The 52,543-nt window shown below is 42.3% G+C and overlaps 3 protein-coding genes and 1 long non-coding RNA gene across 6 annotated transcripts; 2 read left to right on the top strand and 2 right to left on the bottom strand.

The window, feature by feature from the left end:
- Window positions 1-4,774: 4,774 nt before the first annotated feature.
- LOC115102036 (uncharacterized) lies at window positions 4,775-7,310 on the bottom strand. The gene is made up of 4 exons (XR_003859397.2): window positions 7,165-7,310; window positions 6,136-6,256; window positions 5,507-5,627; window positions 4,775-5,264 (listed from the first exon to the last, which is right to left on the bottom strand). It is a non-coding gene; the product is annotated as an uncharacterized LOC115102036 (long non-coding RNA).
- Window positions 7,311-7,394: 84 nt separating this feature from the next.
- si:ch73-233m11.2 (NACHT, LRR and PYD domains-containing protein 3) lies at window positions 7,395-15,267 on the top strand. The gene is made up of 9 exons (XM_029621542.2): window positions 7,395-7,562; window positions 7,865-9,494; window positions 12,606-12,767; window positions 13,107-13,280; window positions 13,391-13,564; window positions 13,718-13,891; window positions 14,013-14,186; window positions 14,341-14,508; window positions 14,922-15,267. The coding sequence occupies exons 1-9, from the start codon at window positions 7,535-7,537 to the stop codon at window positions 14,989-14,991; spliced, it is 2,754 nt and encodes a 917-aa protein (XP_029477402.1). The 5' UTR covers window positions 7,395-7,534; the 3' UTR covers window positions 14,992-15,267.
- Window positions 15,268-15,755: 488 nt separating this feature from the next.
- Window positions 15,756-21,706, bottom strand: LOC115102035 (ceramide synthase 5-like). The gene is made up of 10 exons (XM_065005296.1): window positions 21,325-21,706; window positions 19,552-19,654; window positions 19,002-19,132; window positions 18,837-18,894; window positions 18,564-18,614; window positions 18,313-18,405; window positions 17,147-17,275; window positions 16,520-16,626; window positions 16,176-16,332; window positions 15,756-15,929 (listed from the first exon to the last, which is right to left on the bottom strand). The coding sequence occupies exons 1-10, from the start codon at window positions 21,495-21,497 to the stop codon at window positions 15,768-15,770; spliced, it is 1,164 nt and encodes a 387-aa protein (XP_064861368.1). The 5' UTR covers window positions 21,498-21,706; the 3' UTR covers window positions 15,756-15,767.
- Window positions 21,707-27,443: 5,737 nt separating this feature from the next.
- Window positions 27,444-41,612, top strand: slmapb (sarcolemma associated protein b). 3 transcript variants are annotated; one of them, XM_029621543.2, is made up of 10 exons: window positions 27,446-27,794; window positions 28,116-28,172; window positions 32,750-32,875; window positions 33,097-33,171; window positions 34,575-34,880; window positions 35,727-35,976; window positions 36,509-36,680; window positions 38,740-38,874; window positions 40,145-40,232; window positions 40,629-40,716. In XM_029621543.2, the coding sequence occupies exons 2-9, from the start codon at window positions 28,124-28,126 to the stop codon at window positions 40,226-40,228; spliced, it is 1,197 nt and encodes a 398-aa protein (XP_029477403.2). In that variant the 5' UTR covers window positions 27,446-27,794; window positions 28,116-28,123; the 3' UTR covers window positions 40,229-40,232; window positions 40,629-40,716. The 3 variants fall into 3 exon arrangements, with proteins under 3 accessions (XP_029477404.2, XP_029477403.2, XP_029477405.2); XM_029621544.2 differs by lacking the exon at window positions 40,629-40,716 and having other exon boundaries at window positions 27,444-27,794; window positions 40,145-40,233; XM_029621545.2 differs by lacking the exon at window positions 40,145-40,232 and having other exon boundaries at window positions 27,447-27,794; window positions 40,629-41,612.
- The last annotated feature ends 10,931 nt before the right edge of the window (window positions 41,613-52,543 follow it).

Raw genomic sequence — 52,543 nt, forward strand, 5'->3', positions numbered from 1 at the left:
ATGACAGAGGTGAGTGCTACTGGGCAATAGTCATTAAGTTCAGTTACCTTTGTCTTCTTGGGTACAGGAACAATGGTGGCCATCTTGAAGCAAGTGGGGACAGCAGACTGGAATAGGGAGAGATTGAATATGCCCATAAACACACCAGCCAGCTGGTCTGAACATGCTCTGAGGACACGGCTAGGGATGCCGTCTGGACCGGCTGCCTTGCGAGGATTAACACGTTTAAATCGGCCACGGAGAAGGAGAGCCCACAGTCCTTGATAGCGGGCCACATGTTATCTTCAAAGCATGAGAAGAATATGTTTAGCCTGTCCAGAAGCAAGACATCAGTCTCTGCGATGTGGCTGTTTTTCCTTTTGTAGTCTGTAATTGTCTTCTCGTGGCTGAGCAGTTAAATTGCGATTCCAATTTATCTCTATACTGAAGTTTAGCTTGTTTGATTTTCTTGCAGAGTGAATAACTACACTGTTTATATTCTGGCATATTACCAGTCACCTTGCCATGGTAAAATGCGGTATTTTTGCGCTTTCAGTTTCGAGCAAATGCTACCATCTATCCACGGTTTCTGGTTAGGGTAGGTTTTAATAGTCACAGTGGGTACAACATCTCCTATACACTTCCTTATGAACTCAGTCACCGTATCCATGTATGTGTCTAGATTATTTTCCCATGCTACCCAGAACATATCCCAGTCCTCGTGATCAAAACAATCCTTTTGGGTCGGCCTCTGGAATATGTTAAATTGCTCTGGAGAGAGTGAACAAAGGATCTGCTCCAGGGAAGTCGTATTCCTGGTCATAATGCTGATATTTCTGGTGAGTTACCACCACTCTAATATCCAATAGTTCTTCCCGGCTGTATGAAATGACACAAAACATTTCCTGAACTAACAATGTAAAAAGAGTACATAAAAAAACAAACTACTGCAAAGTTTTCTAAGAGCTAGTCGTGATGCAGCCATCTCCGTTAGCACCATATTTAACGTCCTCCGAAGAGGGGGGAGGTTAATAAAAAAAAGAAAAGGCCGATTGATAGTGGCAAGATCAGTGGGTTTTTATTTTTCATTATAAACTGGGTGGTTCGAACTCTGAATGCTGATTGGCTGACAGCCGTGGTATTTCAGACCATATCCCACGGGTTTATATACATTTATTTCTACTGCTCTAATTACGTTTGTAACCAGTTTATAATAGCAACAAGGCCCCTCGGGGGTTTGTGGTATATGGCCAATATACCACGGCTAAGGGCTGTGTCCAGGCACTCCGCTTTGCGTTGTGCATAAGAACAGCCCTTAGCCGTGGTATATCGGCCATATAACACACACCCTTTTGCCTTATTGCTTAATTAGACAATGAGGCTAACCATATTGAAGGATACCAGACTTCTACAGCTACTGTACATGCCGTACAATGGATTAGTGCAAGCCCCACCCATGTAATGAAGGTAGGCCTTAAGTATGACATGCTCAGGAGAGAGATGTGTGCAGAAAGGAGGGGGTGTGCAGAAGAGGGTGTGCAGAAAGGAATATTGCTGCTTGAAATAAAGTTGCAATTTGTTTGCTTCAGTTCAAAATTAGCACCACAAGGTGTCAGCGCTAGCATTTGTTTTACTACATGTAAACAAACCAATAGCTTGCTCTCTTAATTAAAACCTCTTAAAGGATTGGATCCTTTTTTTACAAGTGCTCCCATAAGCTACAACCCAGTGGGCAGAGCTAGGCATTTTGCACTGGGACACGTATTTTTTTACAGTATAAATATATGGTAGAAAGCCTCTAATTTTACACTGGGTCCGCCATAGTTCTGTGTAACCTAGTTTTTTTTAACCTTTATTTAACTAGGCAAGTCAGTTAAGAACAAATTCTTATTTTCAGTTACGGCCTAGGAACAGTGGGTTAACTGCCTGTTCAGGGGCAGAACATCAAATTAGTACCTTGTCAGCTCTGGGATTTGAACTTGCAACCTTTTGGTTACTAGTCCAACACTCTAACCACTAGGCTACCCTGCCGCCCCATATATTTGAGACCAAAATAAGTAAATAGTAAATAAGTAAATAATGTGAAAAATAGGATGGTGCAAAAACATTTTTAAAAATGTGTAGTTTTGAGTGAATAACATAACATCTCACTTTTGTATGTGCAATAGGTTGTAAAAAATAAGCAACAATTTAAAGTGACCTTATGGTGAGAGCGAGAGATGTAATGATGAAGTGAGACGAGACGTTTAGATTATTATTTACATTCTTTATTTCAAGTTCTTTCTGTACACATACAATGGCTTGAAAAAACATCCCCAATATAAATTAAGAAAAATATCCAAAGGGGAATGTTAGAAAAATATCCAAAGGGGAATGTTAGAAAAATATCCAAAGAGGAATGTTAGTTGGTTGTCTACACGGTGAAAAAAATCCACATTTGGTTTTGTATTCACACACATCTATTTCCTGCTCTTATGCAATATTAACTTTTTATATCTTCAATGGTCTTAATAATAACTGAAAAGCCAGGCTGAAACTCTCCCCCAAAAGAGCCTTTATCAACGGGATCATATTGCCCCTTTCAGGTTAGAATGTGGTTTAAACATCAAGGATGCAAACTGTGGGTTAAACTGAGACCTGCATGGAATGACCCTGCATGTAAATCCATCTCTCGTGAGGTATTAGCTACAATATCTGCTGTACAGAAACTATTCCACAATGGATGGTACCACATACACATAGTTCTGCAGTAGACTCATGTTATAAAAACACCTGCTGCCAGTCAACATGCATGAGGACCTGCCTAATCTAATTTAGTCTGCCTGACCTCTGATCATGCAGGTAACATCAGTGGACCAATCCTCTATATGTTTTCAAGGGGGAAGGATAATGACAATTAAAAAAAAAAACATCTACAGAAATATAGACATTAAAAAAAAGCAGACAACATTTTTTTCAAAGCATGAGTAAAAACACTGTCCAAGCTCTGTCCCACTCCCAAAATAATATCACCCAGGAATACACTGGGCACATACGACAATGCTCATTCAGCTCTCCTCTCCTTCTTTCCTCTCTTCATGTACCAAGGACATGAATTCTTTGCCATTCAGCCTCATCTAGCCTTGGTATAGAATAGCTGATAACTAGCCTTAGGAAATCATTGGGGAAAGAAGTCACACTTCCAGTTTGCACAAATCTTTATTTGACTTGCTGTAATACAGAGATAAAGACCGTATTAAAGGCATACATTCAATCTAACAATGTCTTCATTGTGTCTTTATTGAAAATGAAACCAGTCTTCCTTTATTCCCCATTTCAACAAGGAAAGAGCAATACCAGTATGCCTGCCCCTCCAGCATCACTACTCTGGATGGTTCTGACTTAGTATATGTGGATAACTACAAATACCTAGGTGTCTGGTTAGACTGTAAACTCTCCTTTCAGACTCAAGGCATCAAGCATCTCCAATCCAAAATTAAATCTAGAATCGGCTTCCTATTTCGCAACAAAACATCCTTCACTCATGCTGCCAAACATACCCTCGAAAACTGACCATCCTACCGATCCTCGACTTTGGCGATGTCATTTACAAAATAGCCTCCAACACTCTACTCAACAAATTGGATGCAGTCTATCACATTGCCATCCGTTTTGTCACCCAAGCCCCAAATACTACCCACCACTGCGACCTGTACGCTCTCGTTGGCTGGCCCTCGCTTCATACTCGGCGCCAAACCCACTGGCTCCACTGGCTTCATCTACAAGTCTCTGCTTGGTAAAGCCCCGCTTTATCTCAGCTCACTGGTCACCATAGCACCGTAGCGCTCCAGCAGGTATATCTCACTAGTCACCCCCAAAGCCAATTCTTCCTTTGGCAACCTTTCCTTACAGTTATCTGCTGCCAATGACTGGAATTTCACGCCTAACCTGTGATCTGTGTAAGAGGACATATCTAGTGAGAAATTCTCAGTTGTAACCCATTAAGCTGTGGCTTTCAGCCCTCTATCAAAATAATGAAAACCATGAGCTTAAAAAGAGTTCATTAACAACGTTTGGGGTCTAAGATGTTGAGAAAACTAGCATTGAAGAGTCTGACATGGAATATAATGCCTAACACTAACCTGTGAATAATGTGTGTACTACCACAATATCTGACCTTCCCCCAATTCAGTAATGGTCTTCAGTGAGGGGCACAGCTGCATGTTTCTGTCCTCCATGACATACATAGAAGATCCTAAATCCATTTCATTAGATCAGAAGAGGATGGATCGACAGGGATTCATATTTATGGTTTACAACCAAAAGTATATTGTGTTCATTGTTTTCCCAGCCTTTATGTGATGGGATTAAGGACAGGTGTCACATGACGGATTAAACATGTTTGGAGAATTTGACTTATTTGACACATGCTATACATCCAGAGGAAAATGCAGTTTAAAGTAATTCACCTTTGGAAGAAAGTGTCCTATATCAGTCAGGTTTTCACTGCAATCCATTAGGGAATCACATAATGACTGTGGACTCTATGAATAAACCTGCTCTTCAACATGTTTGGCTTGGAGTCTTGCATCGGCAGTTATCTAGCTGCTGTGGTGATGACAGTAATACTGGAGGAGGTCCTTGGTAAACAGGATAGATTTAGTATTTTGTCAGGCCTTATTTTTTCAATTTGCCAATGTCCCCCTTTCTGAGAATATAGAGACACCAACAAAAGGTTGGTTTAACCTCACAAAGCAATCATCTATGAAGGAACAATATATTTTCTCATGCTATTTTAACTATCAGGGATTCAGTCTTAGTTTCATAAAATTGGTTTAATTTAATCAGGTATTTTTTCATACAGTATATGAACTGTTCCCACACACAGACATATACTTGTATATATGGTTTATGAGGTCAATCAGTTTATAACATGGTTTATGGGGACCCACCCTTCCCATGGTCCTATTGATGAAATACATTTTTTTATGTAAAATATACATCGGACTTCAGATTTGTTCATAGGATCATATTGGAATAATACGCTTGTAAATACACACACACTTCACATTTTAGTAATTTAGCAGACACTTATCTAGAGTGACTTACAGGAGCAATTAGGGTTAAGTGCCTTGCTCAAGGGCCCAATGACAGATTTTTCACCTAGTCGGCTTGGGGATTCAAACCAAGAACCTTTCAGTTACTGGCCCGATGGTCTAAACCGCTAAGGTTTCTCCAGACCCAGATTTGATATCATTCTCCTCGCTTTTACTCTTGAGGAGGGCTGGATGGAGGGCAACTTCAACCTGAAAAACAAAACACATTTCCCACACACACGCCTAGGTTGTAAAAACGCAGTTAACACAACAGTTGTTTGGCACAAAATATTTACACAACCATTGTGTCAAATGCTTTGTTCATCAGTTTTACAATCTGAGTGTGTATGGTGGCCATTAAGGGGAAAAAGACACTGAGTATTCAAGCTGTAATTTCAATAAGATTGAGATTTGTAAAGTCATATATTGGTTGGTGGTGACATATGACTTACTTTTCTTTTAGCCCCTTGGAGCATAGGGCTTCAACAGCATTGAGTAAGGGTTCAGCCCACATGGTCCTGGAGACACGTGATGCATGCTGCCCCACCACGACAGCCAGCCTGGTCTCATAGACTAGACGTAACATAGTAAATGTAAATCCGGGACGCTCCAATTAGTATTATATGTTATGTTTGGTATGGTTACATAAGACAGATGGTAACTTATGACCAAAACAAAACAAGGGTGGTTGGTCAGGGTAGATAGGTGGGCATATAATGCTAACTTCTCTCTCTCTCAATCACTTTCAATTTGAGGATCGATATTTATTTTTTTAAAGTTGTCTAAAAAATTATTGAGATTGTGATTTTTTTTCTGAAAGGGTCGTGAGGGAGATAAAGAACAGAAGACGTAAAAATAGACTTGTGGTTGATAATTATTCCATTTCTAAAAAAAATCCAAAAAGATTGTGCTTTCGTGATCAGTATTACGTTTTACAGAGAGTTAAAAACCGCAATGCTGACAAATTGCACTCAGTGCTTTGAGCAGCGCTCTCCATAGACAGACTGGGGAGAGCAGAGTGCCGACCACCCTAATAAAGCCAAGGTTAGCGGAGTAAAAGTTTGAGTAAAACGCCACTCACCTTGATTCTTTCAGCGCTTGCCACAGTCTTCCCTGCTACCACTTCAGTCACGGCGATCTGCCGCTGCTGTGGGCACTGTTCTGACATTCTCATATGCTTTTCTGTGTATTGTCGACTTTCTCTAGTTTCCAAAAAAATTGAAATTGTTTTGCACGATCGTTAGCTGTTATTTTAGTTGGCAAATTATATTGATTTCTGTTAATTGTATTGGTCAAAATTGAGGGCTCTAGCATAATATGCCCTGATTGGTTGATTTTGCATTGAATTATGAGATCGCAGAATCCTGGAGGGACTGATTAATAGGCTAGGTTGTAGCAACCTGATGTAGCAAGCTGATGGGTATAGGGAAAATTTGAGTATCATGTGGTAGCCTAAATCTATCGATGTTACATTGAGCTGGGTGAATGGAATATGCATGGCAGTCATCCAATATGCTGTAATAGAAATACAAATAACGCTTATAGAAATAAAAAAAATCTTAAACGGCACCGACCGCAACTGAGTGGAACCGCCAACCGGATGCTTCACATTTATACATCCAGTGAAATATCTGGCTCATTGTTCTGTTTGTAGTAGCTATATATCTAACTATCTCTCTGTACCCATTTCTGATGATCCATTGATCTCATCTATGATGTCTTGATGGCTGGTGTCGGCAGCTACATGCACATATTTATTTAACAAATTGTTAGGACCAATGAGAGTAGAGCTACTGAATTCGGATATCATATACACATGTCAATATATGGCATTGCGTTGGCAGCCATATTGGACTTTATGTCCATTCCTGGAACCGGGGCCACATTCCTCACTAGCGCGGGCGGCAGTATCCTACTCGAGGGTATTCTTTCAAAGTGTATGTCAGATACTGAGTGTTGATAAATAATCATTAGAAATAATATATTTTCCTATTTTCTACTGTGTGTATGTTATTCATAATTCATTAATTAATTATGTGGTTGCTAGCTACATTCATAAAAACATTGAAAAAAAAAATGTCAACATATTTTCGCGGACCACCTGCAGTACCTCTAGGGGTCCTCGGACCACAGGTTGAATAGTATTGGCTGGCTGAAACCAATCACAGTATATGAAGGCTGAAACTAGTCGACCCTCCTGCCGTTAGGTGTTTCTGCATGTTCATTGGAATAAGTCGTTCCCAAAAAGGAGTTGTTGAATCTTGTCCATAAAGGATATTGCACATATCACTTCCTTCTTTTTCATCCTCTATTCTAGCTGCCACCCGGAACATATTGTACGGTTGCACAGATACATCGGCTGCGATTAGTTTTTATTCATTTGCGGAAACGTACTGTTTCAATCCTCTGCCAAGCATTTTATTGCGTATTGTTCAGAACGAACGAAAGCACAGGACACCAGCGGGAATTATAGATACATTATGGCGACATCAAAGGATTGTTTTCAAAGTAAGTGTACGCCGCCCCATAATAATTTGATTTTCATGTAAATGTTGGCTACTTTGTGAAATCCATAGACATTAAACCAGGTGCAACAGCCTAGAAAAACTTTAAACCGCAATATGGTTTACCTTATAGTGAAAAATGTATTTGCATGCTTGTTTTCTTATGCCTGTGTGTCTGTGTCTACTTTGTGCTCCAATATGTGTGTGCCGACTTTGCGTTGATGCGCGTGCGTGTGCTTGCGTCACCTAACAATGTCCCTCTGTTTCTCAACGTTCCTTTTTCAAACTGCTGTTTTCTCTCGACAGCTATCCACACGATGCACAAGGAAGCACTGCTGGCCCATAGAAAGCAGAAGTCAGAGGACACATCAACCCTTCTTGGAGGCCAGTTGCCAAATAAAGTTGTGCATGATAATAATTACATTCAGCTCATGACTACTGGTCCTGATGTGTCAGAAAAACAGATGCAAGAGAAACCACAGTCATTTCAACATGCCATTCTAATTGCATTGCCTGAAGATAGACACCAGCCAAAACCTGTTATAGTGGTTGGTCCAGCTGGAGTTGGCAGAACCACTGCCCTGGAGAAGCTAATAGTGGACTGGGCCACTGGCAAACATCTCCAGCACTTTTCCTGTGTCTTCCATTTCACGTTCAGGGATCTGAATGCCCATAAAGGGGTGCTGTCTCTGCAGGCATTGCTGCTTCAGTGTTACAGTCACCTTTCCCCTGAGTCCCTGGCTCTAGTCCTGCAGAATCCAAAGTCTCTGCTGTTTCTGTTTGATGGGCTGGATCAGTACCAGCACAGCCTGGAACCCCCCACATCCCTGACCCTCTGCTCGGACCCTCAGCAGCCAGCCTCAGTCTCTATGCTAGTGGCCAGCCTGGTGCATGGACCTCTGCTGAAAGGGGCAGCCATACTGCTGACCTCAAGGCCTACCGCAGCCAGTCTTGAGTCTCTAGACGGCTACCGCGTTGAGCTGTTGGGGTTTCTGAAACCCCAGAGGAAGGCCTATTGTGAAAGGTTCTTCTCTGATCCAATTGTAGCCAGTCAAGCGTTTGAGAACATAGAAAGGACAATGGGGTTCTATGATTTCTGCACCTCTCCTAGATTCTGCTGGACGACTTGTTCAATTTACAAGTCTCTAATGGAGACTGGAGAGATTCTTCCTGAGACACTAACCCAGGTGTTTGTTTATATCACCGTCCACCTTATTCGGGCACTGTCATTGGACACGACCAATGCCAGAGACCTGGTGACCTCCCTGGGTAGAATGGCTTCCCATTGCTGTCTCGGCCCGGATTCAAACTGCTCCAAAGAAGAAATGGCCTCCACTGATGTACAACAGTTCCTAACAACTCCAACATCACTGAAAGATTTCCTGCACGTTGATGGTGACCTGGAATCGGACAACTGCATTTTCTCCTTCCACACCCAGAAGATCCAAGAGTTTTTCTTGGCTGCATCCTTCTACTTAGACGAGTCAGAAGCAGTGAGTGTGGAAGAGATGTTGGAGAACCATGAGGGTTGTGTAGAGTTTCTCGACCTTTACCTGGCAGGGCTTTGTGAGCCCTCTCAGAGGAAGCCTCTGGAATCTGAACTGGGAGAGTTCAACATTGACCACATCATGGACTTCAGCAGCTGGTTTAAAAGCACCTCTCGGAAGGCACTGGAGAGCTATCACACAGACAGACACCTCCATTACTTTCATCTGCTCCATCAACGTCAGAATGAGAAGCTGGTGAAGGAGATCATCATTCCGTCTGCCCGTGGCATCAGCTATGGAGTTCTGGGTGTACATGACTGTGTGTCTCTCAGCTACATAGTGACATGTCTGGGGGAATGGGATCAGCTGAATCTGTACAGCAGCAAGGATTTAACTGAGCAAAAAGCCAACCTTTTGGTTCCTGCCATACGTCTCTCTCATAAAATAATGTGAGTAATTGAGGAAACAGAAAATCAATGTGATTTGTTGTCTAGTATTTTGCTGCTAGTAAGTGTGACCCAATTTAGTTTGGTAAATGATATGGTACAGTGGCAATCAATACCTCTCGTCTGCAACTAGAAAGTAAAACAGAAACCTAAAGCATGTTTTTCCAATCCTACCACTGTGGGACCACATACATACAAATAATCAAACAAATTATGTATCTACTGTAACGACCCTGGTTTAAAAGTGTGGATCGCAATACTACTATTCTACAGCTATACATATTACTGCCTGGTATGGCAACAGCTTGGCCTCCGACCGCAAGTCACTACAGAGGGTAGTGCGTACGGCCCAGTACATCACTGGGGCCAAACTTCCCGCCTTCCAGGACCTCTACACCAGGCGATGTCAGAGGAAGGCCCTAAAAATTGTCAAAGACTCCAACCACCCTAGTCATAGACTGCTCTCTCTGCTACCGCACGGCATGCGTTACCGGAGTGCTAAGTCTAGGTCCAAAAGACTTCTTAACAGCTTCTACCCCGAGCCATAAGACTCCTGAACGGCTAATCAAATGGCTACCCAGACTATTTGCACCCCCCCCCCCCCTCTCTTTTACGCTGCTGCTACTCTGTTTATTATCAATGCATAGTCACTTTAACTCTACCTACATGTACATATTACCTCAATTACCTTGATTAACCAGTGCCCCCACACATTGACTCTGTACCGGTGCCCCCTGTATATAGCCTCGCTATTGTTATTTTACTACTGCTCTGTAATGATTTGTTACTTTTATTTTACTTTTTTTTACTTAACACATATTTTTTTCTTAACTGCATTGTTGGGCTTATATTAAGGGCTTGTAAAGTAAGCATTTCACTGTAAGGTCTACTACACCTGTTGTATTCGGTGCATGTAGGGGTTCCCGAGTGGCGCAGCAGTCTCGGGCACTGCATGTTAGTTCTAGAGGTATCACTACAGACCCTGGTTCGATCCCAGGCTGTATCACAACCGGCCATGATCGGGAATCCCTCAGGGGCTCAGCATTGCCTGGGTTAGGGGAGGGTTTGGCTGGGGTCATTGTAAAATAAGAATTTGTTCTTAACTGACTTGCCTAGTCAAGTAATGGTAAAATAAATCAAAATGATCTCAACCAGCTTCATGGTAGAATGGAATGGAATGCATTTCAATTAACAGGTGTGCCTTGTTAAGAGTTAATGTGGAATTTCTTTCCTTAATGCTTTTGAGCCAATCAGTTGTGTTGTGACAAGGTAGGGTGGTATACAGAAGATGGCCCTATTTGGTAAAAAAAAAACGTCCATATTACTTGAATCATATTACTTTTTCATATTACATCATTACTTTAAGACGTGAAGGTCAGTCAATCTGTACATTTCAAGAACCATCAAGCAGTTGCAAAAACCATCAAGCTCTATGATGAAACTGTCTCTCATGAGGACCGCCACAGGAAAGGAAGACCCAGAGTTACGTCTGCTGCAGAGGATATGTTCATTAGAGTTAACTACACCTCAGATTGCAGCCCAAATAAATGCATCACAGAGTTCAAGTAACAGACACATCTCAACATCAACTGTTCAGAGGAGACTGCGTGAATCAAATCAAATGGTATTTGTCACATGCGCCAAATACAACAGGTGTAGATCTTACAGTGAAATTCTTACTTACAAGCCCTTAACCAATGATGCAGTTCTAAGAAAATACCTAAAAAATTCAAATTAAGAAAAAAGTAAGCGATTAAAAAAAACAAATGATTAAGAGCAGCAGTGAATAACAATAGCAGGGCTCAATACAGGGGGCACCGGTGTCGAGGTAATTGAGATAATTATGTACATGCAGGTAGGGTTGTTAAAGTGGCTATGCATAGATATTAACAGAGAGTAGTAGCAGTGTGTGGGGGGGTGCAAATAGTCTGGGTAGCCATTTGATTAGTTGTTCTGGAGTCTTATGGCTTGGGGATAAAAGCTGTTGAGAAGACTCTTGGACTTAGACTTGGCACTCCGGTATTGCTTGCCGTGCAGTAGCAGAGAGAACAGTCTAGAACTAGGGTGGCTGGAGTCTTTGACGATTTTTAGGACCTTCCTCTGACACTGCCTGGTATAAAGGTCCTGCATGGCAGGAAGCTTGTCCCCGGTGATGTACTGGGCCATACGCACTACCCTCTGTAGTACCTTGCGGTCAGAGGCCGAGCAGTTGCCATACCAGGCAGTGATGCAACCTGTCAGGATGCTCTCGATGGTGCAGCTATAAAATCTTTTGAAGATCTGAGGACCCATGCCAACTCTTTTCAGTCTCCTGAGGGGAAATAGGTTTTGAATCAGACCTTTATGGTCGAATTGCTGCAAAGAAACCACAACCGGCTGTGATTGGGAGTCCCATAGGGCGGCGCACAATTGGCCCAACGTCATCCGGGGTAGGCCGTCCATTATAAATAAGAATTTGTTCTTAACTGACTTCCCTAGTTAAATAAAGGTTAAACAAATAAAACATGTGACAATTAAAATATGATTTGATTTTCTGTCGCGAACAAATGATCTGTAATTACTGTTCCTTTTCAGATAGTGGAAAGAGACATATTACAGTATGATTTACTGTATGCATGGTATGTAGGTTACATTGTATAAATTAATTCCAAAACATTTACCTAACAAAAATGTTACATTTTGTACAATTTTAACAGTTCTTTAAAGGGGAAATTTGCAGTTGCTACATTTATTTTAGGACTTATAAGTTAATGATATATACCCGTTGATTCTTGGAAGAATATAAATGCCTCATGATTTTAGTACAACTGTCTTACCCCATCAGAACCCCAAATATAAGCTTATTTTACTCCCATGTTTGTAAACAACAATTGGAAACAAACACTAGACTCAACATGGTTAAAACTATCATTTTGATATCATGGATGGTCAGTCCTTGTATCCATAGCCCTGTCTATGAATTTGAGTGGTTACATTTCTCCAGCCCCATTTCTCAGCTTTTTCCCAACACTGGTGGGGTGGCTGCTTTGTTATTCTTTCAACTGCAGATTTTCCCTTTAAAACATCACCAGAGCTGCATACACACGCACATCTTTTCATCTGTTTTGTCCACAGCCTGGTTCAGAGCTCTCTTAGTGCTGGGGCTCTCGCTCATCTGGCCTCGGCCCTCAGCCAGGGAAGGACCACAGAGCTGGATATGTCCTACAACCCCATGGGTGACACAGGCTTCAAAGTTCTTTGCACAGGACTTGGGGACTGCAACATACAAACATTAAAGTGAGTTCCATCTTACTTCACAGAATATGACATTTACAGTGTTTGCATCATGCCATTCAAATGTAATGCACAATCTAATATTGATGGCAGTGTTACAGTAAATTACGATTTCAAAATGTTCTCGACTTCAATAGATTATTGAAGATGAGGTCCCATACTACTCGTACACGGAATATAAAGCATTTAAATCATATGACACCATAAACTTAATTATAACACTATTATAATTTCCTTATAACAGGGTTATATTGACATTTGGCGCATGCTATTGAATTACATAATAGTAAAGTCACTTGGTCTGTTTGTTGTATCTAAATGGATGATGATTGGTTTCTGTAGACTTCCAGTGTGCGGGTTAACAGAGGCTTGCTGTGGGGACCTGGTGGCAGTACTGACCTCAGAGAAATCACATCTCCGCGTGTTGGAGCTGAGGGGGAATCCTTTCCATGACCAGGGGCTCAGGAAGCTGAGCCATGCACTGGGAAGCCCTCATTGCAAACTGCAGGAGCTTCAGTACGTACTCTAGCAAAGATATTGTATTGGTATCATTTTGGAAGAAGAATACATCTATGATTGACAGTTCAAATACCATTATTAGCCTGTAATTAGTTGACTTTGTGAAGGTTACCAAGGTGTGAGTTGACGGGGGGGTCCATGGAGGCCTTGTCAACTGCACTGTGCGTTGGCCAATCAGAGCTGCGAATACTGAACCTGGCACAGAACTGCCTCACCGACCAGGGGGTGGATTGGCTGGCCAAGGCACTCCAATATCCCCACTGCCAACTGCAAAGCCTGATGTAAGGACCAGATAGATAATGGATGCTGTTATTATAGTTATATCTCACTCAAGTCTCTAGGACATAAAAAACAACACATTGCTCAGATATGGAGATGTGTGATATGACATGGAGTATCTCTCCTGATTCCCTCTCTGCTCTATCCCTTGCCAGATTGTTTGATAATGAGTTGACAGCTGCGTGTTGTGCTGGTGTGGCTGAGGCCTTGCAGTCAGAAGGCTGTAGGCTGACTGAGCTGGATCTGTCTGTGAATGCGTTGGGCCAGGAGGGGGCACTGCAGCTGTGTAAGGCCCTCAACAAGCCTGGACACCCACTGGAGACACTGCGGTACTACAGTCCACAGAATACTTATGTATTGAGTGTATTATCTGTTGTAGTCTGGGGACCCCCTTGGAAACGAGACGATTCATGCCTTTGTATCAGAACCAATTAGGGTTTTCTGTTGCAGCTTGGTCCGCTGTGAGTTGACTCCCCTGGTCTTCAAGGAGTTGGGTATTTTGCTGAGCAGTGGGACCTCTGGACTGAGAACACTGTCTGTGGGCCTGAACAAAATAGGAGACGAAGGAGCCAAACACCTCTGGGTCGCACTGGGAGACAAACGGTGCAGTCTGGAGCACCTGGAGTAAGTGAACAGACAGTGTGTGTCGCCAGACCGGTTTTGCTTTGCTGCGGATCAGTGTAACACTTGAATCCTCATATGTCACATCAAAGATTTAGAGGTATATACCAAGGCTTAAGTCCTTGACAAAACTTAGATAATGGTGTGTGTGTTACAGTGTTGAGATGATCCAGCTGACGGATGCCTGTGTTGGAGACCTGAGTGTGGCGGTGAGGGCCAGTGGCTCCCTGAAGAGCCTGGTCCTGAAGAACAACCATCTGACTGACACCTCAGTCCCAGCCCTGGTCCAAGTCATGCAGGATAGTCGCACCATGCACAAGATGAAGTGAGTGAGCAAAGTAGTGGTAGACTCCACTGATACATTGTAGTAGTATTGATGGTTCTCTATACAATAGTATTCATGTTTTAGTGTTCAGTGAGATTTATATTTTGATAGGACCACACCAGAGGCTAGTGAGTGGAGCTTTAGGAGGACAGGCTCATTGTAATGGCTGGAATAAATGTTAGTCAAACATGTGGTTTCCATATGTTTGCTGTGTTCGATACGTTCCAAAGAAATCCATTCCAGCCATTACAATGAGCCCGACCTCCTATAGCTCCTTTTACAACCTCCTCTGTACCACACGCAAAAGACACGTTGTTTCGTAATCCCTACTGCTGTTGTGAAATTTGTGCTATCACAATTTGTCATGTGAAAAGTGTAAGGGTTCTTCTGACATTTGCCTTCGTCTCTTTCAGTCTGCAGTATAACGACTTCAGTGAAGACATGTTTGAGATGATGGACCAGTGTGCAAAAATCAAATACTAAACAAAAATTACATTTGAAAAATGTCACCACCAAAAAACTTGACTAAAATATCACCGGTTTGAATAAAAACCAATCCATTGACAGTATTTGTTTGATCCCTCCATTCTTTCTACTAGTATAGAGTTACATGACAATGGGCTTCAAACAGCCATGGGCTGAACGGTGTCTGTTAGTGAACACATTCATGATGTTACTTGAGTGCCATTGCTAAAGTTTTGGTTGTCAAAAGATGTTAACTAATGATTTGGTTCAAATAAAGGTTTTTAATGAGAAAAATACAGATAATTTCTACTTTATTTTTTCCCCTCAGATGAGGGGAGGCAGCATATTCAGTAAGGCACACATCTTACAACCATTAAAATATCACCGGTTTCATCTATAAAGCTGTCTCCAAGTAAAAAAAGTGAGTTATCAAAACGACATTGTAGAAATGAAGAAGCAGTACTTGACCGGTAAAACTTTATGAAAACTTTCCTCCCCTATTTCTACTATAAGCAAAGGCAAAGTTGTAAACTTGATACAAAGAAACACACAGTGATAAATAGGATGTCCTCAAGGCAGCAAACATTGTCAATTTTATCATCGTCTTCACAACCCACACCAGTCCTGAGAGGGTTTGTTTTTCTGAAAGTGAAAGAAGAGTTGAAGTTCAGTTAAACAGAGCTGGGACCCATTTAAGTGGCACACAGCAGAGGGGACCCATTTAAGTGGCACACAGCAGAGGGGATCCATTTCAGAGACCTCCGTGTCCAGTTCATAATCACCTCTCCCTGTGTTCAGTGGTCTTTTGTTCCACCTTTGGCGAAGCCATTGGTCCCGTTCTCTTTTTTTGGTGATTGCTCGCTACCGTTGGGATGGGACTTGTTCCTGCTCTTGACATTGGCGTCCGTCTCCTCTTCTGAGCTGCTCTCGATGTCACTGCGGTCATCCTTCGCCACCTTTTAAAAAGGGACAGTAACAGTAACAATGAATAGTCTGCAAAGGAATCATATCATACAAGGAATCAGATCTACGTATTACTGTTTGTCCTCCCTAAACCTAAACAGGTGGTCTGTGTAAAAGGACAAATGTTTAGATATTGGCAATGTTTATTTTTTAGGTCTACAACGTGAGCATATTACACAAACTATCACTGTTGCTACCATAGGTTCACTATTATTCAGACGGAGTAAAGTTAAACACACCTTGCCCTTGAATATGGCTTTGATGGCGATTCTAGCAATGAGGTAGAACCAGAAGACATGAAGAGACTGCAGGACCAGAAGCAGGCCGTTCAACAGCCACCAGGACCTGTACGGACCGACAATCTCCCAGCTCTCCACCAGCACACTGTATATGATCCTTCAACACACACAACCAAGCACACGCGTTACCAGGGCACTGTCACAAGGAGACGCCAAAGAGCCAAATCCTTTTATAGAAATCAAATTAATTATACATCTATCCTATAGTGCTGAGGACAGAATGGCTGGAGTTAGATAACGCAGCTCTGTGCCTTGTTGCATAATTCAATATGTACCCCCCTTACCAAAAGGGATAGATGACAAGTCGCGTGATGAAGAAGACGATGCTGAATACTACAAAGCCGGTGTCACAAATCCGCTGGTACTTTGCATAATTGGCCAACTTGGCCAACTTGGGGGGGGAAGGAAATGAATAGACACATGAGTACAGATAGCAAACCAGCAAACATGTTTAATTCTCCGTCAATGACACCTCTCGCTGTACCTTGGTAAACAGTCAGATTCCAGTTAAACAGGTATTAACTAAGTGCAGCAGTAGTGCACACAGCTGTTCAAACACAGAGTAAACACACGCCAGGGTGAAACCCCATACTCACACCCACAGACCATAAATAATATTTCAGTTGTGTGTGGAACCACCTCAGCCCGTAAAAAGACAGCTCTACACATACAGTATAGCATAGGCCAAAGCCAAATATTTAGAAAAGAAAATACCTTTTTAAATATTGTTCTAATTCTAGACATTCAGTTACATAGCATTGTTTAAATATTCCCCATGCAATGTTAATGAGGTGCTAACATGGCTGCCACAGAAGGTTGAAGTGTCATGTAAGTACATCAAAATGCAGAAACCGCATTGGCCAACTCTCTAAATACATGGCTCTGGTATAGGCACTTGACATTTTATCTACCTCCAGCACGATGTCGGAGGCATCATGGACACACATGACCATAGTGCCTATTCGCAGCATGTTGTTACAGTAGGAGAAGGTGATGAGAGTTATGGTGGCCAGGTGATGGACAAACATGATGAGGAAATCCTGTCAGAGGACAAAGGTAAACAAAGAAATAGAGGGATAGATAGAGGTAGACAAGGGGGGAGAGAGGGGGAGGGGGAAATATTTACACACATGCCATTTCATTCCAATAAAACGCATAGAATTACTGAGTGAGTGGAACCAAGGTCACAACAACCTGGTCTATTAAACCATCCCAACAAGTTCATTGACCTGACAATGTCGTCACCAGCTTTTGAAAAGGCTACATCTGCTTGGCAATGAGAATTCTTCCACACATGATTAATGATCTCCTAGAAACTTCACCAGATACTTTTAGTTATATATTAAACTAGATCGCATGTACTGAGTATATTTTCTTAACTTGAAAGGACTTATGATTTTGCAATGTGTTGTCTTCATTGCTCCTGCTTAAGGATCTTTGCATTTGTAATGATGTACAAAGATGCTAGGGTCAAACATAAGAGTATTGGAAAACTTTACAACATGCAAAACTTGCGAAGTGATACAAATAAAAAAAATCTTCCTTTCCCCTTGACCCACTACCAGAGAACAACACAGTGCTAATGTAATTCTACCTCTTCCAGCAGCACCCATGTGACAATGGATTAGGTCTACTTCTCAGTAGGATTGGACTCTGGGCTAGTGCTTCATACATCAACTCCTGTCCCAAACTATGCCTCTATAGAAACTCACTGCTGCGTCTAACCTGTTAATCAGAGTTCACACAGTATCGTAGGCCTTCTAATACAAAACAATAATTACCTTGCTAACCTAGAGTGAGACGAAAGTGTCTCTGAAATGAAGTAACAAAAACAGGACATACTGGTAACAATTCTTGCTAAACGACCAAAGACTTTCCAGAAAATCAAGTGGATTTAAATGGCTTGCATACCAGCTACAATAGATTGGCCAATTAGCATGAATGAAAGCCACTGACTGAAGTGGTGGTAGGATTAGTGTTTTTGAGAGTGGGGAGCACAACAGCTGCAGTTTCAATGTCCACCTACCCCACTACAAGTCCACCCACCGTGCCCCTCCAAACCAGTCACCTGGCTCACCTTCCTTTTGATGTCTGTAAACTGGGAGAACATGAGGGACCAGTAGAAGGCCAGCTCGGCTACATAGTAGTTGTACTGGCCAGGACTCAGCGTCTGTGGAAGCAAGGAAGAACAATAACACGGTATCCTTAGCAAAAGTGGGCCATATTGAGAACATGAACAACCCCTAGGGTTAAGAATTGAATCTTCATCTGTTGACTATTTAGATGAATGATCATGGTATATAGGTACTTGGTATGTAGATCCTTCACCTGAAATGGGTAGTTGTACCAGCATTGCCGTGTGTCCCACATCCAAGGAGACTAGAGGAGGACATGCACATGTCAAAGATAATCAAAGAGGATAACAATGCTTATCAATAGGACTTCCTCTTGAAAGCGATCTGCATAGTCAGCATGTTATTCTTATTGTTACTTTCTTTCCTATAGTAACAACAATTTTAAAAGGGCTCCTTTCAATTTAAAGTGTGTTTGAATTATATTAAAGTTATTTAGTGTAGTGCAGTAGAAGTCAATTCAACTCACCACCCACAGATAGCGAATTGCATAGGTAAATATACCGGTATAAAATGTCAACCTCCACCTATGATGCAAAACAAACAGCAAAGGAAACATAAAGAAAAGAAACAGAACAGAACAGCAATGCTGAAGCTAGTGCATCTAGATTGATTAAGACTTTTCAGAACCTACATGCTCTCGCAGAACTTTGTGAGTGTACTGGGCTTGTCCTGGTTCCTCCGGAGTCGGAACCATCTCTGGACTTTCCGTACATCCCAGTCCAGCTGCTTAGAGAGCCCCTCGACCCGCCGCGATTCTGGACTCTGAGGAAAAGGCGCAGGAGACACAGAGACACTGCTTTAGACACAGAGACACAGAGACACTACATTGCTGCCCTGCTAAACAAGTCAAAGGAAAGTTGGCTACAGACAAAACAGACTGGCATCTAACAGAGCTAATTGGCTTTGGACAGTAACCAACAAATTCTGATCACACTTTCCCCAGTAGCAAGTAAAAATCAAGTTCACCAGCGTGGAATACATCTACGATAGGTTGGATTTTTATAATTTCCACTTATTTATTTTTTTACTTCCACTAATCCACTTGCATTTACAGAACATCCCGTTAATTTACATGTGGTGAATTGCTTTTACATGGTGAGCAATAACATAAGAAACATTTCAGGTCACAATGCTGCATTTGCCCACCCAGTAGCAGTGTATGAGACCAATGCATTAAGTACCGTTGTGGATGTAAACACCCTCTCCAGGACAGCGTTGGGCTGGGCTCGTCGGCTCTCTCCAGCCTGAATCTGAAGTATGTTGGCACAGGGCTTGGCTACTAGCCTAAACACACACACAGCACCAGAGAGAGAGAGCAATATTAAACATGGACACAGGGTTGGCTCTATAGTACCAACAGTTCTCCAGAAACCTCAGCAGAGAAGATCATGGCTTTCACCAGGGGCCTATTCCACAAACAGACACGGCGCCTTCACAGTTTACCCACAAATGTATTTTATGTGCAGTGGGTGTGTGTGTGTAAGAGAAAAGCAGTTAGAATGAGAAAGGGATGTGGAGGAAATAGACAGTCAGAGAGAGACTATGAGGAGGAATGTAGCACTAACTCTAAACAGAGGAGGCTGATGAGCTGTCATGTGAGAGGGCAGTGGGTCAGGAGGAGAAAGCTCCTAGCTGAGAGTGAGACCGACACTAACCAGCAAACTGAGGTCTATCACAAGACCTCCCCGACCTCAGTGTACTGCCTCTTTGACCCATTCAAACAACATTCACTTCCTTCCTATCACACAATCCAATGTACTACCTAGGCCTAAACATATGCCCAGCTAACATTTCAGAAAGCATCTGTTCAGGAGAGGCCTTGCTATGCAGAGAATTCAAATTACCTATTTGGATAAGCAGACAGCCAGCATCCAATTCTACTGCGGTGCACAGAAGAGAACACCAGTAGTGCATATCATCAATAATCTTGTTTTTCCCAATCCTTCACCCTCATTTACAATAATCTGGAATCAGATGGATAATTAATATAAAGCAGATGGGGCAGTAGGTAGCCTAGTGGTTAGAGCTTTGGGCCAGTAACCAAAAGGTTGCTAGATTGAATCCCCCAGCTGACAAGGTAAACATCTATCTTTCTGCCCCTGAACAAGGCAGTTCACACTGTTCTTATGAATTTGTAATTAACTCACTTGCCTAGTTAAATCAAGTTTAAATAAAATACAAATATGGAGAGACACATCGACTGTTGACTTTTACCAGTTCCGTTGCTTATTTCACATCAAAACAGTCAAAAGGGACACAAAGATAAGGACTTTGAAAGAAAAGGACACAGAGAGAAGAGACATTTTAGACGTTAGAGATGCACACAATATAATCCAAATGGCCATGTCACTTGCAGCAGTCAATTTGCGTGAACTTCGTCCCTCTACAAAGATTAGCATCAGTGCAGCTGACCAAATTACTCACGAGATTGTATTTATTGGTTACTTACTCAAAGCCTGGTTACTAAGTGACTCTATGACGTTTAATATAGCACAGGTCAATGAAGCCAGAAGGGTTACTGTTTCTCTCACACCAGTGGCACATTTTTCCCCCCCTAAATTAGGCTACCCTTCAGGTTAAACAAGACACCTATGATCCAAACGTATACTCAATGGCTATTCGTAGCCTACTTTTGGCCTACACACAGTAGCATACTAATAGTATTATCCACAATAGTGTTTGTGTCAATAGTCTAAATGATATAGACTAGAGTAGTGTTGGGGACCTATCATCAGAAAACAATGCCTCCTTTTTGGCCTATCATGGCCCAAGGGCAGTTCGCTAATTAGTTCCTGGCTGGCACTTACTAAACGCGCGCACACAAACTACACACACAATCAGTTTAGCCAAGGACTTGGTCTTGGTTTATACCGCTAAATCTTTGACACATCAAATGCGGAAATCTTTTGTTTACAAAGACAAGTCAATACACGTTACTTTGTTACATAGCCTACCTCTCAAATAACACCCTGACAGCCAACACGCCAAAAGCAAGCGGTAAGCATGAGAGTAGCTGGTCAGCTCTGGGGTACTCCTCTCCTGGTGGTGGGTGCTCGAGTTCCGCCCAAGTAACATTCGGTGGAAGCCAGAAACTCTCACTCCAAAACCAAGCTGAGAGCGAATTCATTTTGTGGTGATTCCGGTCCTTCTCAGAACAAAAAAAAACAATATGCTGTGCGAGGGAGAATCCACCTGTTTCAGGCACTACTTTGGTAGACTTCCCATAAGTGTGTGGAGCTAGAGAGTCTGCTACTCCTGGATAAATTGAGGAAGTAGGCTAGGTGCGCGGTGTCACCTCCTTCTTCCCCAGCACCATCAGCTCACTGGCATTTTTGGAAACTCTCATTCCCATGAGACCGCGTAGTCACGACGATACATTACAGGTAACGCCCATAACTGGCAACGCCCACGATGTGTCAGAGTTTCAAGCATCCCTTTGTGTGTCATGAATTGCATAATAACTAGCTTACGCAAAACTAAAAACAATAATGTTAGCAATAATAAAAATACAAAATATGGAGAGAGGCTGCATAACTTTGGGTGTTTTCACATATAATCCACAACAAAATAACCGATCTCAGTCCCCTTTAAAGAGAACTCGGGTAAAAAGAACAATAACTCAGTTATCTTTGTACTCACACAGCATTTGCCTTTGAATAAGGACTCAACTCTTGCCAGTTCACTTCACATATTTGTGGTCCCAGTCCTATTTGCATTCACATTGCTATGTTTAGAAAGGAACCAATATATGTGTCCAACATTCACTCGATGCAATCAAGGTTTTTACAAAGTAAAGGACAAGCCATTCCATCAGAACGTATAATCGGTAAACTAGATACTGTACCTACATATATTTGGAAGTTAATAGATTGCATTTAGTTAAAATATGTGATAATTGTCATCAGAAGATACTATTAACATCTAAATATTATTTGTAAAAAAGTAAAATAGCAAAAGAACAACTGCAGATTAAATAATGCTATAACTGAAAACTGAACACCTAATGTAGGCTTCTGTCCCTAGAATATAATTGACTTTGTACCCTATCTTGTGATTCTCACCAAATATGTTGTTGACTTCTCACAATATTCAAACCCCACAATCGAATAAATAGTTTTTGAAGCTCTCAGTCGATAGAAAACATATAGATTTTTTTTAAATCTGACAATCGCTAATCAACAGCACATTTTTTTTCGCGACCCTGCACATCGTCGTCTTATGTCGTTTGTGGAACCAATGTTTTTTTTTTCGTACCTTCATTTAAGTAGGCAAGTCAGTGAAGAACAAATTCTTATTTACAATGAGGGCATGGCAAAAGGCGTCCTGCAGGGACGCGGGCTGGGATTTAAAAAAAATATACAGTTGAAGTCAGAAGTTTACATACACTTAGGTTGGAGTCATTAAAACTCGTTTTTCAACTACTCCACAAATTTCTTGTTAACAAAATATAGTTTTGGCAAGTCGGTTAGCATATCTACTTTGTGCATGACACAAGTCATTTTCCAACAATTGTTTACAGACAGATTATTGCACTTAAAATTCACTGTATCACAATTCCAGTGGGTCAGAAGTTTACATGCACTAAGTTGACTGTGCCTTTAAACAGCTTGTAAAATTCCAGAAAATTATGTAATTTCTTCAGAAGCTTCTGATAGGCTAATTGACCTCATTTGAGTTAATTGGAGGTGTACCGGTGAATGTATTTCAAGGCCTACCTTCAAACTCAGTGCCTCTTTGCTTGACATCATGGGAAATTCAAAAGAAATCAGCCAAGACCTCAAGTCTGGTTCATCCTTGGGAGCAATTTCCAAACACCTGACGGTACCACGTTCATCTGTACAAACAATAGTATGCAAGTATAAATACCATGGGACCACGCAGCCGTCATACCACTCAGGAAGGAGACGCGTTCTGTCTCCAAGAGATGAACGTACTTTGGTGCGAAAAGTGCAAATCAATCCCAAAACAACAGCAAAGGACCTTGTGAAGATGCTGGAGGAAACAGGTACAAAAGTATCTAAATCCACAGTAAAAACGAGTCCCCATATCGACATAACCTGAAAAGCCGCTCAGAAAGGAAGAAGCCACTGCTCCAAAACCGCCATAAAGAAAGCCAGACTACGGTTTGCAACTGCACATGGGGACAAAGATCATACCTTTTGGAGAAATGTCCTCTGGTCTGATGAAACAAAAATAGAACTGTTTGGCCATAATGACCATTGTTATGTTTGGAGGAAAAAGAGGGATGCTTGCAAGCCGAAGAACACCATCCCAACCGTGAAGCATGGGGGTGGCAGTGTTATGTTGTGGGGGTGCTTTGCTGCAGGAGGGACTGGTGCACATTCACAAATTAGATGGCATCATGAGGTAGGAAAATTGTGTGGATATATTGAAGCAACATCTCAAGACATCAGTCAGGAAGTTAAAGCTTGGTCGCAAATGGGTCTTCCAAATGGACAATGACCCCAAGCATACTTCCGAAGTTGTGGCAAAATAGCCTAAGGACAACAATGTCAAGGTATTGGAGTGGCCATCACAAAGCCCTGACCTCAATCCCATAGAAAATTTGTGGGCAGAACTGAAAAAGCGTGTGCGAGCAAGGAGGCCTACAAACCTGACCCAGTTACACCAGCTCTGTCAGGAGGAATGGGTCAACATTCACCCAACTTATTGTGGGAAGCTTGTGGAAGGCTACCCAAAACGTTTGACCCAAGTTAAACAATTTAAAGGCAATGCTACCAAATACTAATTGAGTGTATGTAAACTTCTGACCCACTGGGAATGTGATGAAAGAAATAAAAGCTGAAAGAAATCATTCTCTCTACTAGTATTCTGACATTTCACATTCTTACAATAAAGTGGTGATCCTAACTGACCTAAGACAGGGAATTTTTATTAGGATTAAATGTCAGGAATTGTGAAAAACTGAGTTCAAATGCATTTGGCTAAGGTGTATGTAAACTTCCGACTTCAACTGTATGTAGGACAAAACACACATCACGACAAGAGAGACACCACAACACTACATAAAGAGAGACCTAAGACCACAACTTAGCATGGCAGCAACACGACAACACAGCATGGTAGCAACACCACATGACAACAACATGGTAGCAACACAACATGGCAGTAGCACAAAACATAGTACAAACTTTATTGGGCACAGACAACAGCACAAAAGCAAGAAGGTAGAGACAACAATACATCACACAAATCAGCCACAACTGTCAGTAAGAGTGTCCATGATTGAGTCTTTGAATGAAGAGATGGAAATAATACGTTCCAGTTTTAGTTTAAAAAAATTGCAGCTCGTTCCTGTCACTAGTTGTTGCACACTGAAAAGAGGAGCAACCCAGGGATGTGTGTGCCTTGGGGACCTTTAACTGAATGTGATTGGCAGAACGGGTGTTGTCTTTAGAGGATGAGGGCTGCAGTAGGTATCTCAGATAGGGACGAGTGAAGCCTAAGAGGGTTTTATAAATAAGCATCAACCAGTGGGTCTTGCAACGGGTATACAGAGATGACCAGTTTACAGAGGAGTATAGAGTGCAGTGATGTGTCCTATAAGGAGTATTTGTGGCAAATCTGATTGCCGAATGGTAAAGAACATCTAGCCGTTCGAGAGTGTTTTCTGGTCTGTAGAGTTTAAACCACTTTGTAAGGTTCAGCTCATGCTGATGTTCTAATGTAAATTTCATTAGAGAGTCTTTTTAAGAACTCTGGCCAAAGGGGGCATTCCTTCTTGCTGACACGAACTCTGAGCTCACTTGGGCATGGCTACTGACAGGGCACAAGTTTATATGAAAAGCAATTATCTCATTTAGAAGGCTAAAATCACATTGTTATCTTCACAAAAGTATTTTCATATTTAATCATATATTTTATACAACATTTGATACATAGGATGTGTACACATTCAGAGTTATAGTTACTTTGTCATACCGCCCTTAGTGACATCACAAAATAATAAACCATATGACAGGATTATTCTTTAGATCCCAACGGACTGTTCTTACCATTCCTGTCTTATGAATATTGTTCCAAAGTTAATTCTCTGGCCATTAGAATTTTAAGGCGGCAAAGGTCTTCTGTAGATAAATTAATTTCTTTCCCAATACTGCAGGGCAAGGAAGGAGAGTTTCTGCAAACTATTTATGACCGGCTGTTAAGTCATAAAACTGACCCAACTCCCCCTTCTCCTCTCCTGTGGGAGGGGGGGGGGGGTCTGGCTATCTGTCTGCCATGTGCCAAGATGATCTGGCACCTTTGATCCTCACCAAGGAGAAAGAGTCAAACCATGCCACATCCGACGAGTGTCAGAGCCGGTGTAGTAGGATACAATCTTAGTCATGTATTGATGCTTTGCCTGTTTGATGGTTCTTCTGTGAGAGAGAGAAAAAGGGGGCAGTATGATGCTGGGCCTTCAGGCTAGGGTTCAGTGGAGATCGCTGGAATGAGGACACTAATAAAGGATGGTAGGCAGGCCTATATGAAATTGAGTTCTTCCTCTGTCTAATATTGATGCAGGCTTATACCTTATTGTCACTTGCTCGACAAGCACAGAAAAAAGGGGTTTGGTAGTGGGTTAATGAAGATATTTAGATTGTTGAAGAATGGATAAAAAAATAGGTTTTGTTTGCGATTCATTATTAAGAAGGGATTTTTTGAGATGACTTAGTCTTGAGTTTTTCTAGCGTACAAAATCTCATCATAAGACACTCCCAAACGGTTCAACTGGGAAATTAACTGAAGTGACCCTGTTCTTTTTCCTAGTTTTTTTGTTCATACTATTCTGTAGGTCTATGTATAGAGCTCTCTTGCTTTTCTACCTTTTCTCACAGGATACTTCCAGGAAATATAAAAACACATATTGTGTGTCTCCAGCTTAAACACAATACAGTATAAGTTGTATTAAAGTGGACATTCATGAGAATTTATTGATCTGGTAGGGCCTAATACAGATTTAGTTCTATGTTTAAGGGTAACCACATGACCTGACTAGAACAAACTGGGCCCTAGTTCAACCCTTTAATTAGGTTACATATTTTCTCCACTCCAGGTCACATCACATGGTCAGAAAAAACTTGGGTCCCTACAGGAAATATTTTATTAACTCCCTTCTTCATTTCTACTCATCTGTACATGGATGATAAAATGCATCCATTCAGTCTAGGAGGAAAAACGTTGTAGTACTGTGGAAGTCACAGTACTTGGTTGTCACACACACAAACGCACAGCAGAGTGGCAGTATTACCCTGGTGGTATTTACATTCTATTTTTTCATTCTGTTTTGGTCACAGTTCTGTAGGTTGTCCTTGAGACTGTGTAGTTTCAAGTTTTATTAGTTGAATGTACAGGATACACGTGGTATACACTGTCCAATGAAATGCTTATTTGCAGGTTCCTTCTCGACAATGCAACAACAATAAGAAATAATACAATGTTTTAGCATAAGTATAATAAAGGAATGCACAATTTATATTACAATATGTACACATGTATCAGGGAAGTGTACTGGCAGTATTTCCTTCATTCGTGGTTTTCCTAGATTAGTCTCTGTGGTTTTGCTAAATCTCTTTTATTATTCTGTCCCATTCTGAACTTCTGGCAAAGCCTCCTAACCTTTGTAATGTCACACCACATTAGTTCAGTGTATTAGTTGCATTCTCCACTTCTAACATTACAGCGTTTATATTATGTCATACTCCACATCATTTATTTCTGTTTATTCTATGTCCTGCTTTTATTGTCAACAGTACCCCTTTCAGAGCTCAAAATGTTGCAGCAGAATTTATCCTTATGGAAACATATGGGCAGCATGGAGTTAAATTAAAGGGAAATGGCAGTGCCCTACTTGGCATAACAAGGGCACACACACACAGACACACATACACACACACTCCGAAACTCATACACTCACACACTACCCACTCTCACACAATCTCACATTGGAAGGTCCTATTGTTAGGCTAAGCCCCCATTTCTACATCAGTACCAACTGGCCTGGGAGCAGCTCATTCCCTGAACAAAACCTCCCTCTGTTTCAGTATGCAGCTGCAGCTTCCGAGATGCCCCAGTCAGATTCATGACCTAGTGTGGAAAGACTGGGACCCTCCACCATGAAGAGGGGGGACTATTTGTGTCAATTATTGTTTTGATCTGGATGACCTCTATCATTAGATTTTGACTACCTTCAAGGTAATCAACCAGTCATTTTTACTGTACCAGTGGTTCTTTTCCTAACATGCCTTGGAAAATAGCTTGGCAGTCTGATGGATAGTCTTTGTTATTGCATTTGATGTCCCCCTCTTCAGATGGACTATTCCATTTCGCATCTGAAAAATCAGATAGTTGGAAAGAATTCTTCATGCCAGGGACTGCTGTAGCCCCAGCACTGATAATAGCAGAGAACACCTGACCTGAGGTAATATCACATTATTATATGTTTTGAAATGCAATGTACTTAGGCTTTATTACTTTCAATTATTATCCTTTCATTTTTAATCCCTTTGATAGAATTGTAATACAACATCTCTTCAAAAAGTCTTCAATGTACGTTGTATGCACATTCATTTCACATTCAATTACATTTTTCAGTCTTGTGCTTCATATGTTATGTTATTGATTTCTTCTTCTGCTATGATATCTTGTTAATATTTGATTCTCAAGTTAGCTCATCTCTCACCCCGAACTGTTTGCAAAGTCACTGTACTCATATGAAATGATAATGTATCCTTTTTTGCAGATAAGCAAATGGATCATCAGGAGCTGAAAGAACCCATGAAGGTCTCACTCATTAAAGGTGAGTGAGACCTTCTCTTTATTCTTATTACATGTAATTGGACAGATTATAATAACTGACCGGGATCTGTTGGATCAGTTCTGATGTCTCTAACTAGTCATCTCCTATTCTATTACTGACTTGTGCAAGTCATCCCAGACCTCGTTGCCGAGTGAGGAGGAAAGGGTCAAAGAGAGAGAGACTTTGTAAAGGAAAGACTGGGTGTGGAAACAGGACATTTAAGAGCTCGCATTGCTATAAAAGGCATTGTGTTTAGGGCCACAGTTCTCTGGTTTCAAGTGGAATCAAACCGTAATCTGAAGGAGCCTTTAATACATTAGGGATCAACTCAAATGACTGTTAAATGACAGTATTGACATGTAGGTTGACAGGATTGACAACCAATTCTAACAAGAAGTTAACATTTGAGAGAGGACACTGGAGTACCTTGTGTATGTTCCTGATGCATGTCTGTGAGTGAATCAATTGTGCATGATCAATTAATTAGTAATGCCACTAGTCACATAGGCTATACAGAACACATTGGCTATTCACCATGACAACAATAACACATTTGACCTTAGGGTTATCTTTTTTCACAGTTTATAGTGTAAATCTCATCAGAGTTTAATCATATGAAGTTACCCTTATAACATAGGAATCATTACACCTGCAGTATATTCTGTAGCTGTAATCCAAAGCATCAGGCCTAGACCAGAAGATTTCTTTGTGAGTGTTAATGTACACAAATAGAGTACCGGTCAGGGAATCATGAAGCCTCTGACTCAGTTTTGAATGGCTGCCACAATGATAGCGGGCTTAGACATTAGGGTGGATGGAGCATGACAGCTATAGCCTTCAGCATGATGAGATGTAAAAATAGAAAAAGGGTTAGAAGGATTCTCATTACATTCATTCTGTGGTGCCTATGAGGGAACGTAATGGTCGATGATCAAGCAAGTCTGAAATATGTTTAGACGTAGAAAGGAATATTCCACAGTTGTGTTTTTTCATCCGGCATCATAATGGCCAACCATGATGTGTCAGTGAGAGATAAACCTTTAACTTAGGGATGTCAACAAAAAAATACATTCCGGGGGCCGTGTTCGGTTTTTAACGAGATCCGGAGGGCCGCACTGAAAATTGGTTATATTTCCTCACGGTCAGAATTTGCATAAAATAGTCCTCAACCGTTTTTGGAATTTTCTAAGGTCCCTGACTGTCTAGCTTTCATTTTGGTGATTATTAGCGAGCTGAACACAGTCACGAAACGGTATGGTAGGTCCATTGTAATTTCTACATTGTAATTTTGTCATTTCAATTTGGTTTTAGTGATTTTAAATTAAATAGAGCTTTTTATTTGTATTTTCTGGGCCCGACAGGCCATATGTTTGATACCCCTGCGCTAACACATCCTGTTACTACCGGACACATTCTCTTACACACACAGCCTCTCTTTCTCTCCCTCTCTCTCACTTTCTCTCTCTCACTCTCTCTTGCTTTCTCTCTTGCTTTGTCTCTCTCTCTCCCTCTCTCTTGCTTTCTCTCTCTCGGTTTCTCTCGCTCTCTCTCACACACACGGACACATTTAACCTCACTCAGCTCCTCACGAAGAATCCATTTCCTCAGAGAAACACACACAACGAAACTCACTCAGCTCCTGACATATGCTCGGCGCAAACATCCATACACACACCTACACACATTCTCATGCTCATTCAGCCATTTACAGACATGCACACACATGCACGCACACACAAACACACACACGCACTCTCTCAGATAGAGGCCAGAGCATTCCTCCCTGTCTTCACACACAGTGAGAGGTCATGTGCCTGAACAGGGATGGGGGGTGGATGCACCACCAGCCTCCAGCAGACTCTAAACACTGCTTTGTTTCTGGACATTTATTAGCATAACTAACATCTCTAATTAGTTCTCTGGTTTGACGTCAAAGCTAATACTCCACAGTAACGTTTGCACATGTGTATTTAAACGAGCTAGCGAGTGTGAGAGTTTGTGTGTGCATGTCTGTTATCTGAAACATATTGTTAGTTTCTACACTGATACAGTGTCTGCCACAGTGATGTCATAGCCCTCTTATATCTCCATTTATGGTGCACAGGCTCCATCTGTTATGGCGTCTTGTTTTGGCCTCTGCCAAACGCTTGATCTAGGATGAGGTCGTCTCTTTTTACAGCCCTGGCAGATTAGATGAAGAGTTTTAGCTGGGTTTTATTCCATCTATTTTGAGAGAGAGTTATGCCTTGCTTTCTCTACTAGTCATCTTTTCGACCTATGAAATCATAGTCTTTAGAGGTCATTGCTTTGAAACTGTGAGAAATGTGATTACTTTGAGGGTACATCAAAGGGCTTGACTACTATAAGTGCCCGCTAATATAAGCGGACCCCAATATGTGAGTTCAGATGACATTATTCATTATTCTATTTTTGGGATGTAATTAGTTCATGTAATAGTCACATTTTTGGTCATCTTGGGAAATTATCTCACATTTCATCCATGGCTAAATGTAATCTGTTGGCAGGGAGTGGGGAGGCAAAATAGTCCAGAGAGTCAGACATTCAGTCAAGTTTGACATTAGCTTTGGAATCTCGCAAAGGCCTAACGAGGGTCATAGAAAGTACCAGACCACATGTGGCTAATGTCAGTCATCTATAACTTTACGAGAACATTTGTCCTCATTTTCCCCTACTGTAGATACAGTGGGTTGGGAAAGTATTCAGACCCCTTGACTATAGCCTTATTCTAAAATTGAATAAATCGGGCAAAACATCAAAAACAGGCTTTTGACATTTTTGCACATTTATAAAATATTAAAAACAGAAGGCCTTATTTACATAAGTATTCAGACACTTTGCTATGAGACTCGAAATTGAGCTCAGGTGCATCCTGTTCAGTGGTGTAAAGTACTTAAGTAAAAAGACTTTAAAGTACTAAGTCGTTTTTTTGGGTATCTGTACTTACTTAACTATTTATATTTTTGACGACTTTTACTTTTACTCCACTACATTCCTAAACAAAATAATGTACTTTTTACTCTTTAAATTCTCCCTGACACCCAAAAGTACTAGGTTTGAATGCTTAGCAGGACAGGAAAATTGTCTAATGCACGCACATATCAAGAGAACATCCCATGTCATCCCTACTGTCTCTGATCTGGCAGACTCACTAAACACAAATGCTTTGTTTGTAAATTATGTCTGAGTGTTGAAGCCCCTGGCTATCCGTTAATTAAAAAATATAGAAAATTGTGCCATCTGGTTTGCTTAATATAAGGAATTTGAAATTATTTATACTTTTACTTTTGATACATAAATATATTTTAGCGATTACATTTACTTTTGATACTTAAGTACATTTAAAACCAAATACTTTTAGACTTTTACTCAAGTAGTATTTTACTGGGTGACTTCCACTTTTACTTGAGTCATTTTCTTTTAAGGTATCTTTACTTTTACTCAAGTAGGACAATTGGGTACTTTATCCACCACTGATCCTGTTTCCATTGATTGTCCTTGAGATGTTTCTACAACTTGATTGGAGTTCACTTGTGGTAAATTCAATTGATTGGACATGATTTGGAAAGGTGCACACCTGTCTATATAAGGTTCCACAGTGCATGTCAGAGCAAAAACCAAGCCATGAGGTCGAAGGAATTGTTTGTAGAGCTCCGAGATAGGATTGTGTCAAGGCACAGATGTGGGGAAGGGTTCCAAAACATTTCTGCAGAATTGAAGGTCCAAGAACACAGCGGCCTCCATCATTCTTAAATGGAATAAGTTTGGAACCACCAAGACTCTTTCTAGAGCTGGCCCCCAGGCCAAACTGAGCAATCGGAGGAGAAGGGCCATGATCAGGGAGGTGACCAAGAACCCAATGGTCACTCTGACACTCTGGGAGTACCTTCCAGAAGGCCAGACAGAAGCCACTCCTTAGTAAAATGCACATGCCAAAAGGCACCTAAAGTCTCTCAGACCATGAGAAACAAGATTCTCTGGTCTGATGAAACCAAGATTGAAACCAAGATTGGCCTGAATGCCAAGCGTCACATCTGGAAGAAACCTGGCACCAACTGTACGGTGAAGCATGGTGGTGGCAGCATCATGCTGTGGGGATGTTGTTCAGTAGTAGGTGTAACCAATGTGAAATGGCTAGCTAGTTAGTGGTGGTGAACGCTAATAGCATTTCAATCGGTGACGTCACTCGCTTTGAGACCTTGAAGTAGTGGTTCCCCTTGCTCTGCAAGGGCTGCGGCTTTTGTGGAGCGATGGGTCACGATGCTTCGTGGGTGACTGTTGTTGATGTGTGCAGAGGGTCCCTGGTTCGAGCCCCTGTTACACAGATTTGTCAGGGTCGAGGGGAAGATGAACGGAGCGAAGTACTGCGAGATTCTTGATGAAAACCAGCTCCAGAGCGCTCAGGATGATTTGAGCAATTTTAGAAGAAAGCTGTAATGTAAAAAAATATGGAAAATGTCAAGGGGTCTGAATACTTTCCATATGCAATGTAAGTCTCCACCCTGTCATGTTGGTCTGTCCTCTGCTGAACACTGTATTTACCTCCATTCCTTTCCCAGATGAGATGAACCGATCCAACACGGGAACAAGTGACTCAGAGAAAGTCATCAAGCATCTGAACGAGGAGCTTCGTGAGGCCCAGGAGCTCTCCAACACAGGAAAACTGAAATGCATGGAACTGCAAGGTAATGGAAAAGCTTGGGAATGACACTCACCCAACAGTGGATTATAATAGTAATATATGCCATTTAGCAGATGCTTTTATCCAAAGCGACTTACAGACATTACCCAATACTGTACAAAGATAACAGGCACAAGCATACACACCTTCACACAACAGCTGCAGCAGTGAATGTTCATAGTTAGAGAAGTTAACTTATTGTATTATTTGTGTCATACATTATAGGTCTCCTGGAGGAGGAGAGGAGAGCCAACAAGCAGCAAGCTGACGAGTCTGCAAAACAGTTGAAATTCCTACACGGTAGCTATAGACCAAAGTGTGTGTGTTTGAAGTTGGATCTTGGATATTCCTTACTAGAATTACTTTGGGGTGTGTGAGAAATGTGTAGGAATGTGTGTGGGTAGAGCTGGATTTTTGTTTGTATGCGTGACTGTTCATGAATCTAGGCAACTGTATGTGTGGTTAAAGTTTGTGTGTAGTTGTGTTGTTGGTTCAGTCCTGTGAGATAGAGAGAGCTTCACCGCCTTTTGGATGTCTTTTGTTGGTGCAGTACCGGACCGGCCTTGATTTCCACATCCAAAGCCGTCTATGTTTGGTTCAGATTTTGTCCTGTCTGGACCAGCCTTGATTTGGCCTAAACATAGACTTCTATTAATTACATATATTAAACTCTCATTCAGAACCAAAAATTAGCTTCATTTCACCATTTCAACATCTGTAAAATACATATTTTCAACATCTGGAAAATACGTATTTTCAACTTTCATTCAGAACAGTGATAGTGATGAGGATGTGACTAAGGTGACCAGCGCTGTGTAGAGGGTGACGTCTGACTACCACTCCGGTTCATCCTCAGATGAGGATAGTGACCTCAGGGAAATCGTCCCTCCCCTAATCTCCCGTAATCGCGCCACACACCAGGTGATCTACCCAGCTGCTCCTTTGTGACGTCCTCCAGTGCCCAAGCAGAAGAAGATGGGGCCCGGTAAAGGATAAAACGGCCCTCCATGTCCGCCTCACTATGGCTTCAGACCCCAAGGCAGACTCACCCAACCCTTCGGACACAATGGTTGGGCTCTGTCTGGCCAGAGAAGGGGGCATGGATACTGGGGTGGCACTCCAGGCCTGACTTACTGTTAAGGACCACTGTAGCAAGTGTTGACGTTATTATTAGCCTTTTCCATGTGCCCAGGTTTCCTGAGCTGTTGAGAGTAACCACTAGAGCAAGCAATAGTTCATGGGTGGCAGGTAGCCTAGCGGTTAAGAGCGTTGGGACAGTAACTGAAAGGTTGCTTGTTTGAATCCTTGAGCTGACTAGGTGAAAATCTGTCGATGTGCCTTTGAGCAGGGCACTCAACCCTAATTGCTCCTGTAAGTCACTCTTAGACCATCTGCTAAATGACAAAAAAATGTCAACAGAAAATGTTCCTGATTTCAATGTCCTGAAAATAGGTATTTTTGCATCAGGAAAATATGCCTTTTCAACGTTCTGGAAAATATGTATTTTAAACATGGAAAATATCTTTTCACCTTTCATTCAGAACCTAAATTTAACCTAACTTCAACATTTGGAAAAATATGTATTTTCAACATCATTTTGCTTACTGGGACTATTCTAGTTTTGCTGGGGCAGAACAGCAAGGACCAGCCTTGATATAACTCTTCTCCTCCTTAAAAATGTCCACTGTCTTCTGTGTGAGCAGGCCAGCTGCGACAGCTACAGGACGAGCTGGGGGTCCTTAGAGAACAGAAAGACAGTGCCTCCCTGAGTTCACAAGATGAACTGCACAAATCCCGAGAAGAAGTGAAGACTCTGCGTCGCACCCTTGATGCTGCCACCGCCGATTGGAAGCGGGAGGTCTCTACGGTCCAGGGTAACCTAGCAACCGTCTCCAAGGATATGGAGAAGTGGCGAGAGACAGCCAGCAAGTACGAGCGTGAGATTAACGGCCTGCAAGGTGACCTACAGCAGCAGAGTAAGCAGTGGCAGAAGGCTGCCGAGTCACAAGGTACCAGTGGTGTAAAGTTCTTAAGTAAAAATATTTTGAAGTACTACTTAAGTTGTTTTTTGGGGTATCTGTACTTTTACTTCACTACATTCGTGAAGAAAATAATGTACTTTTTATTCCATACATTTTCCCTGACACCCACAAGTACTTGTTACATTTTGAATGCTTAGCAGGACAGGACGATTGTCTAATTCACTCACTTAAAGAGAAAATCCCTGGCCATCCCTACTGCATCTAATCTAGCAGACTCATTAAACACACATGCTTTTTTTTATGTCTGAGTGTTGGACTGTGCCCCTGGCTATCCAGAAAATCATGCCATTTGGTTTGCTTAATATAAGGAATTTGAAATGATTTATACTTTTACTTTTGATACTTAAGAATATTTTAGCATTTACTTTTGATATGTAAAGTATATTTAAAACCAAATACTTTTACTTTTACTCAAGTAGGATTTTACTGGGTGTCTCACTTTTTACTTTAGTAATTTTCTATTAAGGTATCTTTACTTTTACCCAAGTATGACAATTGGGTACTTTTTCTACCACTGCAAGGTACTACATATACAGTACATAGAAAATACATAACAAATATTGATATTCTGTACACACAATGTTTATCTGTAATAATGAGTGTTATTTATGTGATTTATAAAGCATTTGTACACAAAGTTGCATCCATATGAAAGTATATCCACATCAACTTAGTTTGGGCAGCTAATTAGCCCCGAATAGACTGACTAAATAGTTTTACTGAAAGTATCAAGGAGTTGGCTGAAGCAGAAACAGACAATCACCCAGGCTGTGATATAATGCCACGTCTGAGCATCCCTATGGTTTTCTACAGCAGGTGAAATGGAGTCCATGCAGAGGGAGTGCACCAGCCTCCAGAGGGAGGTGTCATCCCTGCGCTTGGAGAAACAGGAAGTGCTGAATACACACCAGAAGGAGAGTGCTGCCCTCAAGGCGGAGAAGGAGGAACTGCTCAGGGCTCACCAGAAGGAGAAGGGGAACCTACAGAATGAGAGTTCTGTCATGCGCTCAGAGAAAGAGGCCATGCTGAAGAAGCAAAAGGAGCTAGAGAAGGATTTGGCCAGGTCAGTCTGTAGTCTGAAACACAACTGGCAAGAGCATCTGTGCCTAAACATCATACACAGATTTGATGGTGCGCAACTCAACTCAAAAATGGTCTCAGTATTTGCACGTCTGTCTCTGCCACTCTCACACTCTCCCTTACTCTAATGCCCAGTTATCTTTGACTCTTTCTTTCGTGCACACACCGACATACACAGACATATATACATATACACACACATATACACACACACACACACAAACACACACACACACACACGCACGCATGCACACACACACACACACACACACACACACACACACACACACACACACACACACACACACACACACACACACACACACACACACACACACACACACACACACACACACACACACACACACACACACATTAACAGACCAATACATTTGACATTGAAATGGTCACAATTAGAATACATTGGTCTACAAATCATTCATAGACAGTAACACTGTTCCTGAACCTCTGTCTCTCTCTCTCTCTCTCTCTTTCAACCCCTCTCTCTCCCCCAGCTCACGTGCCCAGAGTGCTGAGCTGGGCAGCATTCTAAAGGCCCTGGAGCTCTCTCAGGGGGAGATGGAGAAGAGGCTGGGGGCCCAGCAGGAGCAGCACCAGCAGGACAACACCAAACTTCAGAGCCAGCTGGACCAGTCAGACAGCCGCACCAAGGACCTGCAGAGAGAGGTGGGCACATGCATGCTGTCTTCCTTCCTTCCTTGAAGTAATCCCTGATCTATGCTCTGACATGACTGGATAGGCAAAAAAAAAAGCTACATTATAAACTAGGTGATTTGAACCCTGAATGTTGATTGGCTGACAGCCATGGTATATCAGACCGTATACCACGGGTATGACAAAAAAAAAAATGTTTTTCCTGCTCTAATTACATTGGTAACCAGTTTATAATAGCAATAAGGCACCTCAGGGGTTTGTGGTATATGTTCTTATGCACGACGCAAAGCAGAGTGCCTGGACACAGCCCTTAGCCGTGGTATATTGGCCATATACCACACCCCCTTGGGCCTTATTGCTTAAGTATATAATGGAACCCATAAGGATCACAATCCTATCTTGTTAGTCCAGTGGTCACTTCATGGAAGTGTCGTGTCTTTACTATCATTAACTGAAGACTTATAGTTTTTATCAAAGATTATCTGTAGTTAGTATTACACGACCAACTGATTAATCATGTAACTAATTAACTAGGAAGTCGGGGCACCAAGGAAAAATATTCAGATTGCAAGGTTAGAATTTCCTAATATAACCTTTCAGATATTTTCATATCTGATCCATAGTCTTCTGATTAATGAATGATTTACTTTACCTCACGTTAGTCTCATTCCAAACGTCGTAAATTGTTGGTTATCTGCATGAACCTAGTCTTCACCATGAGTCATCCATACATCAATTGTCTTAAATAATGTATTTATTACTAACTAAGTAATTCACAGAAATTCATAAACAAACAAACAACGTAAATGTGGTTACATGAAATGAGAATGTTCCCTAGTGGGCTAAACCGGCGTGGCGGCTTGTTAGACAAAAGGGGAAGTGGGGATCGACTAAGAAGTCACTACAAAGTGATAATTATAACAATTGAAATGCTAATCCTTTGCACATGAACGCTCACTCATTCGGGAACAATTGCAATCAATATATAGATTTACTCTCAGTGTGTCGTCTTGATCGCTGGTGAAAAGTTCATTTATTTTGTAGAATTGTCCGTCTCTCCCTCTCTCTCTCTGTCGTGGTTATAGTGGATAGTTCAGAGTGACATTCATTTGTTTCGTTATAGAATGGATGTTTCGGCGGTTGTCGTTCTTCGCGTTCAATGATACTGAATTCCTAGCTGCAGACTAGTAATTCATATCAAAGACTTGTTCTTATTCTGTCGGTATCGATAGTCTAAGAGTTTAACCACGTGGTATGGTTAAAAGATTCAGCAATGGTCTGCAACCTTTTGTCCTCCCTTGATTGAGAGAATCATGGTCTGCAACCTTTAGCCATCTCGTAATTGAGGTAAGCTCGGTCTCCCCCCCGAGTGGGGGTTTTAATCGGAATGGCAGAAAAGGCTGTCCCAGGATGTCTGACCCTAACTGGGCTCAGGGGTGGTCCTCTGATTTAGTTCAAATCCAATTCCCTTTTTGAGTTTTCTTTCATTAAACAGTCCAAAATCACATTGTAAAATTGTGTAAACAGTATCATACTCACTCATTCATTTTATGCAACAATTAGATGTAAACCTCGTATCTAAGGCTATTATATAAACAGTGTTATGGTGATGTGGCCACACCGTCTCCCATGAGCTTCCCCAAGTTGTGACAAACGGACCAGTTCGTAGCTGGATTCTTCACCGATCTTTAATACTTTCTCCTGAACATGAAATTTGTTCGTACCTCAAGTTCTGTGAGGTGGAAGGATTTCCTTTGTTCTCCATGAAAATCTACTCTCTCTATACTGTGTGTCCATGAGGAGATTCTCAGGAATTTATGACGTCTCTCTGACCACAGCAACCTAGTTGAAGGAGAAAAGGGGGAGGCAGGGAGAGGGGGATGGGCTTGCTATACCCAAAGAGACCAACGTCATGACAGAAGGGAGGAAGGAAGTATTTGTTCAAAGTATTTGATGAGGGCCTGGACTTTTACAACCGCCGTTTTATCCCATTTGAAACAGAATCCTTACGGTTGCTCAAACTATGCCTGTTTTATGAATGCCCTGTAATATTTATAACCTCTGTTTTCAGTACGAAGAGACGCAGACTGACCTGTCAGACCTGAAGGAGAAGTTTGAGAGGACCGAACAGGAAAAGCAGTCGATCACTGATGAGCTTGAGGAGTGTAAAGCTGACCTGAAAATGCTGCAGGAGAAAGGAAACAAAGTGAGTTATCCACTATTAAGACTTTAAAAAATATACTGCGACTAAGAGGAGGGAGGAATATTGCATGAATCATCTTCAACATGCATTCTGTAAATATATAGGTTTTGGAAATGTTGGGTTGAATTCAAATGTTGAGTTGAGATGAGTTCAGATGAAATTGACTTCAAGCATCACCAGTAGCAGGCTACCCCTTCCTTTGAGTTTCAAGTTGAAAAGTTCCAGAGTTTATTCGACACGTGCACAGGATACAACAGGTGTTCACCAGAGCCTTTCTAATCACACCACAACTGCTCCCCTCCTCCTCCCAACCAGCTTGTCCCTTGACTATTACTTCTAGACTTAGACACGCTTGGACACGCTTGTAGTATGTTAGAATATGGTCACATACATATTGTGTTGTGTATTTTATGTACCAATATCAATATACGCTGTGTGTACAAAATATTAGGAACACCTTCCTGATTTTGAATTGCATCCACTTTTGCCCTCAGAACAGCCTAAATTCGTCAGGACATGGACTCTATGAGGTATTGAAAGTGTTCCACAGGGATGCTGGCCCATGTTGGCTCCAATGCTTCCCACAGTTGTGTCAAGTTGGCTGATGTCCTTTGGGTGGGGGACCATTCTTGATACACACAAGAAACTGTTGAGTGGGAAAAACTCAGCAGCATTACAGTTCTTGACACACTTAAAACTGTGCGCCTGGCACCTACTACCATACCCCGTTCAAAGGCACTTAAATCTTTTGTCTTGCCCATTCAACCTCTAAATAGCACATATACACAATCCATGTCTCAATTGTCTCTCCTCTGAAATGGATTTAACAATTGATTTAACAATTGACATCAATAAGGGATCATAGCTTTAACCTTTTAAGCTTTCCTGAGTGGCTCAGCGGTCTAAGGCACTACATCTTAGTGCAAGAATCGTCACCATAGTACCATGTTCAAATCTAGGCTGTATCACATCCGGCTGTGATTGGGAGTCCCATAGGGCGGCGCACAATTGGCCCAGCGTCGTCCGGGTTTGGCCGGAGTAGGCCGTCATTGTAAACAAGAATTTGTTCTAAACTGACTTGCCTAGTTAAATAAAGGTTCAATGTAAAAAAATAAAAAAATAAAACTTGATTCACCTGGTCAGTCAATGTCATGGAAAGAGCAGGTGTTCTTAATGTTTAATACACTCAGTATATTTGATGAGTTGACCCACTCTCCTGGGGTCAAACTCAACCCATTCCCAATGATGTCTTTATATCCCTTCCCTCCTGTAGACCTCCCTATTGCTGCCTGTCCAAGCCATACTCATCGGCCTTATCCTGGCTTTGCTGTATTGGTGCTTCGGCGCATTGTGGTAGAAAGGTACACCGTACTCCTGTCCAGTCAACCCGGCCTACATCTCGCATTGTTTGTCTCTGTCAGCACACTGCATGAAACAAATCTCAAGTCTCGAAATTGAAAAGTCTCTCTCGTTCCTCTGAAATACTGAGGAAAATATGATGTCTCCCCATGACAGAACTAACATTTCTAATATGACATCTTCTCCTCTTGCCCGGATCATTAATATCTAACGGATCTCTCTTTCTATGGGCTGATTTTTGTCTCGTCTTGCTCTACGTGAACATGTTGCTATCAACCGTCCTTGTTCTCTGTGCATTCCATGACAGCTTTGGCCCATCCGGTGCTATTAAAGGGCTAGAGCAGCCTGTCAGACGGTGCTGAGGTCAGTGTTTCAGTTTGTGTCACTTCCTATTTCAGAGTGGATGGATCGTCTGGGTGCCTCATGCCGTTGCCGTGGTAGCGACTATGACTGCTGCTGTGCTCTACGCCAGGACCTGAGTGTGAGACACACATACACACACAAGGATATTAGTGCAAACATGCACACATACGTACATATGGTCAGACTTCTGTACACTAAACCTATTAAATGCATTGCCTCCTGATCTGTTCAGTTGTTTAATCATGTTCAGATGTTTTAAAAAGGAGAGCCCTTTTAGTTGAATACTTATATAGTTTCACTGATATATTTTAGAGAAATTTGAGAAATGAATATCAAATATACTGTACAATTAAAGACAAGTTCAATCTTCCTAAATGTATAATTTCAGAAACTCATAAATGCATTTTTGGTTTTCTCTTTATGTTTTACATTAGGACTCTATCTTCTAATAGGATTTCAACAATGAATATAGGCTAAAGATACTGTACACTGTTATCCTCACTGATAATGATTAATATTACTGCAGAAAGACCTGTCTTCGAGGTCCAACTGCCCTAAATACTTTGTTTTAGAGTCCAGTAAAACTTTAATTTGCTGCATTGCAATGCCTAAGCTCTGTGTGAATACATGGTGAATGATCTTAGATCATTTGCATACACTCACTCATATAATTCTGGTAAAAAGGGTTAAGGAATAACCAGAGATTAATGATCTTGAGGCCAAGAAGTTAAAAGTTCCCCCTCAATTTGATGTTAACTGTTGACTATTCAGTAGGCCTACCTCCCTTTTGAATCAATGTTTGCATGCAATTTAAACTTCTAGTATCAATTAATTTGTCATCCAATTAAATTCACCACAAAATATACTGTAATTCAAGCATTGCTTTTTCAAATGTAAATAATTGTGCGAAGTATACTGTATTTTGAAAAAGATAGGTGATGGTATAGTTTAAGTTTGAAGTAAAACTACTTGCTCTAAAATGTACTTTGTGTGACCTTAATTAAACCTTCTAAATCTCATGATCATGATTATTTTTCTCCATTACCCTGATAGTACCACATATTAGACAATAAGTGGAACCACATGTTAAGTTTGGGTTGGTAGAAAACTCTCATTGACCGTATGAAATCTCAATGTTTACAGTATGGCATGTGAGTCATGTTGAACAGTTGTTGATTTGGCCATCGGCTACAAAGTATCTATCATGCCAGGTTTTTTTAACTTCTCCAGGCATCTCTGATGGATATTACTTTACTATTGATAATCAGAAAAGGTGCTTTCGGAAGAAAGAGGAAAGTACCTTAAACTTGGACATGTGTTTGGCGTTTAGAGGACTCTTCTTTCAGTATTTTGCAAAGATGTAGAGTCAACATTTTTCAATAACACGCATGCACACACACCCCTCAATGCCGTCCTGCAGTCCATCTCAATGAGGACGGGGGCCAGAACAAGACCAAAAAACAGACGCCTGAGCTACAGATGCTACACCGACAACGTAAGGTGAGCTGTTTCTAGCCCATCAAATTATGTATTAGTCTTATCCTGATATTAATAATGAATAACATCAATGCAGGCAGGGGGTTTAGGGATGAAATCAGGCCTGGATATTAGTCATAGTGTAATGAACACGAGGGGAGAGCTGGTTTCAAGCACAGGGCGCAGCAGGTGTTTATTGCAAAGGACCACAGGAGGCAGCAGGTTTCTGGGTCCAGGGGCAGGCAGAAGGTCATACAGTACAGGCAGGGAAAAGGCTAGTAACGTAGTCCGGGGGATTAGGCAATAGGTAGATAACAGGAAATCCAACAGGCAAAAGGTGTCGTTAGTGAGGCTGGCAAAAACGATCATACATAGGAGTAACGCACGGGAAGTCCAGCGCTCTGAAAGACGTGTCACAAAACAAACAATACCTCACAGTGAAGGGGTGTAAAAAACTGAACTAAATAGTGTGTGATAATGACATGCAGGTGATTAGAATTCAGGTGATTGGGATCTGGAGTGTGAGCTGCGTTCAGGGGATCTACATGTTTGAGGGTATGAGTTGGAAGCAGATGTTACACATAGGGCCCCCAGATGGGGATCAGCTTTACATCCGAGGGGTATTCTTACTGACCTCCATCCAATAACCCTCAATACACATCCTAGTGAGGTCATGAAATCTAGTGTCTGATGCACTTCTTTCTATGCTAACAGTTTGGACAATGTTTTGTGTTATGATAACACAGAGAGGGAATATTTTATCCCTCCCCTCCAGCAAAAAACTCCTGAAATTTGTGAGGTTATCACTTCTCATATTCCACACCTCACCCTCCTTTCAAAGCTCCACCGCACTATGGGGAGACAGACAGATCAGATTCGAAACAACAGAGGAAGGGGAAGAAGGCAACAAGGAACAAGCAACGTTAGTATATTACAGTATGCCATTTACCAAGAGCGAGGTCTCTCTGGCTGAACACAGTGTGTGTGCCGCTGAGTGTAACCTGACAGATGATGTACCATTGAAGAATATCCAGAAGAACACCATCACACGGTGGTGCAACAAGCACCTGAAGTGTGTAAACAGGTTCATAGGTGACCTTCAGTTTGACCTAAACGACGGGCTGACTCTCATCGCCCTACTGGAGGTCTTGAGCCATAAGAAGATGTTCAGGAAGTACCACACCAGGCCCACATTCAGACAGATGAGGCTGGATAATGTCTCTGCTGCGCTCGAGTTTCTGGAACAGGAGAATGTCAAGATGATGTCCATAGGTAAGTGACATGTTGAAATGCTCAGGGATCATTTTCAGTCTGGCAGCCAGGCCAAGATAAGGAAGAAGATAAAGTCACACTTCTTTGGTTACACTTTACATGAGGTTGCATGGTTGCATTGTGCAGAAACCATATTTATTTTTAATTTCTAGGTACCATTACAGTTTTCTATGATTCAGTTTAGTCTTTGTTTAAGGTACCTCACAGTTACTGTGTACAGTCATGTCATTGCACATGTTGCCACAATTTGTTTTGTTATAAAAGTGAAGACTATAGGACTGTTTGATTTACCCTGGGAGATGTGCGATACTGTTTGTGTTAGATAACACTGGATCTCCCATCCATTCTTGTGGGTATAATACGGTGCTGCCTCAACAGACAGTAAGGCCATCGTGGACGGGAATATGAAGCTGATTGGTGTGGATCCTACACTACTCCATCTCTTCTCATTTACTGGAGGACGAGGGCCAGGACAAGACCAAGAAACAGACCCATGGGTGGATCCTGGACAAGGTGCCAGAACTGCCTATCACCAACTTCAGCCAGGATTGGCAGAATGGCATGGCTCTTGGGACACTGGTGGACGGACTGGCCCCAGGTGAACTATAACTTGATTCATGAAAACAAAATCCAGCTTTGGGTAAAGCATACTTCCTATAGCGTATATAGTCTAGGACCTGATCTTTGATACTCTGTCTTTCTCCCTGCCTGCAGGCTTGTGTCCAGACTGGGAGAGCTGGGACGAGGTACAGCAAGTAGACAATGCCAGAGTGGCCATGCAGCAGGCTGACGAGTGGCTGGGAGTGCCAAAGGTGAGTCCTCGGACTATCAACACTCTTGTGGTTTCCACATATTACATTCTGAATAAACCACTAAATCACAGGGGAACAGGGCTGACATTTCAAAACGTACGTGCCCTGAATTGTTATGAGAGTGGTCAACACCCCTCAAGATCCCATATGGTTCCCATTACATTGGAAAACATTGGTGTAACTCTAGGAATTTGTACAGATTTCATTTGAGGTTTTAACTTCTCGGAACAGCCTCTGGAGGGTAATCTTTTGGCCTACGACATCATCGGGCATGTAAGAATTCACCACACTAACAAAGCCTTCAGGAAGTAGAGTCCTTTGCTCATAGTGAAAGGAATACATGAAATGTAGCAGATTTACATCATGCACGTTGTTTTAGCTTGTAGGGGTCGATGTCACCCTGCATGTGACCTGAAGAGGCCAGTTTGTGGAATAATTGGTGCTAGCATAATTCATCAGGAAAGGACATACAAACATATACATAACCATTGTTTCTCTTTTGCATCCAGGTCATTGCCCCAGAGAAGATCATCGACCCTCGTGAGGATGAGCAGTCCATCATGACTTACGTACCTCTCCATGTTCCCCAAAGCTCAACTGAAACCTGGAGCCCCCTGTCGTGTCTTTGGCTATGCCGGATTAAGTGATATGACATGCTATTCTATAAAATAATTTATCCGTAATTAATATCACCTGATTGAGCTAATCATGTAAATGTAATTAACTAAAGAGTCGGGCACCACGAAATAATATTTATAGAGCTGTTGTCTTCCGAATAAACTCTTAAAGACCTTGTAATATTTTACATCAATAGCAGTCAATATTAATCCTCATCTTAATTCAGTCTCATCTGAAAGTTGCAAATGCATGGTTATCTGCACGAACCCTGGCTAACAATTTGAATCAGCAATACAAAATTGGGTTTAATTATTTATTTACTAAATACCTAACCAATCACACAGAATTACACATGCACATAATTAAATCATAACTTGATTACAAATTACGTCATAAAGGAAAACGTCCCTAGCGGGTGGAACAGATATGACAGCTTGTTACACAAAAGATAAGGGGCTGGGTTTGAGTGAAAGAGGGGGAAGACAGGAACCAAGGCGAAGCTGTGCTATCGTAAATACAGTACCTGATGCATTCTAAATTACCGCCCATTTGGAAAAAGAAAATGCAGTAAATATTTACTCTGAGCTGCGCTTCGGTACGTTGGTGGTAGATGGAAGGCCGTGTTGCCAAACCGAGTCCTTTGAAGAATGTCTCTGGTTGTCAATTGGATACGTTGTAGTAACGTCGTTGGGTGATAGACGGGATACTCTGTCTGTTCATTCCTAACCCTCGTTGCATCTGCTGTTGCTAACTCAACAGCTAGGAGGTAACACTTCTGTAGTGAATAAGAGTTCAAAGTTCATACCATTCGCAACCAAGCTCACGTTGATGTTGGCTTCGTTCTGTAGTTATTATCTGAACCATTCTGACATTGGACCTTCGTCCTCACATCATCGGAACAGGAGGTTATATTGTCATCAAGGGCTTATATAGGAAGGGAGAGGAGCGCGTGTTTGAAAAGTTTTATAGCCCACGTCCCTTCACAGGGGCGGGCCACTGATTGAGCAGAGCCCTGTCTTATGAAAACCCAAATCTCACATTTTAGAAGCTAAAGTGACATTTCATCCCATCACGAATAATTTCATATTCAAACATTTAAATTGAACAACAATTCCATGTGAATCCGATAACTCTGATGTGTAGACTTTCCACTGTAGAGTTTTTGTCATCTTATCATTGATGAGAATGTCTCAGATGACAACCGAACTGACATCATATTCATTAAGTACCACTGCATATGTTAAATTGTTCGGATTTCCCCCCACCTACTGATGTTCCCAGAATCTCTATGTTAGCCAAGGGTTTTGCAAATGTAACCTCAGTAGGGTAGAGAGAGGAAAAAGGGGGGAAGAGGTATTTATGACTGTCATAAACCTCAGACCAACATCATGACACCCCCTCAATCCCCAATCAGATTTGTCACTGCTCTACCCCTCCTATGTTAATCAGCGCTCATAACTGTCACGGTTCATGAATCCACTGCCTCCTTCTCTCTTTCTCTTTTCTCTCACTTCGTCTAACGTGCCCGTTGAATACCTCGACCTGAAGGAGGTGTTCAGTAAGTCCCGTGCTGCTTCTCTTCCTCCGCATCGTCCCTATGACTGTGCAATAGAATTATTGCCAGGTGAGTCTCCGCCCAAAGGCAAGTTATATTCACTCTCTGTTCCTGAGAGGGAGGCTATGGAGAGATACATCTCTGATTCTCTGGCATCTGGATTCATTCGTCCTTCCTCTTCTCCAGCGGGGGCGGGGTTCTTCTTTGTGGGGAAGAAGGACGGATCTCTGCGTCCTTGCATTGATTACCGTGGGTTGAATAACATCACAGTGAAGAATACCTATCCCTTACCGTTGATGTCCTCAGCCTTTGAAAGGTTACAGGGAGCATCCGTGTTCACTAAGTTGGATTTACGTAATGCATATAATTTGGTTCGCATAAGGGGGGGGGACGAGTGGAAGACCGCGTTTAACACCCCCAGAGGGCACTTCGAATATTTGGTCATGCCTTTTGGGCTATCCAACTCCCCAGCGGTTTTCCAGGCACTCGTCAATGACGTGCTGAGAGATATGATTGATCAGTTCATATATGTTTACCTGGATGACATACTGATTTTTTCTTCTTCTCTCCAGGAACACGTTCAGCACGTCAGACGAGTGCTTCAGAGGTTGTTGGAGAATGGACTTTTTGTCAAGGCGGAGAAATGCATTTTTCATGCACAATCCGTTCCATTCCTAGGTTACATCGTCTCGACTGAAGGTATTCGCATGGATCCTGACAAGGTTAAGGCTGTGGTGGATTGGCCAAGCCCAGATTCCCGTAAGGCCCTACAGAGGTTTCTGGGATTCGCCAATTTCTACCGGCGTTTCGTTCGCAACTTTAGCCAGATAGTCGCTCCTCTTACCGCCTTAACCTCCCCCAGAGTGACGTTCAGGTGGTCCGATACAGCCGAGGCTGCATTCGCCAAACTCAAGAGCCGCTTTGTTTCGGCTCCCATCCTCATAGCTCCCGATCCCTCGCGTCAGTTCGTGGTGGAGGTGGACGCTTCAGAGGTGGGGGTAGGTGCGGTACTTTCCCAACGTTCCTCTTCTGACGACAAGATGCACCCTTGCGCGTTCCTTTCCCATCGGTTATCACCTGCAACTACGACATTGGCAACAGAGAGTTGTTGGCAGTGAAGTTAACACTGGAGGAGTGGCGCCATTGGTTAGAGGGTTCGGGGGTACCTTTTATAGTTTGGACCGATCACAAAAATTTGGAATATATCAGAACCGCCAAGCGACTCAACTCCAGGCAGGCGCGGTGGGCACTCTTTTTCGGACGTTTTGACTTCTCTCTCTCGTATCGCCCGGGTTCCAAGAATGTCAAACCCGATTCCCTTTCTCGCATTTTTGACCATTCCGAACGCCCATCCACTCCCGAGTGCATCCTACCCGGGACCCTAGTGGTCTCCACACTCACATGGGAGGTTGAATCGAGGGTCAAAACGGCCTTAGAAGGGGTAACGCCTCCGCCCGGTTGCCCGCCTAATCGGTTGTTTGTGCCGGAGGGGTGTCGGTCCGATGTTATTCGGTGGGGGCATTGCTCCAACGTAGCGTGTCATCCAGGAGTCAGCCGCACTAGCTTTTTGGTTAAGCAACGCTTTTGGTGGCCACTGATGGCTCGTGACATTCACAGTTTTGTCTTGGCTTGCTCGGTTTGTGCCACTGGGAAGACTTCTAATCGACCCCCAGATGGGTTACTCCAACCGCTGTCGGTCCCTTCGAGACCCTGGTCCCACATCGCGCTAGATTTTGTTACCGCCCTCCCGCCCTCCCAGGGCAAGACGGTTGTTTTGACCGTGGTGGACCGGTTCTCGAAGGCAGCTCATTTTATTCCCTTGCCTAAATTACCATCTGCCAAGGAGACAGCGGTAACTGTCGTGGATCACGTATTTCGCTTACATGGCCTGCCGATGGACGTAGTTTCTGACAATTTGTGTCCAAGTTTTGGCAAGAGTTTTGTAGGTTACTGGGAGCGAGTGTCAGCCTTTCTTCAGGGTTTCATCCCCAGAGCAACGGTCAAACGGAGAGGGCCAACCAAGATTTGGAGAGAGTGTTGCGATGTTTGGTTTCTAAGAATCCCTCTTCCTGGAGTCAACAACTCTCTATGGTTGAGTACGCTCACAATTCGTTGCCAGTGGCAGCCACGGGTCTCTCTCCGTTTGAGTGTAGTTTAGGTTACCAGCCACCTATCTTTCCCAGTACGGAGTCCGAGGTCACTGTTCCCTCCGCTCACGCTTTCATCCAGAGGTGCCGTCACGCATGGAGCAGAGCCCGTGAGACTTTTCTCCGGGTGGGGGCGCGCACCAAGGCTAAGGCCGATCGCCACCGGTCGAAGCCTCCGGTATATGTCGTTGGCCAAAGAGTGTGGCTTTCTACTAAGAACATTCCACTCCGATCCGTTTCGAACAAGCTTGCCCCCAAATTTATCGGCCCGTTCAAAGTCACCAGGATCATTAGTCCGGTGGCGGTCCGGCTCAAGCTTCCTCCGGCGTATAGGAGAATTCATCCTACCTTTCATGTGTCTAAAATAAAACCTGTGTTTCAGGCACGCATTAACCCGCCGGTCCCGGTTCCCCCGCCGCCACGACTTGTTGATGGGGAACCCACCTTTTCTGTCAATCGTATTTTGGACTCTAGAAGGAGGGGACGCGGATTCCAGTACCTGGTGGACTGGGAGGGTTACGGCCCGGAGGAGAGAAGTTGGGTACCTGCTAGGGACATTCTGGATCACTCCCTTATCGATGATTTCAATCGACAGGTAAATTCGCCTGGGAACGCCAAGAGGCGTTCCTAGGGGGGTATTGTCACGGTTCATGAATCCACTGCCTCCTTCTCTCTTTCTCTTTCTCTTTCTCTTTCTCTTTCTCTCTCTCTCTCTCTCTCTCTCTCTCCCGTGTTTGTGTGGGCGTGGTTCCCAATCTCGGCCTGATTGTCTGCGCCAGCTGGAATCACTTATCTTCCCTTTATATGTTCTGTAACCAGTGTTTCTTGTTGTCAGATCGTTGTTACTTCCCTGAGGTTGTGTCGTGTGTCCGTGCTCATCTCTCGCCGCCCTTGTGTGGATTATCTGCTGTGCTCCTTCCTACCCATCCGGACACACTCCCCTGGATTTCTCAGCACGCTATCATAGGAAGATGCGCCCTAGTCCCTGGGTCGGATTCCGTCTGAGTACAGTCTGTCTGTCCTGTTGCTGCTGTGAACTGTATTCATTAAACCATCGTTGCTTGCATCTTGCATCCGCCTCTGTATTGTCACAATAACAGGCAATCTGGCTAGCCTTGTTTTTACACAAAGGTGATTTGTGTTTTGAGGTTCTATGGACAAATCTGGGGCAATACGCTGTGCATGTGACCTGTGATGAAGATGAGATCGAGGACAGTCCTTTCATGTCCCACAAACGCCTGAATAAAAATAAATGCTACCCACACAAGACGAGTGCCTCCCTGCAGTTACTGGGTCCATTTCTTCTGCTCTATTTAGCATTTGGGTCATTCTGCGCTTGTCCATGTATTTGGGTCATTCTGTGCTTGTCCATGTATTTGGAACATTCTGTGCTTCTCCAGAGATGCAGAAGTCGTGCAGCACATGAAAGGATTTTGTAAGTGATTTTGTAAACTGTACTTGAGATTTAGGTACAGTAAATTGTTTTGTTCAGTTAGTAATTTTATGTATTTTTTAGGTGAATGTGTATGGAACAGGTGTGAGTTAATATGGCTGTTTAGTGGACAGCGCAACAGAGTTCACAGTGGATGCCAGGTTTGCTGGTGATGGATCATTGGGCGTCCTTTCTCGGGTAAGAGGTGTCTGTACAAACAATGAAGATACACTGGCAGCATAAGGCTGAGTTTGCCCAATTTTGGCTCCATGAGGCCATGTCTGTTCTATAAATTCTAATATGGTCAAATCAAATTGTATTTGTCACATGAGCCGAATACAACAGCTGTACACCTTACAGTGAAACGTTTACGTACGAGCCCCTAACCAACAATAGTAAAAAAAAAAAAATATGGATAAGAATAAGAAATCAAATTAACAAGTAATTAAAGAGCAGCAGTAAAATAACAATAGCGAGACTATATACAGGGGGGTGCTGGTACATAGTCAATGTGCGGGAGCACCGGTTAGTTGAGGTAATATGTACATGTAGGTAGAGTTATTAAAGTGACTATGCATAGATGATAACAGAGAGTAGCAGCGGTGTAAAAGGGGGGGCAATGCAAATAGTCTGGGTAGCCATTTGATTAGGTGTTCAGGAGTCTTATGGCTTGGGATAGAAGCTGTTTAGAAGCCTCTTGGACCTAGACTTGGCCCTCCGGTCCCACTTTACTAAAGTTCTTTGCCATAAAGAACTGTGCTAGATATGATATACATTAGTATTCACTACAGTTATTACTGTTGTATATGGCCTTAAAGTAGGACTTATTCTATGTGTATACAATTCCTCTAACCCATTGATGAAGTCCCAGTCAATGTGGAGGTGGTTTGTAAAGAGCGGAGCCTCTATACTTGCTACTACACTCCAACCACTCTGGCCAAACACGCTATCTGTGTGACTTGAAGGAGGGGTCAGTGTCCCTGGCAGTCCTTTTACAGTAAGTAACAATAGAATGATTAAAATATGAACCATTCAACAAGACAAATATATATATATTTGTCTTTGTCTGAAATTGTTGTCTATTTTAGGTGACCCCCGACAGAGTTAGAATCGAACCATAATTAAACCCGGTGAGCTGATTTTACACATAAACTCTCTATCTTCATTCTCAAACGAATTGTATTGCATGTCCTACTGCAGGAGAGACGGACCAGGGATTTTCAGACAGCACTTATTTGTTGTACAAGCTTCATTTGCATGTAACCGGCCCAGCAGACGGGTCAGCTAATGCCTCCAATGTATGATGTCCACTACATCCAGAGACATTGCATTACTCTTCATTTAAAGTATATACTAACAACTTTTATAATAACATTTGATGCTTTCATCCTTTTTTTAGGTCAAGGGTGGTTTCGTGGGAACCCCAGAAGAGTTCACCACAGACACAAACAGCTCGGGCAGCCACCGACTCAAGGTGACAGTAGACGGCCCCAGCCCGACGAAAATAACGTGTTTTCCGATAACGAGGATGGAACTTGTACAAAGATAGTTCCTATAAGGTGGTTTATCTGCTCCTCGTCGCTGGTGTACACGCTACGGCTGAAGTAAGGTGGGGAAGTGGTGGCCAATTTCGCCTCCGAGGTTGTTGTGCATCCAGCTTTTTACAAGAGGCAAGTGAAGGTGTCTGGGACTGGAGCTGAAAGGGAAGGTTTAGTAGATTTGTCATAAAGCCTGGTGACTAAGCTTATTGCAATGGATAGGAGTTCTTAAGGCCATCATAATGGATAGGAGTTCTTAAGGCCATCATAATGGATAGGAGTTCTTAAGGCCATCATAATGGATAGGAGTTCTTAAGGCCATCATAATGGATAGGAGTTCTTAAGGTCATCATAATGGATAGGAGTTCTTAAGGCCATCATAATGGATAGGAAACGTCTTAAGTTTCTCTATTTTTTTAATGTCACTATAATATTTTCAGTAATGTTGTTACTGTGACATACTTTGTTGAATGGTCTGAATGGTATATCTTTTGACAGGAGGTCTGAATGGCCTTGACAGAGAATGTGACCCAGCCAGATTGTTTGCAAATGGCATAGGACTTCTAGGGCAGAGTAACAGTTTCAACATCACAACCAGGTGAGGCAGCCTTATGTTAGGGCCAACACTTCATTACAAAGCAATTGATTACCACTGATAGAATAGCCATTTCAAAGGTATCTGCACAATCAGAATGTTATTATGGACATCTCTTGTCATTGTACATTGAAGTTGGTTTCTGACAAATTATATTGAATTCACAGGGGTGCTCAAGCAGGTGGCTTGGCCATCACTGTGGAGGGCCCATCGGATGTGCAGGTCACCATCACAGAGAAACAAGATGGATGCTATGTTGCAGAGTACATCCCCAGTGTGCCGGGGCTGTATGACATCAACATCACCTATGGAGGAGAACACATTCTAGGCAAGCGTTTTCAGACTGGGAATATGTTAGTGGTTTGTGTGCCATTGATGCCCTTTCTGTTACCATTGTTGGTAACGTGAGAACTGTAGAGACACATATTTGTTTATCAGATAAGATTTCAACTTAATTTATACTCTTCATATATGAGCCCTACTAGTATTGAGTAATCTAAAATGG

This window comes from Oncorhynchus nerka, linkage group LG20 (genome assembly GCF_034236695.1).
Source record: "Oncorhynchus nerka isolate Pitt River linkage group LG20, Oner_Uvic_2.0, whole genome shotgun sequence".
NCBI classification, from domain to species: domain Eukaryota; kingdom Metazoa; phylum Chordata; class Actinopteri; order Salmoniformes; family Salmonidae; genus Oncorhynchus; species Oncorhynchus nerka.

Excerpts from the sequence above, each read along its gene's own strand:
- si:ch73-233m11.2 (XM_029621542.2), top strand. The coding sequence starts at position 7,535 with ATGGCGACATCAAAGGATTGTTTTCAAA. Across the intron at positions 13,281-13,390 it reads TGCAAACTGCAGGAGCTTCA|GTTACCAAGGTGTGAGTTGA; the intron begins GTACGTACTCTA and ends GACTTTGTGAAG. Across the intron at positions 13,892-14,012 it reads CACCCACTGGAGACACTGCG|CTTGGTCCGCTGTGAGTTGA; the intron begins GTACTACAGTCC and ends TTTCTGTTGCAG.
- LOC115102035 (XM_065005296.1), bottom strand. The coding sequence starts at position 21,497 with ATGAATTCGCTCTCAGCTTGGTTTTGGAGTGAGAGTTTCTGGCTTCCA. Across the intron at positions 19,133-19,551 it reads GGGTGTTTACATCCACAACG|AGTCCAGAATCGCGGCGGGT; the intron begins GTACTTAATGCA and ends CCTTTTCCTCAG. Across the intron at positions 18,895-19,001 it reads ACAAAGTTCTGCGAGAGCAT|GTGGAGGTTGACATTTTATA; the intron begins GTAGGTTCTGAA and ends TTTGCATCATAG.
- slmapb (XM_029621544.2), top strand. The coding sequence starts at position 28,124 with ATGGATCATCAGGAGCTGAAAGAACCCATGAAGGTCTCACTCATTAAA. Across the intron at positions 32,876-33,096 it reads GAAATGCATGGAACTGCAAG|GTCTCCTGGAGGAGGAGAGG; the intron begins GTAATGGAAAAG and ends CATACATTATAG. Across the intron at positions 38,875-40,144 it reads TGCAGGAGAAAGGAAACAAA|ACCTCCCTATTGCTGCCTGT; the intron begins GTGAGTTATCCA and ends TCCCTCCTGTAG.